Here is a 72,089-nt window from a genome sequence, read left to right as displayed (position 1 = left end):
GCCTTAACCCTTGGGGGTTATATGGCTGGGTTTTCCCCACACTTCTTCAGTTTGTTAGGATTCCTGTTAAGTACTAGCAATAAATATTAGAGACCAGTTCCTTGTCTCAGTGTGTTTCCTGGTTGTTAGGACATATACATACATCACAACGGGGAACATGCCTTTCCGATGAAGGGGAAGGGGAAGGAAAGAATCAGTGCTAATCCTATAAGCACTGAAAGACAAAAACAAATAAAAGACAAAGGGGCATACCTTTGCCCTGACCCGGGAAGCCATCATCCTATCTCCCTGACATCTCTGCATTACCACGGGGGACACACCTGCTCTGGACACAGGAAGAGGACAAAGGCAATCAGCGCTAATCCCCCTGATCACCCATCGAGACTCCGGGTTCACCGTTGGGCAAGACTTCAGGACAATGGGGTGTGGGGAAGGATCAGGTCCGCACCGCGGGTATTTACCGGCTACCTCGCATGCCATGTGCTCATTCCCATCTTTCTCCGTGTATGCATTCTATTCCTAATAAACCAGATATCCTCAGCCCCGGCTAGTGAGTCTGTGTTTTTGTGGAATAAGGCAACCATCACATAAAGACGGGAATCAAAAATTTTTTTTTCCGCTAGTACCATTCCAGATTTCGTCTGTGAGGGATCAAAGCTGGCGATGGAAAGACTCAACCCACGAAGAGGTGGCTACCAGAGGACCGGCGACGGGGCACCCGACTCCACGGCACAGGCAATTGGTGAGAACCCTATTCCCCGACGGTACGAAGTCCAGGAGGGTTCGGGATCAAGCTCGGAGGAGGAGGAGGCCGGAAGGAGCAGGACACCTGAAGCCACCAGAGAGTCGCAGGGTGAGTGGGTCACCCTGGATGAGACACCGGGATCCCTACCAGAGACGCTCGGGGCGTCTAGGAAGCCACGGGACCTGCTGTCATTGACGATTGCAGGAGCCAAGGGAAGGCGCCGGATCAGACGAACTGAGGAAGGCTCACAGACAGCTGAGAGGCTGAGGATAATGAAGGCGAGGCTGGAGTCAATTGAACAGCTGTTCCTGAGATGGTCGGTGGCATGGGAATCCCAAGGAAGGGGTGAGGTGGAACCAGGTACCAGAAGTCTGTCACCCCCCCTCCCACCCCTGAGATGCGACAGCTGGGGAGAGGAAGGAGATGGCAGGAGGCTGAGGCAGCGCCGGTCAGAGTTCACCTCGTGGAGTCTGCCAGGAGGTCAGCTTCCCCCCCTCCCACCCTGGAGACGAGACCGCTGGGAAGAGGCTGGAGCCGGCACAAAACTGAGGCAATGCCGCCCGGAGTCCGGCTTGGGGAATCCCCACACCGAGACCGGAGAACCCCAGCAGCCCAAGGTACACCCAGACGACCAGATGTGTTTTGGAACCCACCAGGAGTGGGGGTGAAAGACTTCGGGGTCAAATTCGACAGGGACCCAGCAACATTATTCTTCTTCCTAACAAATGCAAAGAACTACATGGAAGAATTTGGGCCATATTTCTGCTCAGAAAAGGGCAAAATTAATGCCATTGCGAACAAACTTAAAAGAAGGGCAGCTGACTGGTATGTGCAGCTATGCCAGGCAGAAGCACCAGAGCTTGATGCATTCGACGAGTTCCTCTGGGCACTAGATCTGCACTTCAGAGACCCCTTACAGAAGGAGAGAGTGAAAAGTTCCCTAAGGGGAATCAGCCAAGGGCAATGATCTGTGGCAGATTATGCCATGGAATTTCAAGCACTGGCTGGAAAGGTGGAGGACTGGTCGCAGTCTACCTAATTGAACGTTTCAAAGAGGGCTTGAACTTGGACGTTCTGAGGTGGGGTCTATGCAGAGATGACCCAAACACTCTAATCGAGTGGATACTGCTGGCCGGTAAGGCGGAAAATGCCCAGGAAACCTTCCTACAAGCCAGGAGGGCGGCGCAACAAGTGGCGACAGTAAAGGGACCCTGAACTGCTGCAGGACCGGTGAGGACAACATCCCAACCCTGGAGAGAGGAGAGGGAGCGACAGTTCACCAAGGCGCAGTGCCTTCGATGCAGGAAAGAAGACCACAAAGCGGCGGCGTGCCCGAAAACAAAGGTAGTTGACAGGCCAGGAAAAATGCCGGGCAAACCACCCGTAGGGCCCAAAAAGATGCCAGCAGCCAGTGGAGAGATCAGAGCAAAAGAACTACCTTACTCCATTGAAGAGGAGGAGAGTGACCAGGAAGAACCAGCAGGAAACGCCAGCCACCTGCCCTGAGAAGCACCAGAGGGCAGGTGGAGGAGGAGAACGGGCGCAGCGACGTCTGGGTGAGTGCCAACTGTCCCACCCTGTACGTAAAAGTTAAGTTAGGTTCCACCAAGAAGTCGGTTGAAGTCTGGGCCCTAATAGACTCGGGCTGTTCTAGGTGCCTAATGCACCCAGACGTGGTTGCCGATTTAAATCTCCCCTGCTTTCCACTTCAGCACCACATAGTGTTCACGCAATTGGACGGTTCGGCAGTGGGAGGGGGCCCGGTCACCCAATTCACCGGAGAAGTGGCACTGCAGTTAGGCAGCCACCGGGAGAGACTGAAATTTGTCGTGGCACCGGTGGGCCACCCTTTAATCATCTTAGGCATTCCGTGGCTGGTACGAAGGAACCCCTACATAAATTGGGAAACCAGGACAATCACATTTGCAGACGGCTTCTACCAAGCACCTACAGGGGACTGAATTCCCCGTGCTGTGGTGGGGAGGGCGGCGTCTACAACCACGCATCTGGCTGCAGCGGCCCTGGAAGGCTTGCCGGACAAATACGCTGAGTTTGCAGATGTGTTCGGGGAGAAAGAAGCAGACAAACTCCCACCCCACAGAAAGACTGACTGCGCGATAGAACTGGTCCCCAACACACCCTTGCCAAAGCCGAAAATTTACGCAATGACCCAGAAAGAACTGGCAGCATTGCGGGAGTTTGTGGACAAGAACTTAGCACGAGGCTTCATTGAGCCCGCAAACTCGCCAGTTGGAGCCCCAGTGTTGTTCAGAGAAAAAAAGGATGGGACATTAAGACTCTGTACGGACTACTGCAGATTAAATTCGGTGTCCGTATCAAACAAATATCCCTTGCCCCTAATCAAAGACATATTAGCACATCTGGCAAAGGGGAAAATATTCTCTAAACTGGACTTGCGAGAAGCCTATTTCTGCATATGCATACGGGAGGGGGATGAGTGGAAGACGGCTTTCAATTGCCCACTGGGATCATTCCAATATAAAGTGTTACCGTTTGGTTTGGCAGGGGCACCAGGGGTATTTATGCAATTGATCAATGAGGTCTTGCACGAACACTTGTTCAAGGGGGTCCTGGTGTATTTAGATGATGTATTGATATATTCTGAGACTGAAGAGGAGCACAAACGCTTGGTTAAGCAGGTGCTCAGGAAACTCCGCAAAGCCGAGCTATTTGCCAAGCTATCTAAGTGCGAGTTTCATAAATCTCAGCTAGATTATCTGGGTTACAGAATCTCTGAGAGGGGCATCGAAATGGACCCTGGGAAAGTACAGGCCATCCTGGCATGGGAGCGCCCGTGCACTAGGAGGCAACTACAAAGTTTTCTGGGATTTTCTAATTTTTACAGGGGGTTCATCAAGGGACTAGCAGAAATCATTTTGCCCCTAACTAATTTACTCTGCACTGAGGGTTTGGGAGACACGCGCAAGGCACGAAACCCAGGAGCGCTACTTAACTGGACACCTGAATGCCAAAGGGCTTTTGATCACCTCAAAAGCCTGTTCACAGAAGAACCGGTTCTCCAACATCCCGACCCCACCAAGCCCTTTGTGGTCCAAGTAGATGCCTCCGATTTCTCAACTGGGGCGATCTTGCTTCAGCGGGATCGAAATGATCAGCTGAAGCCCTGCGCGTACCTCTCCCGCAAGTTCTCCGAAACAGAACGGAATTGGCATGTATGGGAGAAAGAGGCTTTTGCCGTCAAAGCTGCCTTAGAGGCATGGCGACACCTCCTGGAAGGGGCCACTTGCCCCTTTGAGGTCTGGACGGACCACAAAAACCTGGAAGCGCTCAGTACCCTGAAACGCCTCAGCCCCAAGCAGGTCTGCTGGGCTCAATTTTTCAGCCGCTTTGATTTTAAGCTGAAGTTCATACCGGGAAGGAAGAACTTCTTAGCTGACGCTCTCTCTAGGTGGCCCCAGGACAACAGTCAGGCATCAGACATTATAGGTACTGTGTGGACTGACACACAGCTGGGTTGCCAAGCTGTCACGCACAGCCAAACTGGAACGCAGCGTACTCCGGCACAAACGCCCGCAAGGGGAGGGAGACGCATGTCAATTTCATCGCAATTGCAACAGCAGTTCGTACAAGCCTTAAAAACGGATACATGGTTGCAAACCAATAAAAACAATGTTTCTTTTGAAAAAGATTGGGCTTGGAAACAAAATAGCCTGTATGTGCCGGAGCAATTGCGAGCAGAGGTTCTGAGACGTTCTCACAATGACAAAACGGCAGGGCACTTTGGCTTTGTAAAAATGTTACATCTGGTAAGGCGGCAATTCTGGTGGCCTACACTTAGGAGGGGTGTAAAAGATTATGTCGCTGCTTGCTCTACTTGTGCTATGGCCAAGCGAAAAGTGGGGAAGCCCCAGGGGCTATTGCAGCCAGTGGCAAGCCCCTCCTGCCCTTGGGAGGAAATCTCGATGGATTTCATAGTAGACTTGCCACCCAGCCAGCGAAAAACAGTCATCTGGGTGGTTAAGGACTACTTTTCAAAACAGGCACATTTTATCCCATGCGCCTCCATTCCCTCCGCTCAACAGCTGGCACGCCTCTTTTTAAATCACATCTATAAATTACACGGTACCCCCTCCCGCTTGGTCACAGATAGGGGTACACAATTTACTTCACAATTCTGGAAAGCATTTTTGAAGTTGATTGGCACCAAGCAGGCATTGTCCACTGCTTGGCACCCCCACACGGATGGCTCTACGGAAATCCTAAACTCCACCCTGGAGCAATTTTTGAGCTCCTTCATAAGCTACCAGCAAGATAATTGGGTAGACTTACTCCCCTTTGCTGAGGTGGCATACAACAATGCCATGCACCAGAGCACGGGCCACACCCCCTTCCGGGTAGTCTATGGATGAGACTTCGTCCCAATCCCGGAGTTGCCACAGCCAGCTACCCCACCTTGTTCCCCAGATGACTGGGCTGCTCAGCTAGCCAACGTTTGGCCAATCATTCAGCTGGCTCTCTCTGAAGCCCAAGCAACCTACAAGCATTATGCGGACAACCACAGGGCTGCGCAGCCAGACTTCAAAGTGGGAGATAAGGTCTACCTCTCCACTAAATTCATTAAGTCTCCGCAGCCCTCAAAGAAGTTAGCCCCCAAGTTCATTGGCCCTTTTCCAATAGTGGAAATAATCAACCCGGTAACTTTCAAGTTAGAATTGCCACACAACTTGAAACACATACACCCGGTGTTCCATTGTGCCTTACTGAAACCGGCTATCTCCTCAAAGTGGCACAACCCCCCCCCCCCGCCTCCTCCCATCATGATCGATGGGCAGCGGCACTTTGAAATAAAGGAGGTCCTAGATTCCAGAAGGCTATGGGGCACCCTTCAGTACCTGGTCTGCTGGAGACATTTCCCCCACCCTGAGTGGGTGCATGCCCGGGATGTCTCAGCGCAACGGCTAGTCACATGCTTCCATGCAGCATATCCTTCCAAACCGGCGCCTTGAAGTTTTTTTGGGGAGGCAGTATGTCATGTCCCCCGTTGCGATGTATACATACATCACAACGGGGAACATGCCTTTCCGATGAAGGGGAAGGGGAAGGAAAGAATCAGTGCTAATCCTATAAGCACTGAAAGACAAAAACAAATAAAAGACAAAGGGGCATACCTTTGCCCTGACCCGGGAAGCCATCATCCTATCTCCCTGACATCTCTGCATTACCACGGGGGACACACCTGCTCCGGACACAGGAAGAGGACAAAGGCAATCAGCGCTAATCCCCCTGATCACCCATCGAGACCCGGAATCACCCCCTGATCGCCCATCGAGACTCCGGGTTCACCGTTGGGCAAGACTTCAGGACAATGGGGGGTAGGGAAGGATCAGGTCTGCACCGCGGGTATTTACCAGCTACCTCGCACGCCATGTGCTCATTCCTGTCTTTCTCCGTGTATGCATTCTATTCCTAATAAACCAGATATCCTCAGCTCCGGCTAGTGAGTCTGTGTTTTTGTGGAATAAGGCAACCATCACATTGGGCCAGTCCCTCTCTCTCAGCCCAAGAGCCAATCAGGCATGGTAGGAGAGTTCTAGTCCCGCCTTAGGCATGAAAGCCAGCTGGGTGACCTTGGGCCAGTCCCTCTCTCTCAGCCCAAGAGCCAATCAGGCATGGTAGGAGAGTTCTAGTCCCGCCTTAGGCATGAAAGCTGGCTGGGTGACCTTGGGCCAGTCACTCTCTCTCAGCCCTAGAAAGAAGGTAATAGCAAACCACTTCCAAAAATGTTGCCACGGAAACTATTATTGATTCATATAAATATATTGCCCTTGTCGTGCCCTTGCTTGGAGTGTTTTGTGCCTCCTGGCAGATGTACACACAGACATAGACATGCATATACCACACACACAAGTGTGTCACATGCATACATTTATGGAGTGGGAGAAATCTTCAGGATTGGTTTCAGCTACACATTCCAAGCCTGAATTAACCAATTGGCAAATGTGGACATTGCACATGGTTTTTGTTTGTGTTTTTTTTCCCCCCTATCTCCTCTTCCTTTGAGGGAAATGAGCTTCTGAATTCCCTGCTGTCTTTCTTTCAGATGAATGCAGTGCTGCTCTTGATATACATGAGTACGAAGTCAAGAAATTAATTAAAATACAATTAATCATCAGCATGATATTTTAATGTTAAGGCCTATAGCATCTATATTATTAAATTGCATGCTAGGGGGATTAATATAAAAAATATCATCTTGGGGATTAAGAAAAGACTCACCTGTAAATTAACACACCCTGGGTAAAATTCTCTCTTGAGGATGATTTATAGTCTGTACCATCTGTCACAAAAATGGAATCAATACAAGATTAGGAAATATGAGCCTGAGCAACCTTAAGGGATCTAGTGTCATGCTAAAAGGGACTCTTTAGATATATGGTCCCTTGATCATTAAAAGTAAAAAGGCAGGATTTGTCTTTATCTAAGTCCCACTCCACCCTTAAAACAACGGTCAGAGAGGATACTTTATATATGTTTGCAATTTCTGTGAGGTTTGTCAAATACCAGGGTGGCCAGTCTCAGGGCCTCAACTAGGGTCTGTGTCACCCGGGGCAAACATGGATTCCATGCCCATTTTGGCGCCCCACCAGCACAGCGCCCAGGGCACATGCCCTGGTTGCCCCCCCTAGTTGCGGCCCTGGCCGGTCTTAATGATTATGATTTCACCTAAGTAATTAAAACTTTTGATTGTGGCAGTATTGCTTAACTCCCTCACTCATGTCACAGCAGAATGGTTTCCATTCCCATGCGAAACTATTTTCCCTGGGACTTTTGCTTCTTTGATAAGTAACCTCAAATCTCAATAAGACCAGGATTCAGTAACTTAATTCAGTCTTCCCCAGCTTGGTGACCTCTAGAGAGGTTAGATTTGAACTACCCAGATTTCCACTTTGTTGTCCTAGAATATGAGAAATTGAAGTCTAAGATGTGTTTAGGAAAGTAGCAAGATCTCTTGAGTTTAAATGCCAGTGAATCAGTAAACCATTTTTAATATGCCATAAATTATTCCACATAATTACGGGGAAGAATAAATAGTTCTAAATGGAGTTGGGCTCACCAACATTTCTCCAGCTGAAAATAGAATCTCTATTAGTCCCATGTCTTATGGATGTTTTGTTAATCATATATAAAAAAACATTTCTCCATCTTTAACTATGCATATAGAAGACAAGATGGTGCTTTTTCCTAGTAAGGAAGTAATTTCTAGGGCCCAAGGGAAGAGACTGAAAAAAAGAAGCAATGAAACTCTTAACTCCTGTTTAAAAAGCATTCTCTATAGCTGTCATGAGTGAGGATGGCGAGCAGGGGGCTCCCATCCAGACTGTCAAGCACATGCGTAGCACTGAGGAATTGGTCAGCCATTCAAAGAGACACAGATCGGGACCGCCTTAACCCTTGGGGGTTTATATGTCTGGGTTTTCCCACGCTTCTTCAGTTTGTTAGGATTCTTGTTATGTACTAGCAATAAACATTAGAGACCCGTTCCTTGTCTCAGCGTGTTTCCTGGCTGTTAGGACAATAGCTTTCAAAATCATTGAGAGAATTGAGAGAATAATACTATATTTGGTAGTTTTTAAAATTGTTTTAGTCTATATTTTATATTGGAATTTTATTATATAGTTATTGTTTTGTGTTGTAAACCGCCCAGAGTCCCTCCATTCGGAGGAGATTGGCAGTGACACATCTGATAAATGAATAAATAAATAAATATTAGTATATTAGATTGACCAGTAGGCAAAGGTTGTTAATAAACGTTTTGCAAAAAATAATGTGATTTGCAAGAGTAATACTGCAAAAATTAGAGGAACCCTTTGTATGATTACATCTCTAAGAATTTGGCTGTCAAAGTGGATCTACTAGAAATGAACAAAAATAACCAAAAACCTGGGGATTACTGTTCGAAACTGTAATTATCCAAATTAGTATATTAAATGGTCTCTGATTTCTTTCTTTTCAAAGTTCTGTGAACTAGTTAGAAGTACAATCGTGCAGCATTTGAATGTGCTTTTTCCCTTTAAAAGAAAAAGACTGAATGAGCAACAGAACTATGATTGCCAGTGCTCTGATTATAACAGGGAATCAGCAATAACATCAGTTTAGATTTGGATCAGAAACAAGAAAATTCCTATCAGTCAACATGAGACCACAATACATTTGGAGGAAAAGTATTAAACTTAAGGGGGGAGAACTGAATTTAAGCCACAACATATAAATCATCATTGTAGCTTTCTTGCTCTATTTCTTTCTTCCTTCTCCTTTACTCCTGGGCAGAACAGTCAAATACTCCAGGTCTTAAAAGGATGACATCTTCCTGGCAACGCAAGCCTTAAGGAGAACCTCATGCTGTACAGCATTTCAGACAAGCCTCCCTCAAACCTCATATGTCTGAATGAGGCCTGCAAGGAGGAAGGTTTCAACATAATTCTTCTAAGTCCACTGTTCAGACTGGAATTCGGTCCACAAAATATGGAAGTGCCTGTCAGCTCAGGTGCTCGTCAAAGGGGGACAGAACAAATGAATGGAAGTCAGGGCTATCAGTCAACACTCCATAACTGCAAAGGAACATTTCACTTCATACTAGTGTTAACCAAAGCGTTCCCTGGGAAGAACGTGGGATGTTCCACCACAAAGTGTGAGACTGAAGCAGCTACACCACTTTGGTCCAATCCTTCACAAAAGCCCTTTTTGTGGCATGAAGCAGCCAGTTGAGTTGGATCAGCCCTGCCACAATACTTCATCAAGACAAAGTCCCCTCCACAAGGTAAGGCATCTTGTCCAGGCAAAAGTCTTTCCTGTGGCTGAGCTAAGTGCCATGTTGATGCCAATTCACACAATCCTGCTAGATACATTGCCCCCCACACACACACACACCGGTACTGTGGTGGCTAGATGATCATTATATTTTGTTGGAGTTCATGTGTGTATAGAATTATACAAATTGTAACTTTTTTTATTCATAGAACTATACAACTATGTCAGCCCAACTACGTCAGCCCCACTAGGTATGTCAGAAAATCAACTCCAGGGGAAGACTAAAACTACTTTTATTGAGAGTGGCTATAACAACAGAATCTTGCAAGTTTGATGATGCTGTACCTCCTCCTCTTCTAATACTCCAGTGAATTAGGGAGGTGTCTGCCTGAGCCACTTCCGAATGTTATCTAATAGTTCTGGACTTGATCCCCCTTTTCCTAGGTAATGGTTCCTACATGTCTCTGCCAAGGCCACCTTCCTTACTCTCTGCAAAATAAAAGGTACGTTGCTCTAGGTTCAATGGTATATATGTGTGATAAATCAATCAAAGAAATTCACTAGACTGGATCCAGGAGCTGACACCACTGGTGCTTCATTTACAAACATTGTAATGTGGCTGAGGAATCTATTCTATCTTAAAACTTTTAAAAATTGAATTGGTTATTTACTTGAAATATGTTGAGAAAGCCAATAAATGTCCTCATTTGAAATGATCTTAGAGTTGTTTTTGTGTGTCAATATTTATTTTCTAAAAAACCTTCCAGAATAGGTATGATTTTACTGGATTGGTTTTATTGATCAAGGACTAACACAGCACCTTTTTCGTTTGTGCAAGCTCACAGTTGGGTGTTCGATAGAAATGGTAGTTTGCATGTGTCTGCAAAAAGTAGTGGGGAAAATACTGAATGTGTGCTTGTAAATGTTTTGATGTCATTACTGAAATTCAACCTGGCAATTGCAGTGCTGAGTTGAAGTGAGGAAAAGTGAGAAGTAGGGCACATCAAGTTCTTCTGACATTTGTATGGCCGTCAGAAATAGACCAGAGTAATTTGCAGAGGCAGCACCCTGTGTGCTTAAAAGATTTAGGAGGTACACACTGGTGGTAGTAATGTCAGCATGCCATAACACATAAAGCCTCCTTTGAAGGATTTTGATTTGCTCTGTCAACATGACATTATCTGTAAAAGTCAAAGCAAGTTCTGGTCATAACTAATATGGGAGTTGCAAGCAGCCCTTCTACCCAGCATGAACATCCCTTCAAGGCTGTTTAGATGTGGACTTTCTGGACTCATTGTCAGGCTCCCTTCTCTTGGTTCACCTGCCATTAGAGGTTTCTACACGCGTTAGCTGGCTTCACATATTCACCGCATTCCCAGAGAACCAACCCGTGTTAGCTTCACATTCCTTTGCCTCAGGTGTTTCAGCCAAGGATGTTTTGCTGCTGATAAGGCATCTGTTAATCACTCTAACGAACTGCTGAGATGGGAGGGAGAACTCAGGAGTGAGAAACAGCCTGTTTGTGAGACAGGGAGGAGGGATGAGATCAGAGGAGGGAATCACTTTGAATGCCTTGGCGCCAAATTCTCACTTGGAGCTTTGATTACTATCCTGTGTTAATCAGATCCTTAATAAAGAATTCTTTAATCTTTCTGATGTGCTGTCTGGAGAACTTCTAAGTTAGGATCTTGGTACTGGGATTGTCACACTCATAGATTAATCCTACCTATCATCCAAGTCACTGCTGAAGATAAATCCCTTTACAAAATTACGATTTCATGGATTTAATGAAATTGCTAAAATTTCAGAAAAAGTGGGTGACATTATGGGCACATTAATAAATTACTAACATAGGACCCTGCTAAGTCAGAGCACCTAACTCACCAGGGGTGTCAAAAAAGTCAAGATGGCAGTCACAACCATACAACCAAAGCCCCATACTTTTTTACAAAGGGGCAGGTTTTTGATTGTGTGGCTGTGCCTACCATTTTTATTTTTCCGATCCCCTCCCTGCAGACACCCTTGTATCCAACCTTAGCTGACCTAGAAAAATTAAACAGGGTCAAATCTAGTTAGTACTTGGGTGGAAAGCCACCACCAGGAAATTTCAGGGCTGCAGCCAGACTGGGGAGACCAAAAAACCCTCCTCATGGAGGAATGGCAAACAAGAAAGTCCCCAAGAATTGAGCTTAACTCCAAGGAGGCTTTAAATTTTGCTTTACTGCATTAAACTCTGGCATAATTGCAGAAATGCTGAGTTTGAGCGGAGGCTTCAGTTTCACTCTGCTTGTTGTTCCTCCATGTGCAAAGGCTTGCTCTCTCAGCTGATACAAAAAATTTGGGTCCTTGCATTGGCAACGTGTCAAGCTCTGTGAGGCTGACAAGCTCAGGAAATAAGAACCACCTGGATGGTTGGAAAGATCTGCCTTGCAAGCAGGCTGATGGAGTAGAACCTTGCAAGTCTGTCAAAGCAATTCTCCAGCTTTACTTATACATAGCATAACTAAGGCAAAGTTATTCTGAGTCTCTTTCTTATGTTTCCCCAAAACTCCAGAATCCTGATTCCTCCTTAACTGTCTTGCTGCCTTCTCTGTGTTCCCAAGCCCTGTTAGACACAAGGCAATCATGGAATATGCCTTGAAAGAAGAAATACAAGAGGTGGGTCACAGCTTTCAAGAAGGGAGATTCAAACAGACCAATCAGTCCTTTTGAAGACCAGTTAGATGCCTTCAAGAGCTTCCATCCCTCTTAAATAAGGCTGTGATGGGTAGATTTTGACTGACTGTATCTGTCTGTGGGATCAAAAGTATTCTCTGTGTCTAGCCTGCTCTCTCTTCCAAGCATCCCTTGCCTTTGTTTCAGAATGAACCAAGCCATCAATTACAGGGAGAAACAGGAGTTTATAGAAAACAAGAGATACATGGACAATACAAAAATATTCTGGGAGTGATTAGAAAGAGAAAGAAATCCATGGCAGAAAAATGGCCTTTTCTTTTATAGTAGTCAATTTTCTACCATCCATTATGATTCCAGTACATAAAGATAGGTAAGCACTGACAGGCTTCTGTTTTAAGACAGGAGCCTGCAACTTTCATCGGCTCAAGAGGCTTTGCTAGGCAAATAGAATAAGCAACAGTGGCCATGATCCACTTGAAGATGGGTTTTCAGGAAAGGTAAGGGGTGAATTTGGTACCTTAGGAATCTACATACTCTAAATCACCCCTTTTGCCCATGACTTGCAAGCCAGAAAGGGTCAAACACTGGAAAGTCTGTGGAGATGGAAGAATGATTTAAGATGATGCAAGATGAAACACGCTAAAAAATAAATAATGCTATGATTTTGTAAAATCCCAATCCCTATGCTTCGATATAACAAATAAATACCTACCTCCACCCAATACTGTATTTTTATCAATCCGGTGGTGATCAATTATGGTGCGGAAGGGAACCACCGTTACTTTTCATCTACTGCTTAGATTCCCCTTCCCCATACACAGAGATACACACAATGAAGATATGTCATAGATAACGGCTGAACCAATCAAGGAAATACAAATTGTTTTGCACGGTTTGGGGAATGCAACCAAACAGTGCAAAATAATTTGTATTTCCTTGATTTGCGTGACTGCAGGAATTCCAAATTCTTCAGACCTGAAGCATCTCTTGGCCATAACCTCTTGAGGCAAGGCAAGGAGACGTGCTGGTGCAACTCCAATTCCAGTCCAATGTAACTGGACACTAGCTATGAATTTTCCAATCAAGAGCAATAGATGTAAGTCTTTGACTGTGTTCATTCCTGCCTACAAGCTATAGCCAATTGATTGACCAAACACAGTGACCTTTTTAAAATTCATGGTTAACATTTGCACTGCTATATATAAGGACTAGGGAACTCTACATGCATTTTGTGATTATTTGAATTGAAAACACACACATTAATCAGAACAATTTACACATAGCTACATAAATCCTATATATAAGAACTCATCAACAGCATGTATACGACGCAGTGCGAATTTCTCGTTTTGACCTTGAGGATACGTTTTTTTTAGACTTTCACTTTGATTGGGATTGTTCTGTGTTTTACAAGGTAGGAATGGGAGAAAGAAATAACCAGGGTAAGAATGTTTTAAAATACGTATGCATCATATACCTCTTTGGGGTTACTCAGGAATAAATTGCACTGAGTGCAGTGGGGTTTACTTCCAAACATTACCTCTAATAATACCGAGAACTGCAACTTCAGTATTAATAGAATTGCAGCTGGACTCGATTTCTCTTCTTAAATACAGGTCTACGCACTGAATGTGGAGAAAGGATATACAAAAACATTATAGGAACAATCTGGGCAGAGTAGTCTAAATGAATTGGGGTACAGACTCAGGTTATACCTGCAGATTAGGAGAAGAGTTGGTCTGGAAACGTGTAAGCATCTTGCTGAAATTCAGCAGATCAGAGATTGGTCACAGCCTGGGTAGCAAAGGATGGTAAAGAAGGCAGGATGTAAACATAAATCAATCCAAATTTCTTACTCAGCCAGCAATGATATATATCAACAAAGAACCAATCAAAGGAAAATACATGGACTCTAATAACAATGACAATTCTAATTATGATGAAAAATGTATTCGTGTAAATATGTTAAAAACTGACTGCTTAACTCTAAAAATGCTGCAGTCATCTTCATGCACTTCCTCCAGAACACGTCAGTCTGTTTTCTATAAAATAGGCATTTTTGAGGTATTTCACCCTAAAATAGATATTTGCCTATGTAAATTAGAACAATATACTTTGTAATATGCTTTTTTAATTTAGAAAAGACATCTTTTAATATATTTTTGGCCCCATTTTTCTTTGACTTGGCAACTATATCACAGAAGCCACTGAAATGTGAGAACCACAAGGGTGCCTTGCTTAAAAATGCAGATAGAATAAAATCCTCCCATTTCCCTATCAGTCAGATCTGCTTCCCTGCTTCTCTCTGCTAGCTTGTAGCTGAAGTTGGGAGAAGAATTCACATCTGCAGAACCTGTTTGAAGATCTTTGCTGAAATGTGGCATGATTGTTGTTGTAACTGCCTAGATTAAGATGTGTTTATAGAAAGCTACGCATTTATTTTCTTTCATGCATGTCCAATATTCCAATGAATATTTAGAGAACAATCCTTATGTTTTTTGTTTGTTTGTCCCGTTCAGAGTGACAGACAAAATATAACACATATACAGTAGCTGTTAACAATGTACCCCAAAACTAAAGAAAAAAAGAAAGAAAGGGTATGGGAAACAGCTATAAAATATGTAATCCCAAGTTCTTGTCCTGTTCTTGAAAAAATGTATTAATTCAAATGCTGATAAACAACACATATCAACAATCCACTGCTGCAAATCAGGTATAGATTTCTCCACCTAGTGCTATATAATCAATCATTGTTTGGTCCACTCACCATCTGTGAAAAGTACACAGTTCTTCATGCCTTGATCAATTCTAAATACTGAGGCTAAGAAGAATGCACACATTCTTGACACCCAAAGTTGGTCTGAAGTCGTGCTGACAATCCTAAAATGTGTGTAATAACAGGACAAGCCCAAACAATGTGAGTTAATATTCCAACTCCTGGATTGTATCTTCAAGAACAGGGTGATTGTAACCAACCCTCATTAAGCATTCTCTGAGATGTCTAATATACACAAAAACAAAAACATCTATTGTAGTACACTGATTTTAAAAGAGACTAATTTCACATTCTTTAAAGCAACTCTCAGCTGTGACAAAAGAACAGCTGTCTTATAGTTTAACTTCCAAGGACCAACAGATGATTGAGAAAGTACAAGATATATGGTGAAGAGGTGGTGCATACAGTCAAAGTACTTTATGTATCAGAGTGATGAAGTAAAGCGAAGTTCTCAAGACAGGAATAGATCATCTGCTAAAAGATTGCTTTCTCATTGAAGAATCCAGGACTGGGCTGCCTAGAATTCATCCTGAAAACACGGTTGTGAAGTTTTGTTCAAATGAACATATAGAGACCTTAAGCTTCAGAATTCTTACAAATCAGGTTAACTGAAATAGTGAATAATTAACTAGTTTGCCATTTAAACGTACATTTTACAGATCAGGTCAAGTTCCATAAAAGGTCACTATATTTAGCTCAGTAAAATTAGACCCAAGAAACATACCCTTGGTTAAAGAATTAAACTCCATTCATATACTATAATGCAAACAATAACTTAAAATCAGTATAAGCAACATTTGAGTTAAGCTCAACTCCTAGTGACTTCACAAACATGTTTATATACAGCAACAATATAGAAGTAGTTGCTGCCTTCCTCCAACCCATTTTCAACTTCTTGGCCAAGTCTACACCCCTGGAATTCTCTACTGGTCTCCCATACAAGGTCCAAAATTTCAGCACTTTTTGGCCTTAACAATAAAGCTAGGGAGAGGCAGACTTCAGAAAATACAGCTGAAGATTTTGATGCTCAGTAGTTTTTCCATATACTGTAGAATACTTGCAACTAGACAAGAGTTATGTTCCAAATGCTGAACCAAGCAGCCATACAGTTTATACAACTCTTTAATTTTCTTCAAAACTATAAAGTTTAAAAATGTTACATTACAAAAACATGAGCGTTTGTCAAATCTAATCAATGAACATTAATTTATCTGAAACATATTTCAGGACCAAGTAAGGAGATTAGGACTTTCAACATCCAGCTCTAGACTGATCAAATATTTCAGGAAACTATAGCAACACAAAAAAGAGAAATCATAAATCACAAAAATATTTTTTTAAAAAATGCTGGTTGGCAGCAAGTTCCCGTCTTCTCTGCAGACACAATAAGCTGTAATAATATTAATAGTAATCAGCAGGGTGTTGACATGTATTTATGATGTTAATAACGGTCTTCCTACTTTGTCCATGGATTAACTGGTCTCATTAAAATGTATAGCCACAGTGTCCCCATTTAGTAGTTGCTTCTCCAGCCAATAAAGTGCAGGTAACCAAACAATTCAGTGGCCATGCAGATGCCATTAGTTGCAAAGAATAGATTGTTACAACAAACTCATGGGAAATCAAGCAGATTTCACTTTTTCAGCCCTTGATTCCCCTTCCTTGCAAAGGAAATGAATAATCTGAAGTCAGATTAAACAGTTTAAACCATCTTCTGTGCAGGTTTGCCCTCTGCTAAACTGATATAATATTTTGTAGTTTGGAGAATTTCTAGGAGTATCTGTAGGGTTTGGCCCAACAAAGTCAAGATGGAGGCTATGACAGTGTGATCAAAGCACTACCTGTTTTTTATGGGCATTGAATTGATGATACCATCATGGCCACCATCTTGACTTTTGCACCATACCCAGCAAATGCCCCTGAGAGAATTGTACACTCTTAAGTCTTTCACAAACTTGACATAAGGTAGATCACACCAGGGAGCTGAACAGATTTAAAAAAAAAAAGAGGGAAAAGTTGGGAAAAGAAAGATAGTGATTTGTGGTTCTATGAGTAAACAAAGACATAGAGATAGAGCTTATCAGGATTTTGAGGAAGCATCTGCAAAGTAGAATTGGCAAACATTTACAGGAGACATAGCTAAGACTAACCTAGGTTTGCAAGGTATAAGAACTAGAGTTTTGATATTGGGAAGCAATGTATAATAATAACTACTACCAACTAAGGGTCTTATATTCCATCTGTCATATCCCTGGAGTTTCCTACAGATTTCCTAAAAAAAAAATTCCATTTAAATCATTAGATATTTTAATATTATTTTGTAGTTTAAGAATACTTACAGCAGGGGTTCCTAAACTTTTTGCTATCACACCTCCATTTAGTGTAATCTTAATGTACACACCTCCCCTAAAAACCTAAACAACCAAAATGAACAATGAAAACAATACAATGAAACTTTGGGAAAGGTGGATTTATTGCACAATGTACAACTAAAAGGTTCTACATATCTCCTCTGAACTCTGTCTGCACCTCTCCAAGGGAGGTACACCTTGCAGTTTGGGAAACTCTGTCTTAGAGTCTTTGGATATTAATCAGCTGTCTGCAACATATAGGTCTTTTCAGTCCTTGAACTTTGTGTGCATGGTACATGGATTAAGAAAAAAATGTTTATGGGCCTGAAAACAACCCTAGTTTCCAAGTCTAATTACTTTCCTTGGAGAAATAGATGCAGAGTTTAGAGAATACTTTTGACATCTCACTTACCAGAAGGCCTCTGTTGGCAGCAAAGTCAGGCAGGGTGGGGCGGGGCACATGGTCCAGACACTTCTGTCTTCCATATTGCCAAATTATTATATTCACAGCTCTGTCTCTTCTAGGCTGTTTTTAGCATGTTCTCTTTATACGATTATGGAAGACAAATTGAAACCTGGTGCAGCTGTCAAAATTGGCAACATGCTGACTCCTGGGAAGTAGACAGCTAAGCCTGTTGAGAAAGTGAAGTCCATATAACGTGGTATATTAAATTATACTAAATCTGTTTAATTTTGTATATAACTATGTGGTTGCCTTATTGGGAAGACTTTATAAATATCTCCATGGTTTGGAATATACATTTTAGGCAAACAATTCTTTTACTGGGACTCTGGTCATGTGATAAAATTGGCAAGGCAGTCAGGACGCTTAGAGAATCCAAAAATTGGAAGGGACCATTTGGACCATCGGGTTCAACTCCCTGCTCAAGAGAGGAATCCACATTAAAGTTTATGGTTTGGATTTCCAGCCTCACCCCACCCCACCCCACCCCACATATATCACTGTATCCATCATTAGAGGCAGTCCTCAAGCCTCTGAAGCTGCTGTCCCAGGTGTTATCCAGTAAATTAAGACAGGGATGGATGGGAAGATTCAGGTCACACAAAAGTCACCATAAAATCTGAGGCCTCCATGTCCTTGAGTTAGAAAATTTAACCATGTTTGATGGGCTGTTCTCAAAACTGAGATTCTGTGCAGGTAGAAGCTGGCAATTTTTTAACTGAGTTGCAGAGAATCTTTTGATCCTTGGAAGCTTAGCTGGGTGGTAGGCATGTTTGCCAATCAACAGATGAGTAATTGTAGGAGCACTTACTTAGCACACAATTTGTTTACCACTACAGGTCTCCCTGTACTTTGCACAGCTATAAGGCAGTGGCTGGTATTCTCTAGGCATCAGCCTCAAATCACACACAAAGCTTTGTGGAAAAGCAGCAGCAAGGAAGCATCTTGTGGCAATGCACAACATTGATATCCATGAGAACAAGCATCAGTGATTACCAAATCCCCAGTAAACCTGAGAGGGGAGGAATATATGACAAGGCAATAGGTTTATACAATATTTTCCAACAATTTCCATAACGTGTCCCTAAAAGCAAAATTAATATAAAATGGGGGCTAGCGTTTCAAAGCAGAGTTTCAGAAAATGAGCTTGGCTGATCCTGAAAAAGTTAACAAGATCTCAACTGATTAGCACTTAGACAGGAGGAAATTCCAGAGCTATAAGCTAGGCTAGAAATACAAGAAACATCCCAGTTTGTATTGTTGTGAAGAAAATTACATACAGTATATCTGTCCATGAACTTGCTAGGAATCAGCTCAAGAAAGACTTTAATAAAATAGGGAGTCTCCATGAAAATCAGGGAGAATTTTAGCCTGTGCTCTAGAAAGAATAAGGATTACAAATGCCTGACTGGAAGAAGCTGCATATTGCTTGCATTAGAATTAATCAACATAATAGGGATTAAAGAAGGCAAAGTCAATGTAACTTAGGTACTGGAACATATGATCTATTAAACAAAGAAACATTTGCCCCACAACTTCATCTGTTATAAACCTACATTCCGGAACAAACATATAATTAAGAAGAGATTGTCAAGTGGCATCAAAGGAAGCTTCAAGATTGAGCAAAATGCTTAGTGATTTATCTTGGATTCCACCAGGCGGGTCCCTCCAGGTAGGATAACCTGGTAATTTCAGTATGTATTTAAATGAATCCCAGAGCAGCCCTTGTGTATGTGAGAACAGATGCCTGCAATCGGTGGTAAGAGTCTGAGGATCTATGCCTGAAATATCATTATTTGTAATTTATTTATTAGTCATTTTTGCCCTTCTCCCTCTCCCCAATAAAGACACCAATCAATGTTCAGAGAGCCATTAAAATCTGACACTGAAAACAAACCCCCATAAAACCAGCCTATAAAATGGATCCTCAACAAACCATTAAAATGACTACAGAAAACATACAGCTGGGTCAAAAGGCAAGACCAGGAACCAGGAAAGAATTTGGAAATAATTGGTTCTCTTATTGTGCACCAAATGTGATTTTGCTTTATTCATTATGAATACTATTTATTTCCCTATTTTTTTGGTCTTTAATTGTGAATTAATGAAGTAAGCCACAAGATACAATACCCTTTCTGCCCTCATGCCGTGCACCACTCAATATTGACCAAACATCTCCATAAAGCTATAATCAGAAACTTATTCTATTCCAGTCAAGGGTTGCAATAAGCCACAGCTCCAATAGCATATTGTGTAAAATGAAAAGCTGGCCTCCCCACAAGTTTTTCACATCAAGGATATACATTATGCTTCTCAACTAGACTAGACCAATGAAAATAACTTCACTACAGTGAGAATGAACAAATACTAAGCAAAGAGAAAACAACGCTAGAGAAACAAATCAAGCCTACTTATAGTGCTGAGCAAAAAGCCATGTAACAGAGGCGGCTTATCTATTGTTGGTTGCATTTTTCATCCACCGAGTCACCAGAGTTCAATGGGTGCATTTCAAAGGTCAGGAAGGATCAGACTATCATTAGCTAGTAGTCTTGGCTACTAGTCAGAATGACCATCTGAGAGGCAATGTGTGTCTCAATATCAGTTTATGTGGATCATAAGCAAGCAATTGTTATTGTAGTCAGATCATGACTTCCAGAAGCATCTGATTGTCCCACTGGAAGCTGGCCATCCTATCCACTGAGTATTGACTTAATCTACTTATCATGCTGAGAGTGTCTCATTAGAGTTTTCCTGCCTTTCCTTAGCCCCAGCCAGGGAAGCTGTTCATTTGCATATTGCCAAGGCTATCAGTTGTTATTGATTTTTCACTTTCCCTTGAAAGCTGTCCAATGTTTCACCCAGAGGTTGCATCCTCTCTGCTGTGCACCATAAAAAGCTTTGGAGGGATTGGGCAGACTCATTTGAACCTCTGCGGGGTCTTCCCAACTGGTTAACTTAACACTAAGAGTTGTTGCATTTTCTCAGGCCTTCTGGAAAACATCTATTTGCTCTTCACTGATAGCACTCCTTCATTAATTCCCTTTATTTAAATGAAGAAGAGAAATCTGAGTTGTGAGCAACAGCATCAACTGATGCTGAAATACAGCATTAGGTGTGCTTATCTGTTCCAGAAGTAATAGGACAGTTAAAATTTGACAGTAAATCGGGGGAGGGGGGGAGGTCTTAAAATGTTTGAATGTTAATGTTTTTTGGTGTTCTTCAAAAATTGGACACATTTTATTCTTGTTTCCTGTTTTGTAAAATGTCTTCACAATAAAAACATGCTGCTCATTTGAATAATGTGGGAAGTGCAATTCTGTGCAGTTCTATCCCTTATGGAATCTAAAATTAAAATAATTATTGGGTTATAATATCAAACAAAAGTTAACATTTGAGATATAATACAGAAAAGGGAGAAAGAAGAGGAGTCATCACCACATTTTTGGTATAGTAGTTAAAGGTACTGGGCTAGAAAATGGAAAATTATGAGTTTTAGCCCTATTTAAGCATAAAGCCAGCTGGGTGACCTTGGGCCATTCACTCTCTCTCAGCCCTGGGAAGGAGGCAATGGCAAACCACTTCTGAAATCCTGCCAAGAAAACTGCAGGGACTTGCCAGGTAGTCAACAGGAGTCAACATTAAATTTAATGAATAAAAAGACAACAACACATGGGTGATATTAATTTTGGTTACTGCCCTATTACTTTTGCCATATTATTTATCTGTTCATGGTTTTTAATGAAATTAAAAAGAGGTTTATGATTTTTAGAGGTTTATGATTTTTAATGTAATTTTCTGGAAAAAATGATATTCTCTGAACTAAGTGAAGCTTAATAAATCTACATTATATATCTACATATATACATACATTAGGTAGATATATTGAAGATATAGTAAAAAGCATAGCCTGATTTGTGAGCCTTGGATATACCTCCTTCTCTCCCCCCCCCCCCAGGTTTTTTCCATTTTGAGGGGCTGGGGGGTTCAAAGGGAAACACGAATGCCTTAAGCTTTAGAAATAGGTAAGACTCCATTTCACCCTTTAACACTGCTGAGCCCCTTCCCAAAGTGGGCCCCAGCCCCACCAGTTTTTGAAGTGTGGCCTTGACATGCCACACCATGCAAAGGATGGTGTGCCCCTCAGCTTTCCAAAGTTGTGTATCCCAGGTCTACAGTATTACCCTGGATTGTGTGGCCATTTTCCTCTGCAGAACCCTCTAAGCATATATCACAAAGCGTGAAGAAGGAAGCCATCACCAGATTGTTCTTTGCGTAATAAGTAATTGGTAACTGATACCGACCTGTGTATTCACAAGTGCCTAACGGCTGATTTTGAGTTTGGAGAAACATTCCCATGTGAAATATCAGGAGACAAATGTGTTAAAATGGTCACACTTTCACCCCTCTGCCACTCCAGATCCATCTCCTGAAGCTGCTATTTTTCCCCAGAGAAAGGCAGCTAACCGTGTGGGTTACACACACTCATGAAAAGTGTGTCTCTCAGCCCACAGGAGAACCGTAATTTATTAACAGAAACACCAGATGCAGAGGCTGCACATGTCTGAGTTTTCACAGATCAGAGAGAAGCCTTCTTTGTCTCATCATCTAAATGCGCCGCGCTTTCAAATGGAGCCAGATCTCATGTTCGAACTGCAAGCCGTTGCCAAATGAGAGATTAAGTGAGGCACATCAGCAGAGATGAAACAGATCACGTCACACAGGGGAAAATGAAAAGCCCACAAAGGCGGGGGCATTTCCAACAAGAAGCTGGCAGGAGAACATGGCACTCCAATGAAGAGGACTGGGTAACGTCTATGATGTAACACGTTTTCCACCTTATTCTTGGCAAGACACAGGCCCTGTGCCGTAAGATGTGTCAGTCCAACCAAGAGAGAGAGATGGGCTGATGGTAATTAAGCCTTCATTTGATCTACATTTGTTAGACTGGCAGAGGTCATTCCTCCCCCCAAAAAACAAACTGAAAAGGGGGTAAAAAATAAGCAGTAATCACAGGCACATCCAACACAGAAAGGGATGAAGAAGAGAAAGGGGGAGGAATTGATTCTCTTTCTGTTAATTTCAAGCAATGTACTGTAAACAAATATATAGATAAAATATGTAGATAAGTAGGAGACACAGATTGGATTGGGTGATGGCTTCATTTTGTGTATTGAGAATTACTAAAACAAAGCCTTCTCCAGAATTTATAATCATTTGAGTTTATGAACAACAGAGAGTGATGCAAGAAAGACAAAGCACACTCAAAGCCACTGTTGTTATTGCTGCTGCTGCTGCTATTGTAAGCCTCATGGTACACTTTATGGAATGATTAAGCAAGAGATTGTCCCAGCAAGCAGTAATTCAGTCTCTTCCTGGCTCACATTTAGTTTGGGAGGGCCTGTTTCACTTCCAAACATATAGCGTTCAATCACCAGGGTGTTATTTCGGAAAATAAGTGGAAATCTGCCACAAAAGCTTGCAAGATGGAGTGCTCCTTTTTAAGAGAAGAGAAAATGACCATTTGGCAACTTCATCTAGTGGATAAAGCAAGCCAGTCTAGCGCAGGGCTTCTCAACCTTGGCAACTTTAAGACGTGTGAGTTGAAGTCCACACGTCTTAAAGTTGCCAAGGTTGAGAAGCACTGGTCTAGTACTGCATCTCTCAAACCACCCAACGGTCCACCCAACATTTTTTTCTCTGAATTTTTATGAAAAAATAAATTAAAACAATAACACTGGCGCAGAAATCACCTCCCCGAAACAGTTAAATAAAGCAGAATGCATCAGATTCACATATTCCATAAATAATAATAATTATTATTTATATTTGCCAGCTATGCTTTTTCAATTCTTTTCCCCATTCTTTTGCTCCAACAGATTTGCTTGATGATGCAAGCAACTACATTTATTTTCCCACTAATGATTCATAGCATCTTCCAATATCATGCAGGCTTTGTTGAGACAATAAGACGCATGACCTCATTACTATTAAACTGGCAAATGATGGCTTGATGATGATAGAAGATGCTATGAATCACTTAGTTTACCTTATATGGTAAGAACCAGAGCCAGGGATTCATTGCTTAGTCACATGAACATTATTTTTTTTTCGTAAAGAAAGCTATCATAGTATCTATAACCTTACCTGGCATAGGTCCAAGAAAACACTAAATTCTGGAATTTGGAAGATTGTTATCACGAGTTCATCATTTCTGTTAAACTCACCAACACCCACTGAGTCTCTGATGAATAGTAAGCATCATATTAGTCAGAGAGATTCCTTTTTTCACTGTGTATTGAAGCCCAAATGGCATCCTCATAGGCGAGTGGTGTGTATGTGTAAAAATCTGCAAGGTGGTGACTGTGGTGTCATGTTCAAAGTCCTGTTCCTTTTGGACATGCAAGCAAAATGAATAGACTTGAATCTTGTATCTTCCATCTTGCAGATTTGAACACTCCCCCCTACCACAGATACCCACGAGCCCATAATTTTTTGAAGAATGAAACTGATGCATATTTTTAATACCAGACTATAAGCCAACAGGAAGATATGCAACAAACTAAGCAGATAGCAAAGAAAGAAATTCAGTGTATATATACTTTATTCCGAACCAGATTCCAGCGCATTACAAGGGAAAGCCTGTTTCTCAGTGGACGGCTATAACAAAAGTAACATATTTGGAGAAAATTTATTAGTTATGAGTACCCAAAACCCAAACATTAACCAATATTCCACAAAGCTGGTAGCCACATAGCTCTGTGCTACAGATAAAAACATACAACGTTTGCTAAAATGCAGCCCACATTTTTTAAAAAAGAAGAATACAGCTCACCTGGTGCAGAAAAACAGCATTCAAGGAAGTGGTCTGTTCAAACTCTTAGCTATGATTAAAAAACAGTCTGCTAATGTCAGCAAGGGCAGAAAAATCCAGGTGCAGCAAGTGTGTGATTACTGGAAACAATATATGTAATTAGGAGTGTTTTTACGTTATTGCCAAAAGTTTGTTCATAGCATGTGTGACTGCTTTTAATTTTGTTATACTAGATCTAATTCATTTGGGTTTTGTTTACCAATATATTTTTATGCTTTGATGTCTGCTTTAATTGGTTAATCTCTTTTTTTCCTTGCATCATTTTCCAAAATTCCACCATATTTTCCCTGCTTTATACCTTGGGTATTTGGTCTATTTAAGCTGTCATCTTTTCCTAGGCTGCACTTCTTCTGAACCATGGCAAGGATAACATTATTGGTACTAAAGTCTGTAAAGGTAAAATCTCCCCTGAATCAAGGTCAACTCTGAAGCCAATTTAGTGGCCTGCTAGAACCACTGAAATGGAGCAGAGCTTATAACACAGCTGAGAAGCTGGACTCAGAAAAAAGAAAGTTATCGTAGATGGCTTAAATTAGCATGCCAGAGAAATACAGGTTATTGATCTTACACACTCAGCCCTCCCAAGCATAAAGAATCACACACTTAGACATATTAGATTAAGAAGTAAAAAGAATCTTACTGACTTTATTCTTTGTTGTTCTGTTACATCCATCTTGGTGGAAAAGATGAAGTTCCTTTGTTCTTCTTTTCTTTATAAATACTTAGTTTTGCCCTAAACCCTCAGCCCTATTTGCTGCCAAGGGCTATGTGAAAGAAAGGGGCAGAATCCTTCATCAAGGCCCAAGCACATGGTCCTGATGAACGGAGAGCAGAGCAGCATGCTTGCTTCTCCCTGGGTGGAAGAAAGAGGAGAGGAAGTGGGAGTGACAACAAACAGCTTCCTCAGAGTTGCATTGTGGAACAACTCAATTTACATGCTAATTCACATGCTAATGAGGCATGCTGGATTTGCCAGGACTTCCAACAAACTCCATGTAGATTTCTTGGAAATGGAAGTGATTTCTATTGCCTTCTGGGAAGTTTTTGGTTTTCCCAGTCTAGTCTACAGGCCCTGGATATCCTAGCCATCTCCTGTCCAACTATGAAATGTTTTCACTGTAATGATACAAGGGACTGCTAAACATTCTTAAAATATTGGAGTCTGTCAAGAAAGAATGGGGGAGATGATGGACTTCTAATCTGTGGTGGACAGAGATGCATTTAGACTGCATCACAGTAAGAAAAGGACCTAAAGTTTAAATGCTAACAAATTTCCTAAACTCACAAAGTACTTTCAGGCAGGACTGCTTTGTTTTTTTCTTTTCTTTTAAACCTTTTTTTTTAAGTCTATTTCTACAGCATCTTATCTTGTTTCAAGGAGCATGAACCTCACCTTCTTCCGCTGTGATAGCATTTCCTGTGACACATTTCCTGAAACGAGCCTTTAACAGCCAGAACCAAAAATAACCCTGACATAATGCTAAATGCAAGACAGACCAGAAAGAATTATCAAAGGAGAGGGAGAATAAATGAAAGAAAAAAGAAGAGATTGAACTCAACAGAGGGAGAGATGGAAAATGTTCCTTGTGAGAACATTCAAAGAAGGACCAAGTGAGGCCAAAAGTAGTTATGGTGTTGTACTAAGATGGAGGAAACCCATCTTAGATTCAAGTGATCCTCAGCCATGGAACTCACTGGATGATAATGAGCGTGTTAGCCTCTCTCAACCTAATCTTCCCCAGATGGTTAGACTTACAGGAGAGAACACATAACTGTGATAATAAACCACAGTTCAAAGTCCTTATTAGTCCTTTTGCAACTAGTCAAGGACTGCTCATTTCAAGGGCTCCAGAAACCTTAGAGAATGAACAAAGCTGAATGCTGCCAACAGTAACTTGCTTGCCTCTAAGCTTGAAGCAGAATTTGGCCAAGTTCACTCTTTTCAATATCATCCTGTCGGCATAGAAGCCAGAAATCCGCTTTCAATGTTTCAAATAAATCTTCACCAAAGAAATTCACACAGATCTATTGCTGGAAGAAATAGTTAATGGCTCGCTTTGTCATGTCCCCTCTGCATAATATTAAAACATGAAATTAATTAAATCAATCAATTGATGAACTCACCCTATAAATGTGCCAGTGAGCCATAATTCAGGGCAAGCTGGATCAGCAGCAAGACCAGGAAAGGAGGAGGAGGAGAAAGATAAGCTGAGGATGAAGGAGGAGGAGGAATGGAAGAAGGATGAGGAAGAGGTGTAGTAGTGGTTTGCTGCTATTTCCTTAAACTCTTTTGAAGAGAAAGGGAGAGTAAACATGAGATTACATACCAAGGGGGGCATTTTAAAAAGATCAGATGAAAAGTTACTTTTAAAAAACAACAACAGCTAGTTAAGCTATGAGTTGGGAAAATGGGGAGAAAGATTCTAGCTGAGACATAGCTGGGTTGCCTTCTCAAACGACCCTGCACAATCATCCAAGCCAAATGAAATCTGCATGCAGTTCATTGTTGCCTGCCACTTGCTTGCTTTTCTTCCTTGCTTTCCTTTGACTATTTGCTTCGCTTGCTGTGAGAAGTGCCGTAATCTCAGTATCATTCAAGCTGAAACGTGGACTTTTCTTCTGTTCCTGTTTAATTCCTGGAGTCAGTCAATGACCCATCTAGTGGATGATTTCCAGTCAAGTGTTTTTAGGACTGCACTAACCGCGTAAAAAATTCCAAATGTTTCATTACTCATTTGTGGAAAATCCAGGCCTTTCAAATGTGGTTACCTTAAACATACCAGAACGTTTGGTTAAACCAGCTTTGAAATGGCTTAATTAATGCATGAGGATTCATAGTTTATAGAACAAAGAAAACATTTTGAAATCGAACCCTAGGGTTGAAAGAGATGGAAAAAAAGAGAGGGTTCTCTAATTAGAAATTGATTGTGCACAACTGCTTTTGATAGCTTTCCACTATTTCAGCCAATAATGAGTTGTATAAACACTGGGGAAATGTTCTATTTTCATACAGGATTAAAATAAAACAAAAACATTGAAAACTTCTTTGGGTCTTCCCAAATGAATTCCTGGTGTGGATGTAACATCTCTTAGCAGGATTATCATTTTGATTCTACTCTTGACTTCCTGCTCTTTTTCTTCCCTGTATTTTTGTCCATTCATTCCCTTTATAGAGCAAAGTCCAGTCCAGAACACTTCATTGCACTAGAAGTTCTCATTTACTGTCGCAGTTGGTTGTGCAACCAGACTCCTGGCTGGCAAATAGCCAGTAAATACAGATGGCAACCATATCTTCGGGGAAATATGACCTTCGTCATCAAGCCGTTGCTGTCAAACATACAGCAATGGGTCCCTGTCATAAAACCTGGGAAAAGTCACCAGGTACGATTTTATTTATTTATTTATTTATTTATCAGATTTGTCACCACCCAGCTCCTCCCATCAAAGGGACTCTGGGCGGTTTACAGTAATAATCAGTAAAACAATACATTTACAATATATAAAAATACAGTATTTAAAAACAGTTACCAATAAACAATAATTATAGATAAAAAAAGAGTCCAAATGGCAGATAATAACTCAGTACTTGTATGCAATGAGTGTTCTAAGGCACTAGCCATCCCCGAACATGATGACTCTCTTCCCCACCCCAAGCCAGGTGGCAGAGCCAGGTCTTCAAATTCCTCCAGAAGGCCAGGAGTGATAGGGCAAGCCTCACCTCTGGAGGCAAGATCTTCCAGAAGGCGGGAGCTACTGCAGAGAAGGCCCACTTCCTGAACCCCGCCAAACAAAATTCTCTCACAGACGGGGTCTGTAACAGTCCCTCTGTGCATGAATGAGTGGGACGGGTTGATGTCATGGGGATGAGACAGTCAGGTAACCTGGCCCCATGCCGTGTAGGGCTTTAAAAGTGATAACCAACACCTTGAATTGGACCTGGAAGCAGACTGGCACCCAATGCAGCTTGCAGAGCAGAGGTGTTACATGTGCCCTTTTAGGGGCACCAAAGATAGCCCACGCGGCTGCATTCTGGACCAGCTGTAGCTTCCGGATAGTCTTCAAGGGTAGCCCCATGTACAGCATATTGCAATAGTCTATATGGGAGATGACCAGGGCATGAGTGACCATTTGAAGGGCCTCCCTATCATTATGAGGCATTCTAATTTTTCAGAACTTACCACAAACTCTTTTAAAACAGATGTATTGACCATCTCCAGAATCTATACAATATACAGTGTATATATTCAATATACAGACAAGCATGGAAAAGCAGACATTGCAAAAGGTGTAACTTGCAGTGGGCATTGTGTGACCCTCCAAATGGTGTGACATTGCAATTTTAGACCTACCAGATATTTATTTTATTTTTTAATCAAATTTATCACTGCCCATCTCCTCCCAAGGAGGGACTCTGGGCGGTTTACAGTAAGACAATAAGATATGAACTGCACAGATACGGATAGCCGCTAGATGGCAATGAGGTCTTTGAGTTTTCTGTGTCTCTTTGCTGTCCTCTAGTGGCCATCTCAATGTTTGCAGCCCAAATATGGTAGCTCTCAGAATAGCTAACTATTGTACAGTAAGCTGTACAATTGACCAGGCTATCTAAAGTTTATGAGAGTTGAATTTTAACCACAGGGCCAGATGTTGCTCATCTTCCATTGAAATCTTGTTGAAAATGCAAGTGTGGTATAGTGATTAAAGAGACCCAGGTTCTAGTCTACACCCAGCGACAGAAACTCACTGGGTGACTTTGGGTAACTCCCTCTCTCTCTGCCCAACTGCTCTTAGAGGGTTGTTGTGGGGATAAAGTGGGGAGACCTCCATGTCAGTTGCCTTGTGTTCCTGGAGGAAATAAGGTACCATATCCATGTAGAAATCAATGAATAAGCAAATAGATTTATAATAAAGACTGTGTGCATGCCTTTGAGTCAGTGTTGGCAACTGGCAACTGCCTGGACTAGTCCCTGCAGTTTTCTTGACAATGTTTTTCAGAAGTGGTTCACCATTTCTTGCTTCCTAGGACTGAGAGAGAGGGACTGGTCCAAGGTTGGCTTTGTGCCTAAACCAGAACTAGAACTCACGGTCTCCTGGTATCTATGTAGCTCAGTGCCTTAACCACTGTGACTCTGAAGATTATATCCAGTGAATTTAAGGTTGAGAGAGAAGCACAGGTTTTTCCTATGATCTTTTGCCTGGTTTCCCACTTTACGTTTTCAGTATTTGATGAAATCTACCATGGCAGATATCCCTTTCTCTTTCCCTTGGGGAAAAATAGATTGAAAAAAAAATCAAACAAATTAAGTAACGCTCAGCTGCCTTTCAGTTTATGTGGTTGAAACAAAAATTAGCTGAAGAATAAAGCCCATCTTAGTCCACCTGAAAGCAGAAGATACATGGTGCAAATATGTGGATCCTTCTGAAAGCTTTCTTGGTAATGCTCATATCTGGATGTGATGATTGGCTCATAATCTGTAGTTAGAGTTGTATCTGATAAATACTAATTTGACCAATAGATCATACATGTGAAATTTAATAACCTGCATTGACACAAACGTGTTATCCAATTTCACACCCTCAGGTACAAAAAGTGGATTAGTCAAGCCATATCATCCTCTAACACACAGTTAGTCTTTCGAAAACGCATTCAGGTGTCTCCCAGGATCATTGGCACTGGTGCGTAGGACTATTCTAATCCCAGTTACTTTTCATTTGTCTAATCTTGGGAAATGCTGTATTTACTTTATAAGCTTATTTAAGTGTGAGAAACTTAAATAATAGGGGCAGACAGTAGGTGGACGTTCAAGCACTGATACCTGCACACACCAGTTTAGTTCTTCTTGCATGAAAAATGGGGACGTAAAAATGGGGGAGCAGATTTTGACTGGCTATCCAGGTTTCATGGGTTCCTGCAATCATCTGGCACGCTGCTGATAACCACTACAGTTCCCATATCTAGACTGCCAAGATATGGACAGGCACTAGGTGGCAGGAAAGAGTTACAGGTGTATAGGTCATCCAGGTTTTTTTGAACCAAATATGGCAGCACTAGATTCAAACCTCAACTTGTTAATCAAGGTAGACGACTTTGTTAGATAAACTGACTTGATACACAGAAAATCAATGTTAGAATCAAGTTACCAAGACCCTGGAGCTCATATCTTCATCTTGTCATTGAGCATAACACTACCTCTTCCCTCCTTTGAGCTTAGAACCTTGACTAGCTTTTAAAAATGGCTTTTTAACAGATGGTGTGTGTGTGTGTTGTGCATGCTCCTTTGCATATATTTGCAAGCTGTTGTATTATTTGCGACAATACACTAACAAGAAGCCAAGCCTAATCCTAGCCCTACGTGTATACAACAGGATCATTTTTACAGTGAAAGTCATGGTTGTCTTGCACAAAATGAAATTAGGTTTGATTTTGTGTCATGGCAATGTTCATTAGTGCCATCTAGCTTGGAAGATAGTTGATGGCAGACCATCATTCATTGAAAAGGCAGAAACTGACTCCGAGGTGAACAAAACCGCTTCTCCAATTGCCTTGCAAATAAAGTGTTGTTGTACATGTAAACTTTTATTTGTGTGCTATAAGGAAATCCACTCCATATTTCAGGAAAGGAAGAAAAATTCCAGTAAGGCTCCAAAACATAACCAAAACTGAATTACAGAAAATTTACTTTTTGTTGTACAGATTTCTTTATCCTTCCGAAGAACAATTGTCATTAAATGCAGACAGAATAATTCAATATTTCTCCCAAGAATCTGTTTGTGACAGCTGCATTTAAATATATTCCTACATTATCTGGGCTGGGGTTAGAGATGAACAAGGAGGTCGCCACATTGGCTGAAGACATTAAATTATTTAGGCTAGTTAAGAGGCAGTATCAGAAAGCTTTGAAGCATCTCTCTAAACTTAGGTAGCTGGATCCGGGGTGCAAAAATCTCAAGAGATGGCAGGAAAGAATTGGAGTTGTTTTTGCATTTAGCCAACATCTACTGGCAGTCTTGAATTTTGCACTCCAGATCTGGTAGAGCTTTCCCCCCTTCCCTCGTACACACATTAACGGGGATGACAAAAACATCAACTTCATCTATATTTTTGTTTAAGAATATGGTTTTATTTTATTTTATTTTAATGATTATTTATTCTGGTTTTATCCTGGTTGTATTGTAAACTGCCCAGAGTCGCTCTTTGAGATGGGTGGTAACTAAATTTGAAATATAAGTAAGTAAATAAATAAATAATAAAGTTCTGGGGTCTTAACTGGAGATGAAAAGAATCACAACTAACTGTGAACACCAATCCAGGCAATGAATGAAGCAGTCATCTATTAATAGCTACTAGGCATTACATACTGTACAGGAGTCTCTGTGTGCATGCACATGTCTGGAGGGATGCTAGAGTAATAATACTATGAACCCAAAATGTGGTGCTGGCTACCAGCTTGGCTGGCTTCAAAAATGGGTAGGACCAATTCATGGAAGTCATGGGGATCAGTGGCTATTAGCCTTGGTGATAGCATGACTGCCTCTGAAGACCATCTGCTGGAAGACTTGTGGGCTTCCTTGTGCAGTTGGTCAGCTGCTGTAAGAACAGACTGCTGGACTGGATGGGCCAGGGGTCTGATCCAACAGGGCACTGCTTATGTTCTTATGATAAACCTTAGTGTTGCTCTGAAAAAAATGAATCTATATTTGAACAGGCCCGACTTATACGTATTATACACATATCAGTTTATTGTGTGTTAGGGATGTACACGCTGTTTCACAATGTTTCATGATCAGGCTGACCTACCTCAACAGGTTCTCTCACTGCAAAGGGAATGGATTCTGCTCAAATTCTACCTTTCTCAAGCCAAGTGGTGCATCCATTCATCTCAAGGAGAACAGCTATTTGTCTCCATTGTTTAGCAATGGGCTGGGGCAGAACTGCCACACTTCGCTTTGAGATCCATGGCAGGCCTTCAAAGCTGTGCACACAATGACTAGATACATGTCATAGAGATAATGGCAGTGCACTACTGCAATTAGCATAGCAACAGTATGTTCCTTTGTCAACAGGTTGAGATCCAGGAGAAGGCCAAAGAGATGACCTTCTAAATAAGAATATACATGAATTGTCATTTTCTAATATCTGTAACTCCTAGGGCTACCATATCTGGGCTGCAAAAAAAGCAAATGCCCACTAGATGGCAGCAAAGATTTACAGCTTTCTGAATCTCTTTGTTGCCCTCTAATGGTAATCCAAATTTTTGCAGCCATGATGTATTTGGCCTACCCTCTGTTACTGAGGGCTCGGAGGATACACTGATATGAGATCTTCATAAATAAATATTTCCATGTCAACATATCCTCTTAGGCCTCATTAAGATGTTGCATTGTCTCTGACTGAGTTAAAACCAAGAACTTTGGAAAGTAATTCAGTCAAAGATCAAGAGCTTTTATTCAGAGATTTGATTCAAAGGCTGAGAACAGGAAATCTAGGTATTCCAAAGTCCTTTTAAAGGAAGCCATTCCTTAATTGGTTTCCTGCATAGTGATGAAGCCTGGCTCAGTGGCATGAAACTATTTCTGCCTGCTAAGTCAATTGTGCCTTCAACTGTGTTTTCTCATGGTTGAGAAAACACACAGTTTCCATCTTGTCAATGACAACACTCTTTTTCTGTTCCTTTCCATTTTTTGCTGATGGAGAGAGGAAGAGAAAGGAAAATACAGTCCACACTTACACCATCCAGATTAAGTATGATTTTTAATTTGAAGGAAGAACTTTCATTAAATCACTGGCTGTGGCCTAGAAGACCAACTTCTGGACAAAATTAACCAAGTGGCTTTTATCCAGAATGGCACACATTTAATACGTTCGTATAGTGAATCCCCTTCAGACTATCAGCATGATCAGGAATTGCAATGAATTATCCTTCTGAATATTTGGCCTTTCTACGCCCTTTAAACCATCTTTAGCTTTCTTCAGCAGTGTCGCTAAATATTTCTCCCTCTGTACAAAAACTGCTTTGTGATGCAGGATTTGCCATCTGCCTGGTAATAGTGCATTTTACATTGTCATGTTGTATATCAGATATGCAGCAAAGTGATGGGGGATTTTCTATGGTCCACACACATAAAGACGTGTGAAAATTGGTGTTTGTAAGATCAATTCAAATTATATAACTGCTTCATGTGAAATATATAGACTGCTCTTCTAGATTCAGTGAAATACTTTTAGACGACAGGATGGAAATACAAAACAACAACAATGATAATAATATCCATCATTCACATTTAGTTTTTCTAGTATGTCTGATCATATTTATTTCCCCACTCCCGTTAGCTTATTTGCTGTCACTATTAATCAGGCATTCACCTCTTACGTTGGGGCAAACGAGCCTGAATTGAAAACGATGGTAACTAATTATTTTTTTAAATTAATGAACATCCCATTGATTTCCTTAATTTGATGCATCAATTATTTAAGTCCTCATCCGAGTAAGTACCCAGGGAGATAGTGCCTTCTTCCCACTTCAGCAGCAACCCCAGTACGGATCTCTGAGAATGGCCTAATCAGTCTTGACAGGCTTGAGATATTGCAGATTAGAGGAAATGTGTGATCAGATATGGAAGAAAGGCAAGACCTTCATCACTGGGCAGTGAAAAAGAACAAATGTACGTTGGGGCAAATATAACTGGAAACAACTTGGTAGCATTTCAAGCACCACAGTTTGCCACTTGGTGAGCATGGCTACTTGGATCCAGAGTTTTCACTGATATGTAGGACTACATCCCCTAACTAACAGGATTCAGGACATGTTACATGCTGACAGATTTATTTGAGAGACACTTGGTGTGTAAGACCCCTGGAACTCAAGACACTCTTTCCAACTGCGGCCAACCAGATACCTCTGGAAGGTTACAGAAAAAGCACAAAATGTTCTTCTTCACATCATTGGTATGGAGATTAGGTGATGGATGAAGACATGAAAGATTTATCATTGCTATGAGTTTATATGTTATTGTGGCTCCCAAGGGAATATTTTGGGAGTAGTCCAGGGGAGGTTGTAAAGCTGGTGGTTGGGCTGTGATCAAAGAGGTGCTATCCAGTGGGGTTGTTTGAAGATTCAGTTGGGTGCTTTGATTCAAAGGAGTTTCAGTGGAATCACCCATCCTGATCAATTCAAAATGTTGAACTGAATCAGGAAACCTTGGAATTGCTCTGGAGGATATGGAACCTTTCTTTCCATGTAGGAATATGGGGTAGACAGTTAAGCAGTATGATTGGCTCTCTGATACACTGACGTGGTGAATACACTTTATTATCTGTGTGAATTCTGCCTTACCAGAACTCTTATGCTCTGCTGTGTCTTACTCTTCTGCTAGAAGTCACTGAGACAGGCTCACACTGGAGGGAAAGAAAAAGAAAGAAAGGGTATACAAAAGTAGTCCTCCAACTGAATATTTTTCTTTTATATCTTGAATCTAAAATTGAGATCAAACAATCCCAACTTTGAATCTCAAATCTCGAATTCAACTTGGATCTTGGCTGATTTGCTGTTGTTTCCATGTCATGATTCTCTACCAGAGCTTTGCAAAGCTTCAGACAGGGCCTTGTTTTAATGATGCTTTGCAGAGCAGTGCAGCCCACCACCTTCTGCTGGGATGCAGAGCTGCTCCCCTGCTCCTTTTTGCATTGCCCCTGTCATGAGTAAGGATGGCGAGCAGGGGGCTCCCATCCAGACTGTTAAGCGCATGCGTAGCACTGAGGAATTAGGTAGCCATTCAAAGAGACACAGATCGGGACCGCCTTAACCTTTGGGGTTTATATGGCTGGGTTTTTCCCACGCTTCTTCAGTTTGTTAGGATTCCTGTTATGTACAAGCAATAAAACATTAGAGACCAGTTCCTTGTCTCAGCGTGTTTCCTGGCAGTTAGGACAGCCCCAATGGCTTCTTCCAGCACTGTCCATGTGCAACGGCCTCTTTAGGTATTTCCGGGGAGCTGCTGGAGACATGGTGACACTTCTGTATTACACAACACATCCACCTCTTCTGGCTACTGGAAACGAGGAGGAAGTCGATAGAGTAATGCAAAGTGCTCTAACGAGGCACAGCATGTTCTCATTGTGCTCTGAGACGATGAACAGAATTGCCTCTGTGGCGTGAAACGCTCAGTAGAGGCTGGGCATGGCCAACTGGCCCAGATTTCTTTCTTTCTTTCATTTATTTATCTATCAATAAAATTTATCACCACCCATCTCCCAAAAGGGACTCTGGGTGGTTTACAATAAAACATAAATAAGAAAAATATAAAACTGTAAAATACTATAATACGTAATAAAATAAATATGATAAAACCCCCAATGGCTGGAAGTTCTCTGTGATTTCCCAGCAGAGCAGGGTCCTTCTAAGAGACTAACCATCCCCAGGAATGACTACTCTCCCTCCCGCCCCAGGCACGATGACAGAGCCAGGTCTTTAGCTGTTTCCTAAAGTCCAGGAGGGAGGGAGCTAATCTCATTTCCAGGGGAAGGATATTCCAAAGGGCAGGTGCTATTGCAGAGAAGGCCTGCCTCCTGGACCTCGCCAGATGGAATTCTCTTGCAGACAGGGTCTGCAGCATGCCCTCTCTGCATGGCCAGGTTGGACAGGTTGATATGATGGGGATGAGACGGTCCCACAGGTAGCCTGGACCCGTGTCATGTAGGGCTTTAAAGGTGATAACCAACACCTTGAATTGGACCCAGAAGCATACTGGCAGCCAATGCAGCTCGCGGAGCAAAGGGGTGACATGTGCTGATCTTGGGATACCCAAGATCGCCCGTGCGGCTGCATTTTGCACCAGCTGTAGCTTCTGGATACTCTTTAAGGGTAGCCCCATGTAGAGTGCATTGCAGTAGTCTATATGGGAGATAACCAGGGCATGAGTGACCATTCGAAGGGCCTCTCTTTATACTTTATACTTTGTTCCCATTGTTTGTACAATATGGGAGCCTTTTCTTGGCTGGTGAAGACACTGTACATAACAAGAGACCTGAGTCATGAAGATGTCATTTCACGTGAAACCATGAAGAACATGGGTCAGCTTCTAATTTGGAAGAAAAGCCTTGAGCTCCAAGACAAACATGCATTAGCCCAATCATTCTTGCTTTGCAACTGAGCTTTTTCTGTCTGAAAACCTTATTACAAGGTTTGCCTTTAACTAACACCCCCAAATATATGTTCACAGTTCTCAAGGAGAACATGCACAGCTTTCAAATACTTGGAAGGTGCTTGCTCTTTTTATTAGCCCACATCCCCCAAATGGTAAGCATTACAGTTGCAAAGTTTCATTCTCTTCCGCAAAGATTTGCAAAGACAAACAAACAAACAAACAAACAAATACTGTGATTAGTGACACTTCATCCCCTTTTATTCTGATTACTTCCTATAAAAGATACACACTGTATGGCTATATCCATATATATGTCTCTTTAAATCTTAATTTGTATTTCTTCTTAATAGATTTTGCTTCATATGAGTCAGAGACTGCATAATAAGGGAACTAAACTCCATCTAAGGCACTGAAAGCTGATCAGCACCTTGCAACAAATATGGACTGTCACAGGGACTTTTCTGTGTTTCACAGTCGGGGTTGGTAAACATTTGGCAGAATTACAACACCTGAGCACAGCACCTATATTTTGGCACAACATCTCTTTGGATCTGGAACAGACTGTAGAAATAACATTATATTAAATATAGGCGCTTATGAGGGGAATGGAAGTAAAAGGACATGAAAGGGGAGATTTTCAGCATTTTAGCTAAGTGCTTTGATGAAATAGGGTGAGAACAGTTATAATTTTGTTTTAATAAAATGCACGATGGGCCCCAAGCCAGGTAGGACAAAAAAACACAGAATATGGTCTGTTCTCTCTCCTTGCTGGATCCATATCTCAGTCTGTTCTTTGAATTATGTGTGGCAGTGTTCCACTATCCCCAATGAAATGATTTAATCAAGTTTTCCTCTGTGTTCATTTTTTTAAAAGATACCCTTGACAAAAAAAAAAAAAAAAACCCTCAAGAAACTAGCAGGGACCCCAGTTGGTCATTACTGTATATTAAACCTTGCAACAGAGGTGTCCACACGAAGTAGTCAAAAAGTCAAAGATGGTGGCTCTGTCGCAAACTTGACTTTTCTCACACAGCCCTTCCTCAATGGACACCCCTGCCTTGCAAGCAAAGCAACAGTCTGCCAGTCAACTGTTTGCTGTAGAAAAGGAAAATGCACAAGGAAGAGATGAAATTCAGAATTTAACTCATCATCAGTCTTCTAATAAGGCTGAGCTGATAGTATCGCTGATAGATTTCCTGTGGGTCACATTTGCTCCTGAAGTTTATTATCCCATGAAGAATACATTGGGGTGACCCCTTGTATCTTCTCTTAAAAACCCAATTATTTTCTAAATAGGCATGATCTGTCCATTGAACAGGTATCTGGAACAAGGCACTGGTCAGCCTGATTCTCCTATTCCTATTTTCTCCTCTCCTCTCCTCTCCTCTCCTCTCCTCTCCGTGGTTCAGGTATATCATAACACCATATGCCTTCCCCTCATTTTTGTCTTGCTCCAGGGTTAGGCATTTCTTCTTGGCCTTCTTCCCTCATGAAAAGCCAGAGAGACCTCAAACAGAGTTCTGTTTGCAGACTACAGTTGATACACAATAATTAATATTGATTCAAGTGAAGGTAACTAGCAGAACAATGAAAAACAGTTCCTAATAATGTGTAATTTGTAATGAATAGAGAAAGATTGGATGGAGTTGGGGTGGGGGTGGGGAACAGGCACTGGATTTTGAATGTTGCTTTTTTGCCATAGGTTAATTTTGGATGTATAACAGGAAAAGAAGTGTAGCAAAACAGAAGGGGTGTTGGACTGAAATAGGTAAGATGATGAATATACTTAATGAGAGAAGATAGATGGAAATTCCTCCCTATAACTGACATGAGGCTTCCTTTCAAAGCACTGCAGAATCATGGAGATCTTATAGGAAAAAGATTCTAGGTACTGTAGTACATCTGTGCAACTTTGGGGGGAATGGCAGAGAAATCATTAGCCTTATCATGGGAAACCACCCAGTTTAGTCAGCTGTTTTGGGATTCCAAAGCAGTTCCTCCTCCAGATGCAAACCAAGGCTGATTTTGTTCACATTCTGTTGTCAGACAAGCTTGGCTAGGTGGTACAACAAAATACGAAGTTGGATCCAGAACAGTGTCCCTATTCCCTCCTGTTAAGTTATCTGCATTTTCCAAGTATCTGCTGTAATTAAAAATGACAAGGGTCTAGAAGGATTACTAATTGACTTCTGCAGCATCAGGATTCAACAACTCAGAAGCAAAATAGCCTAGATGAGAGATGTCTTTAAGAAACTGAAAGGCTGTTGATGGTAGAGAATCTCTACCTGAAAATTAATGGGAAAAATTATAACTATGAACAAACGAGCAATCAGGCAGTGATTTTCTTTTTCTAGCAAGCTTGTAGGATTCACTTTCACCTAGTATTCAAAGAGACAAGTTGATTATAACAGGTCAGTGGGAAAGGTGCTGTGACTGAGGAAGAGACAAGGACAACATTACCAGGACAAGCCATATGAAAATGGATAACTGAGTGTGTTTATGCTGTGGTTGGAGAAATGAGGACAGGTCATTGAGGGGCAGAAGGAAAGATCTGAAATGTGGACTTCATTGAAGAATTCTGATGATGGCCTAGAGCAGGAGACATGACTTATAGCAACAACCCCACCAGATTTATGCCAATCTGTTTTCAACATGTTGCTCAACTAGCAGTTAGTTGCTAAGAAGTTGGAGTATGTAGTCTGGAAAAAGGAATAGCATGAACTGTAAATGAAAAACTGCAGGTCATTATACTAAGAGATCCTACAGGAGGCAAAGGAACTGCATCCAAACGAAGCTAAGAACTATGGTAAAGGCAGTTTTCCACCATGGTTAAGGGCTGGAAGAAGGAAATGGCAAACCATGTCTTTGTTGTGGCCAAGAAAATTACAGAGACCTATCCACAGAGCTACCAGGAATCAAGCTTTTTAACAGCATTACTGATTTTACTGCTTTTTCCCCAACATTAAGAAATTTACTGTTTCTGAACATGGAGTTTCAATTTAGGACACTCCTTTTGGTATGGAAATATGCTCTTTTTTCTATCTAAAAGAAAGTTGCACAGAGAAAAATGAGATGCTTGAGGTGCAAACCATGAGGAAGAATTTCACAACTTACCCACTTGTTCATATACTTGGTTACTTCCAAGCAAAACTGCAAAGGGACCCTGAGCTCTAGCATATCTTTTGAGTATTCTGCCTTCTAAGGATCTAATTCCTCCATGAGGCTTTCTAGACATATTTCAAAATTGCATTGTCACCACCTGGGAGTAGAAAATGTTTTTTTGATGATGCTGAGGATGAGGTGTCTAGTAAGAATTCTTTTTGTGGAGGAAGATACTTCCATTGAAATGAAATTCTCAGACAGAAAGTATCTGTGGCAATTTTCTGCAATATGCTTTGGGCAGGAAGATAAGCAGAAATCTTTGCCAGCTCTCCTGAAAAGCTTCCAGCTTAGGACCATTAGAGAAAAGAAGAATCCCATGAGCCAATATTCAATATCCATTATTTTTTGAAAAAGGAAATGTGTTTCTTCTTACTAATTAATAGTATAAAAATTCTGATCCAGGAAAAATACTGATGAATGCAGTCTTTAACTCCAGGTTCAGTTCAACAAAGTGCAGAGATGCAGACAGCTGGCTGTCTTTCAAAAATGAAAATAGTATATGCAAGATACCCCAAGTGACAAGGAGCAAGATTTGTTTAGATTTGTGTCCTTCTTAACAATGTTCAGATGCTCAGTGAACCATTAAAAGAGGTATATTTATTGGCTCAATTTAGGAAGATAGCATCAAGTTTGCATGTCTGAATTAGGCAATTGCAGATCAAACATCAAAGACAGGCCGTGTCACTGCATATGACAGCTGAACACAATAGTTTTCAATGGAGCCAAGTCACCAAAAGTTTTTGAAATTAGGACTCTGGTAGCACCTTTTCCAATGAATGCATTTTATTAAAAGGCATAAACTTTCATGAAGTACAGTTCACTTCATCATATGCATGAAAAAGTTTGTGCTTTTTAATAAAAATTTTTAGTCAGAATGCTGCTATCAGAGTCCTTTATGATTTATTTTTTTTTGCCACCATGGACTAACACAGCTATAACTTTTTGCTGACATTCTCTTCTACATGAGCTGGGAGATCATAATGAAGAAGTTGCATTTTCCATAGATGATGCCTGCCTGATCTATGTTTTCCAGAACTTGTGTATCGTGATCTATACACATAGCTGAGAATGAGATCAGGTGATCCCATTTTCCCCATCCAATGTATCCCATAGAGTTGTGATCTATGTGATTTAACTAAGGCAAGGAATTGCAGAAGAACAGGATCTATCCTTACAGATACCATCCAGATTGTTTAGGAATAGAAACAATATTACATAATAAGTATTGTATATTGAATAAGCAGGGAAGAAGAAAAAACGAAGGAGGGAGAAGGAGAAGAGGAGGAAGCAAGAGATGTGTTAGATTGGCTGATAGACAAAGCATCTTATTTCTTACTTCACCTTCACCTATATGGGGTTCTTTGAGGTGCTACCTGTAGTATGTTTGGTGATTGCTGGAACATCATCAAACTCAGAGGAACATCTTAAGCCTGGCCTTCTTTGCCACATTTCAGTGAGGTAACTTCTGTAAAATACTTCTTTATTGCCATTTTAAGAAACAAGATTAGCTGGAACAATAAACCCTTCTAACTTCAAAACAGAAATCTGTAAGGGAGATCTCAGGAGCCATGCAAAATGTCGTCATATTAATAATAGTATTACAAGGCACAGATTCTTAGTTACTTTTCTTGTGGTTTCAGACATATGTTTCTAAGTCCGATGGAAAAATGTAATGCCAACAAAGATATTTTAGGGGCTAAAGGGTTGGAACACGAAGGATTTTGTTAATATTTTTTTTTCTTCAGATATATAACTTGAGCTACTAGGTTGGCTTGGGAATCAGGATTTTTGCCCCTTGGGCCTGTTTTTTTTGGCATTCAAAGATGGCAAGAAAAAATTATATATAACTATCTAAGGGTATATAGTAATTGAGTACAGTTGACAAAAAATTATTTACAATATATAAGATTTGCAAATGCAGCCTTAAGCGTTTTGTTTTAGAGATACAAAATTACATGGACAGATTAACATGAAAGTAATACTCTTATACTTTTCTGTAAACATCTTTTCCCCTTTAGATATGCCCTCAGTTGTTCAAACTTTATGGTCAACACAAATAATGATATCACTAGGAATCTTACTGAATACATCTATAGCATCTTGTGGTGTTATATTTAGGATATTTTAATTCAGTGTAACATCTTTCCCTATATAATGAAAGTGGTTTGAAGAAAATAAATATTCAAAGAATGGTATCTTCAAAGGATAGCACCCTTGTACAAGCAAGCCCGCTGTGAAAATAATATTATTGCTGGATCTTGGAGTTCAGTTACATGGACACAATGACATGGGAGATTATAGTATTAGAATAATCATGATTATTCTAATAATAATGATATTATTGTTAGAATAATCAGTTAGGAACCATGATTATTCTAATATTCTGATATTAGGAAAAAATCTGCTTAAAAACTTTTTTAAAACCAAAGGTGCTATAGAGTCATAGAATCTTAGTCAGAAGGCACCACTGATACCATCCAATCTACCACCAATCTACCACCATAAGCTATAAGTTCTTTCTTTAGAACTGGCCAAGAATGCAAAAAAGAAAAAAAAAAGTGCCTTGCCCTGAGCGATAAAATAGCCTCTCACACCTGTTCCACACAAGAATAAAATAATATAAATTGCTAACACTCCTCAAGCACATTGTATTATGTATGGTTTTCTCTAGTCAATTACAAACCAACCAGCCAACAAAAAAACAGCAACTTCTGTGAGAGAGTAGTTACAAAGCTGCCAAGCCACCATTCCTCTTGCATTTAAAAGCCCATTGCTAACTATGATAGTAGAACCTCATTACCATCACTGCACGAAATTACTATGATGCCAGCAATTTAGCAACCAGCCCCTTCCCTGGTGGCTAAAATCACAGTCGCATGTTGCTTAGTGAAGGATGAGAGAGATATTCTAAACAATAGGCACCAGTAAGAGAGCAAAAATGAAAGAACTCATGTCAATTTCACTTTATTTCCTCTTTGCTGAGCACCAGGAATGGTGCAAAGATTTGCAAAGAGTCAAAACAGCCCAACTGGATCTCAGCTGGGTCTTTAATAGAATCAGCAGGATAGTTTGCATTGTCTGGGCATATTTCTTAAAAAATCTGAGCAATTGCTGAGAAGGAGTACCTGTAAAGCTGTCAAACCACTTTAAGGACCTGCAGTTTGGGAGTTAGAGAAGGATTGGGATGAATGCATCCCCCTTCTTGAAGTTTAAAGCAATTATGTCCTTCAGAAAGCTTGACTATTCTGAGCACTCTTCCAGTCGTCTGCATCTGCCCACACAACACTTTCATGGACCACAAGTTAAACAATGTAGCTGCATACACACCCACTTGCAGAGAACAACTGGAAAAGCCTTTGAAACCATTGCATGCTGGATAACATAGCCACCCATTGAGGAGGGTGGTTTCTTGTTTTTGCAATTTCAGTTAGCCCAAAAAGGAACCAGAAGGAAATTAGTTCAGCTGCTGGACAGAGCTAATAGCGCAAGACCAGAGGTGGATGGAATGATTGCTGAATAATGCAAAGACCTTGTGAAGAAGAGCCTTGTGTTTTCTTGGGGGCCTCAGCTCTGCCACTACACCGTGTAGGACAGAGGGACCATTAATTGGAAGATTAGGCTGATAAGTGAATTGGTACACAAATCAATATTACAGAGAGGAGCATACATTTTCTTTAGCAGCCAGGGGTGAGAGGTCAATCAATCAATCAATCAATTTAACATGAGGTGAACTGGTTGAGGAAACTGGCTCTAGAGTCAACCCCCCGGCTTGCCTATGCTTTCTTTCTTTCACGGTTAAACATTATCCATACAGTGCCTGCTGATCTTTTGCTGTTCAATCCCTGTAAAGGTCAAACTTTTCCTTTTTCCTCCTGTTTCCTTTTATAAGTCTCAGCTATGTGGGGAGAGCCCTAACAACAGCATCAACAGGAAACCCAAGTGGTCGTGAGTCATTATTCACAAACTTGTTAATGCGTTGGTGCTGAGAGACATATTTTAGCCACCTGCCTTTCTAAGAATTTTTAAGCAACACCTGGTACGAGATACCCCATGGCCACAAAAAAACAAATGTACAGTGGTGTAAAAGGGATTATGGTTTAGCATTTGGCTGCTACACAAAACTATAGCAGACAATAGCTAAACAAGATCAGAAGTTTGAACCAAATAGCAACAAAGGAATTGAAGGCTTATTCAAAGGTTACAGAAATCTTTATCACACAGTAACATCCAGCTTTGGGATTGTTCTTCATTGCAAAACTTGAGGTTTTTTTTTTTTTTAAAAAAATACACAATGTAAAATGAATAAATAACATGCAATTATGACTTCATCCAATCACCACCCACAGAATTTTTATGTCCCCTAATGTTAATTTTAAAACACATAAACCAGCGTTTCTCAACCAGGTTTCCATGGAGCCCTAGGGTTCCATGAGAGGTCACCAGGGGTTCCCTGGGAGATCACGATTTATTTAAAAATATATTTCAAATTTGGGCAACTTCACATTAAAGAGGCAAGTTTCCTTCTTTATTTTTAGCTGAAGAACACTGTTAATGCATCCAGACAGGCCTACCCATGAAAGGAATATAATAATTTTGTAACTTCTGGCCTCTATTTGTGCCTGAGTGTGCAGGGGTTCCTTCCCTGAGGCCTGAAACATATTTCAAGGGTTCCTCCAGGGTCAGAAAGTTGAGGAAGGCTGACATAAAGAAATAAATAGCTTTTTATAAAGAATATAAAAAGGGAAAATGTGTTACTAGAAACTTTTCCCATAATGTTTTAATTTATGTTTGGTAGTTGTTTCTCTTTGTGTTATTCAACTGTTAACATACTGTATATATATATATATATATATATATATATATATATATATATATATATATATATATATATTCCTTTGTGGTTCATTATTCTAACAATTAAATACATATAGCAGAATGTATTTTGCTATATATGTTTCTGAAGCTTTTTAAAAAGTATTCACACATTCAGCTAAAAAGTCATCTTTTGACAAGGGGAAGAAAACAAATTCATGTGCAACATGAAATAATTAAATTCCACTGCAGTTTAGTGAGTTTTGTGCCAGTGACTTCATATTTGAAATTGTGAGTTCTGCTGGGCATGGATTTGGGTTGGCCATATTGAATAGCAACTTCAGATCCATCAACTGAAATAACTGCTGCTTGTTACTTCATGGCAAAACTACATGCATTACCCTATGCATTTCTGGAGCATAACTAAGAAATTATTGTGACTTCTGTTATTGTTATTATTATTACTATTATTATTATTTAATTAATTAAAATTACATGTCACCCAATTTCCAACAACTCTGGGCAATCCATTGTAATACAAAGCCTCCATTAAGAACTCTGAACTACTCTTGTTGAAGATCCAAGGTAAGAGAATGAAAACTGAGGACTAGGGATGTGTCTCACATCTACTTAAATTGGCAGTTGAATTAGGCAGCTATGATGAGAATCTTTGATTCACCGAGGCAAAGCAAGAGGCCTGAAGTGCCCAGAGTCTAATCTAGGCCTTCTTAAAACCACAAAATGTTTCAGTGGGTTTCAGAAAGGCAGTCAGGGTGTCTAGCCAAAATGCTCCTTTGCTTTTACTTTTCTGCACAGAAGAAAAGCAGGGAGGAGAACTGGGGAAAGAGTTGAACTACTGACAGGTCTATGATCTTAATACAAGGAATGATCTATGAGATGCTCTCCATTCAGACTGGTCCTAGTCTGACAATATGTTTTGCTCTGGGTACCATAAGCCAACGGGCCAGTCCCTCTGTCTCATCCCAACCCAGCTCACAGATGACCACTAGATAGTGACAAAGTGTCAAGGTTTTATATCTCTTCATTGCCATCTAGTGATCACCAAACCCAGTGTTTCTCAACCTTGACAGCTTGAAGATGTGTGGACTTCAACTCCCAGAATTCTGGGAGTTGAAGTCCACACATCTTCAGGCTGCCAAGGTTGAGAAACACTGACCTAACCCTTAGATGGCAAGAATTGTCTCACTGCACTTTCCTCTCTGTTCCTTATTAGTTCTGCCTCATGTGAGCTGAGTTTACCATTTATAGGGTTTTATTTTTTCATTTTGCTATATATGTTTCTGAATCCTTCACCAAAGTGTTTTCCCCTTTCCATTTAATTGAAAACTAAGTATTTTAGATATTTCAGATGTGCCTTCTCTGCTGTAGTGCCTGCCTTCTGGAACATCCTCCCTCCTGAGATTAGGATGGCCCTGACCCTGCTGGTCTTTTGGAAGGCCTTGAAGACCTGGTTATGGGCTCCCGTGTGTGTGAAGGGCCCTGTTTCCTGGTTGTGCTAACACCTACAGATTATAATATTTCTCGGCTGCTATATGTATTTAATTTAATACTGATTTTATATTTTATATGATTGTTTATATGTGTGTTGGGTTTTTTTATCTGATTGTTGTAAGCCACCCGGAGTCCCTTTTGTGAGATGAGCAGCCGTATAAATTTGATTAATAAAGAAATAAAATAATTTTTGATCCTTTAGAGGTTTAATTGTTACCTATTAATGTGATCACTTGTTAGTTCGCCATTTAGGCCCCAATTATTTGTGTGTCATTTAATTGATAGATTATATGATACAAAGTCAGTGGTGACTGCTATTGACCACACAGATAGACCTCCTCCAGGATGATCCGTCCCTAACCTGGCCCTTCAGGTCTTGCAATGCTCCACTCATCACTGCTGTAATTGAGTCCATCCACCTTGCTGCTGGTGGTCTTCTTCTTTTCTTTCCTTCCACCCTTTTCAGCATTATGGACTTCTCAGATGGGATGGGTCTTTGTATAATGTCTCCAAATAATAATTTGAGCTTGGTCAGTTCTGCCCTAGTGTTGGGTGGGTGACTTGTTTCTCTCTGACTCCACATTCTTACTTACATTATGCCAATTCTGGAGACATTTTTTCTAGCAGGAGCTGTAGTTCCCAAGATACTTAGTCCTTTGATATTAAAGTTAATGTTAATATTATATTGAGATGCATATTAAAGTACAGGTTGTCCTCATTTAGTGACTGCCTTGTTTAGTGACCCTTTGCAGTTACGGCAGTGATGATAATGTAGCTTTGTGACCAATCCTCACACTTATGACCTTTGCAGGTCTGTAAAGCAGAGGAAAGCTGATGTAACATCATGAGCACAGTTGCGGTTTCACTTAACTAGTGATATACTGTCTCATCCCCATAACATTGACCTGTCCCAGCAGGACATGCAGAGAGGGCATGCTACAGATCCCGTTGGCAAGGGAGTTTCACTTGGCAGGATCCAGGAGGCGGGCCTTCTCTTCAGTGGCACCCGCCCTTTGGAACATGCTGCCCCCCAAAGTGAGGCAGGCCCCTTTGCTCCTGACCTTCTGGAAGGGTGTGAAGACCTGGTTCTGCCACCTTGCCTAGGATGGGAAAGGCAATAATTCTTCCTGGGGGAGGCTGGTGATATAGAGTTCTCCCTACCAAATGGAAATTTTCCCACTTGGATTTTATATTTATATTTATTATTTTAGTATTGTGGACATTGATTTTGTAATTTTAGGTGTTGAGGTTTTTAAAGGATAATTTTATTGTAAACCGCCCAGAGTCCCCCTTTTTGGGGGGAGATGGGTGGTAATAGAAACTTGAATAATAAATAAATACTGTCCCAACTGGGGTCGCTAAATGAGGACTACCTATATATAATATGTATAGGCAGAATTACCTCTATTCTCTCTCTCTCTCTCTCCCTGACAAATACTATTATTTAAACATTGGTGTAATATTCTGAGATGTTCCAAAAGAAGAGAATATATAAGAAACAGTCAATATTTTAGATCAAGCCAAATCCAAAACTGCCAAGGAATTCCTGGAAGCTTGGCATTCAGACAAGTTAGCTGTCAAGAGACACATAGAGATAAAGCCCTTTTATATACCATTTAAAAGATACCATCAAAACCTAGGAAGGAAACAGCCTAGAACACAGCCCTTCCAACAGCCAACACCCAGAAGCAGCTCCAGATAAATAGGTAGGAAACAATGCCCTAATCTAGGAACCATCAAGGAGGAAGCCATATAACTTCCACCATGACTGGCAATCTTCCATCCATCCATTAAAAGCCAGCAGACCCCACTCTCTCTTGCACCAATGATGATGTTACAAAAACTGGTAATGAAATGTCTGCAAGGAAATAACCAAGTTTAGCAGCCAGTAATTCAGACCTGTGTTAAACTTGTGTCTGGGCTGCACTACTTCAGATTAAATCCCTATGCACAGAGAGCGAGCATGTTGCATTTCAGGACTATCTTTCTCCCCAACATGTTTTTCCAATAATAAATAAGCCAGGGATTTTGTTCTATTTCCAAAGAACATTCAGGGATCTGAATCCTCCCTCACTATCTTAAGTTTGTAAGCAACTCCTAGACCTAGGAGGGTAATACCTATTCAATAATTGTTAGGCTACTTTAGCAGGTGTCAATACTTAGCCAACTTCAGTGGATCTGAGAAGATAATCAGGATCAACCTGGATTACCACCTGGTTGGGGAACTACCTGGGAACTCCAGGGGTACTGGCTAGAATATCCCAGAACAAGGCAGTGGCAAATCAGTTGCCTAACTTACTGCAATAAAGAAGCATTCTGGAATCTCCACCATGCCTGTTTCTCAACCTGGACTGCATAGTGCTGTAATTTCCTGATAGTCTCCTCTCCAAGTATTGACCAGATTTGATGCTGCTTAGCTTTTCTGAGATCAGCTAACTCTTGCTACCTGTAATGGTCTACAAGATAGGCTCCTTCAAGTCAGGCTCAACTACTAGTGACTTCCTGGACCCATCCATGTTGTTTTCTTGGCAACAGAATGGAAATGGATTGTCACTGTCTTCTTCTAGGATCTCTTTGCAATTTCCCAAACTAACATACAGCCTCCAAATTACTTGACAGTCTCCCATCCAAGTATTAGCCAGAGCCAACCCTACTAAGTTTCCAAGATCAGCCAAGGTCATCCAGATGCTGCCACCTGCTGAAGCATCTGTTCCTTGGAACCAAATACTTATTATTACCATCTGCTGCCTGCTACAGAATCTCTTCTCACTCTAGGCCAGGTCCTTCATCATTGTTCTGTCTTAGGGGCCACTGTTTTCCAGAGCAGGAGAATAATTCTTAAAAAAATATTTTCTATTTGCCCAATGGTAACTGGAATCAGAACATCTGCCCCAAGGAAAGATATTTCCAAGCCCTTGGATATTCCTTTTTATCTGGAAGTGATAGTTTTAATACATGACTGCAAAGATCTGATTTTCAGAGCAGAAACTATGTGAGAGCATTTAGGCTTACAGCTGTCTAAATGTTCTTTCATAAAATTACAAGGCTATCTTTTATGCAGAGTGCAGAAATGCTTTTGAAAGTGGGGTAAAGTTACATTCAAAGGTGCCTGCCAGATTTTTTTCCCCCTCCCTCTATCAGATATAATTCTTCTGTAAAAGGAGTTAGTGGCTGATGTAATTTCCTGCTCATGAGAATTTAGAATGAATACAATTAAAGACACCACAAAAACATACAGTTGTGATCGAAATTATTCAACCCCCATTGCAAATCAGGTTGATTGTCAAAATGTACAGACCTTCAGCTGTTTGCAGTGAAGAAATCAAACAAAAGCAATTGAAATAGCTCAACACAATGCTTCAGTCTTTCATGGAGTTACTAAAGAAAATAATAAGTCAGAAAGTTATCAGTGTCTCACCAATTTCTTCACATTACCCCTTTTACTTCTAAATTTACTGTCTTCTAAAAACAAGTATCTGTTTAAGTCAGAGATAATCCATTCATCACAAGTACCAGTTTCTGGTTTTTGTTTTGTTGACAAAAATCAGTGTGTGGTGTGGTTCCCCCCATGTTGAGTCAAGAAACACACCAAAGCGGTAACAAGCCCAGAACAGGATAACACAATTACCTAAATAGGTACCATCACTCTTTCAGGGTAAGTAATGTTATTCAGGAGACAGAAAAGGAGGGTAGGTTGTAGAGAGCAACAGACATTAAAGGCGAGAGATCAGAGAAATGAAAAGGAAATCTAACTAAAATCTAGTTTACCCCAACTCTATTCACTATCCTTCTATGTACTGCAAATAGTCATTTTTAAAAAGAAAAGCCTATCATTTTATGGTAGAAATACAAGAAAAAATAAAAGAAGAAACATAGATCAAAATATGTCACCATTTATTTATATACATTAATACTGTATGTTACAAATAACATTATTTAAAAAAATCATTTTTTATTAAATATTCTGTATCCAACAGTTTCAATCAAGGATGACCATGTTTCACTGTAATCATCCAGATAAAATCTACATCTGTAAACAACTTGTTCATAAGTTAAAAGTGTCATCAGGTCTTCAATCCACTAAGTAATTGAAGCCATAAACATTTATTTCCAGTGTTTAATCTATCATTCAAAAATGTGTCACTTTATATAGCACATAGGAAAGATGCTACACCATTATAACATGACTCATTTTTGAACAATAGATTAAACTTGGATCACATGGAATCCAACTGGTCTCTGTGTCTAAAAAGAGCTAATTCAAAGACTGAATGCAAACATATTTCTTCAATTTAGGATCTTATATTCTTTCCTACCCCGTGTTATCTTCTTTGCTATCCCCTACTCCTGCTACACCCAAAGTTCCCTGTAAATCAACAAATGTGAAATTTTGATATATAATTTAACATCATATTTGCATCTTTAGATCTTCATTCTCTTCTTAATACCGTACTGACAAAGGTATAAATATTAAACCAGAATAGGAGGTCTAAATCATGGGAGTTAAAATTCAAATTTATTACATCTCCAACATAAATTATGAGATCAACACATTTTAATTGAATATATAGCCATTCACCATGTTTTGGCAAACAAAATTATTTTGCAGCAGCCCAAAAGTCTTCAATAAACCAATGGTCCAAGACATTAATTTCTTTTTCTGCTCAAGTTTGCAAAAAACACACAGAGAGAGAGACACAGTCTTTTTTTCCCCTGAGAATCAGGATCACAGTTGCAGGTCCCTTGCAAATAATCCTTTCTTCTACTACATCCACTGCTTCATACTTTACCTTTTCTTCTTTAATCTCTCTCTCTCTCTCTCTCTTTTTTTGAGAATCTCATCAACTCCATCCACATGATGGAGTCTTCCTCTTCTTCTCAGCTCATTCATTCCTCCATCATAAATTTGTTTTAAAATGTGGTCTTTTCATTTTCTCTATATGAGCAAACCACCTCAATATACTCTTTCATACTAGTTACTCACCTCGGTATACCAATCACATTTATCCAGATGCTCACTAGTCACGGAATACAGAAAATGGCATTCCCCCCATCTAATAGTTGTCTGGATTTCTCGCATCCTAGATCTGATAGTCCTGTTCTTGATTCTAACTCTTCTTTCAGTGCACACACTTATTAAATAACAGATTTCCACTGCATTAAACTTACTTTTTGTTTTCCCTGACTTCTTTCACCTAATATAGTTAAAAATGAAAGTGCAATTCACCTGTTCCAAATCCCCAAACATGACAGCTTTACACCCATGAAAGAATCCTACTTATTCTGGTTCATTTTTCTCATCTTCTCTCTCTCTCTCAAATCTACTAAGTCTTTGTCATTGGCCAGACCATAGGCTGCTTGCATGTCCAAATAAGACCAAGACCTTCTAGCCCCAAATTCAGATCTCAGTTTAGAGAAAAATAATTTTCTACTGAGATTGGTGGACAAACTCTACCTGGGCTTAATTTTTCTCAGTATTAATGGGATTTATTAATAGATGAGCACCTGTAACAATGAACCAGGACCCTGTTTTTTTTTTTTTCTTTTTTTATCAAGCAACTTGGCAGTTAACTAAGGCTAGTTGCAATCTTCTGGTAGGCTCAATGGAAACATAAAGGTTCAAGAACTAGTGTGGTCTAGTGGTGAAGGTGCTGGACTAAGACCGGGGAAAGCCAAGTTCAAGTCTACCTTCAACCATGGAAGCTTACTGGGTGACTTGGACCAGTTGTGGGGATCAAATTGTAGGGATCATATTAAGGGACCAGTTGTGATCAGGTTGTGGGGATCAAATTAAGGGGGAGCCCCACATAATCCCCCTTGAGAGAATATGAGATATAGATCAAGCAGCCAATCAGTTAGGTGGTTGATCTAATGTGTCCTGAGTGATCTGTACTTTATATTTCATTTTCCCCATAGTTCATTTTCCTTTGCCTTATTGCCCTCTAGGTTTTTTAGCAAATCAATTTCCTGCAAGTGGAAACGTTTCCCAAATGTAATAATTTTGACACTGAGCAGGATTTTCAGAAATGGAAATCATCACTTCATGCTTCAAGAATGACAGACAAATAGGATTTGATTTTTTTTTGTCCTAACTAAAGGAGTGTCCAATTTTATAACAAATGTATTTGAATCTGGCCTTATTAGTATTATGAGTCTGAAATTCTGTGTGTCAAAACCAGAAGTTATGAAGAAAATCCTTAATGAACTGTAGCTGATGGGAATTTTGTTTTAATATTAAGGAGGGAGGAAATTATTACAGTCACAGCAGCTGGCAAGTTTGCAATGGTGATGAGGCTGTGTTGCATTCATCAGCAGTTTTCACTCAACAGTTATTAACAAGTGTGGGAAAAGATTTCTTCCAAACCTAATTTTCCATATGCATTAATAAAAATCCCAATTTTTATGCTGTGAATGGACGTTCTGGCCTGGTTAGCTGTAGAAAAACTATACCACCCTCAAAATGAGCATGGTAGCACAAATACCATCTGATCACAGCTCAGAAGCTTATTCATAGATGAATCTAGCTTCAAATAGAAATGAATAAGTTCTCACTGCAATCTTGATTATTCCACAGTACCCCTATTGAACTCATTATCTTCCATAGGGGAAAATGGCAGCTGTAACAAAACAAAACAGAAAGATTTTTTGTTCTAGCAAAAATGGTGTTTAAGCTAATGTTGGCATGCTTTAGATAATTTAGCTCTGAAGGGGTGAGGATACAAATCCATGCTACTACAGAGTAATGTGTGCATGCATGCATGCTTGTGTGTACATATGTATGGAGAGAGGCAAAGAATCAGGCATTCTTCAAGGCTATCTGCATGATGGTCCTACCTGAAATGAAGCAGGGATGTCTACAAGTGTTTTAGGGGATAAATGTGTCTCTATAGAAAGTGGCAGCACCCAGCTGGCTTTTCAGGGGTGTCTGCATGGTACAGTGAAAAGAGTCAAGATGGTAGCCTCAAAGGATCAATCAAAGCTCTGCCAGTTTTTTATGTGCACCACACATAACATGGATTACACAGTTGTGGCTGCTATCAACTTTTTTTAACCATACCTTGTGGATAGCCTTGCAACTTTGGCTGATCTCCAAAGAAAGCTAAGCAGAATCGGTTCTGTTTAGAATTTGGATGGGAGACTTCAAGGGCTATAGGCTAAACTGAGAAAAAAAATCCAGAAAAGACAGTGCAAATGCTTCTCTACTAAGAAAGCAGCATACTGTAGATATGTTCCTGAAGTCAAAGGACTTAGACTGAGGAGTCATTACCTTTTTCTCTCTAAAAAGCCTGCATCATTCTCAAAACAATTATTCTAATAATAATTAAAAAAAACAAAAACCTAGAAGCTCTTTCTTCTTCTTCTTCTTCTTCTTCTTCTTTTTGTTAAGTCCTCTGTTCTGCTAGTGGTTGAAAGATATTTTAATGGTGTGTGTGTGAGAGAGAGAGAAAAAGGCTTGTTGGAACCTGAGTTGTGGGACGAAATGTCCCCCATTTCTTTCTTGTCTCTAGCAGGGATTAAAAGAGAGAAAAATAGAAGCTTTTGATGTAATTCAAGTAAAGTGTCCATTTAATGCATCTCCTTGATCTCCCTCTGGGTAGAAAGAAAGGGGGCACTTTCACTCACTCCCCTCCCCCCATGCCTTAATCCCTAATTTTCAAGAAAATTGCATGGCTATTTCTTGATAGTTACCAGGAATTAAACTCAACCAGAGAGGGTATTTCCTTCTCACCTTTTCCAAGTTAAACTAGAGATATCTTCCTTTTTTTATCAAGCAAACAGCACAGAGAAATGGAATACAAATCTCTTTTTCACCCCGCACTCACCTACTTTTAAACAGATTTTCCTTAACTTGGTCCTTCCTAGAATCTTTGGAGTACAGAGAATTTTCTAATTTCTTCCCTCATGTGTTCAATTTAGTATCAAAAGTCCATCACCTGTTGTTTTATATCCAAAGAGGGGCCATTTGTTTAAAACCCATGTGAATTTGGTTTTGCTGTGAGGTCCCCCAAGATTACAGATCACCAATACTGGTAGGGTAGAATTCCTACCAAACCAAATCCTGATAAGAATTAAGAATTTGACTGAAGCTGAAGCACTTTCAGAAATGATAAGGCCCACTTTTCTTATGTCCAGTTTCATAAATAGAGGGATGGTGTCAGGAAAATAAACCTTGGACAGTAAAAACCAAAATCTTCTGCCTGGATGCTTCGGTTCTATGTTCTAATCTGAGCTGAGCCCACAAAGACCACCTAGTGCTTGAATAGATATCAGGTAACTCTGCAAGACAAATAATGTCTATCACCAAGAAGAGTACCGATATTACCATTATTACCATTATTCTATTATTATTAGTAGTACTATTATTATTATTATTATTATTATTACCATTATTCTCTTTGAGAGTACTATTATTTTTTCCCAAAATAGGTGGAGCAGGATTATCAACTAGGCCGTTGTTCTTTTTTTCTTTTTCAAAAGAAGATAACTTAATATGTCAATATGTGGGGTTTTTTACATTCCCAGTTCTATCAGGAGCTCAAATTTCAACTGTTCAATGATTCCTAAATTAGACAGTTAAGATGAAATGTACAAGAAATAAAATCCTAAATAGATGCGCGTGAGAGTCTAATATGCATTCTTATTTTTTTTTTTACTTTAATACAATAACTTAAGACCATACTACACAAAAACAGAAAGTATAGCCAAATCAAGTTACAGGCATATAATCAGCAGCATATATCTATTGTAACAATACTCAACCCTGTAGGGTTCCGGGTTCACATATATTCTCCAGATTGTTAAATATGCAACCCATATTGTCATTTTTAAAAACTATGCTGCTCCAGACAGTTTATAAAACACCCCAATCTATTTCATGACTCCTTTACTCGGTGGCAGTAAAATTTGCAAGTTGACTATTCCATTTTTCCAATCTAAGAATTTTTCATACTTTATTATAACTTGTTTCTTTTAAAATACCTTCTGATGATTTCCAAAATCTGGTGAAAATAGCTCTAGCAACTAATCATAAATGTGCTATTAACATTTTAATTTTTTAGTAATTTGCATTTACTAACAGAAACCACAAAGCCAGTTGAGGGGATATCAGGATATTCTGATAGAACAATACCTCTACAAATATATCCTCCAAAAAGTGAGAGATCTTTTCACACCACCACTACATATGATGCTAGAGTGTTACACCTTCTCTGAGAAGGGACGTAAGCATTTTTTATAAATTTAAAAGATCCTAATTGGAGGGGTATACAGAGGTGTCCATGGGGGAGGGGGGGTCCAAAAAGTCATGATGGCCACAGCTGCATGATCCAAGCCCTGGCTCTCTTTATGTGCACTAACACATGTAAAAAGGGGGCAGGGCTTCAATTGCATGGTTCAGTTGCTCTCTGATGGATGCCCTTGTAGTGTATCATCTGTGGATCAATTTTAATCTGAGCAGGAACAGTTGTATGGGATTTAGATGTCCATATTTGACTCCAATCACTTCTTCCTATATTTATACCATAATCTGTTTCCCATAAAAGTGAATCATCTTTATCAAAGTCTAAAGCTAGCAACAGTGTATATTGGGGATTCATACACACACACACACAGAATATGTATGCATACATACATATACATATGTATTCATTCCGTGTTTTAAAATTGCATATTTATTATCTGCTCATATGGGGTCATAGTTGAAATGCTTGGCATTATGCAGAAGTATTTCTATTATTAAGAAAGTAAGTCAACTGATACCCCAAAAGTGACAATATTCACTCCTTTCACATTGCCACATTCACATGAAATAAGCTGCTGGTTGAAAAGACCAAGAAAAGAGATCTAAGATGCAAAAAATGTCTTTTCCAAATAATAAACGAATAAAACATCCTGGAAAGCTATCCCACGCTATCAGCCAAGCCGTATCAATCCCTGGGCTTTAGCACGTTCAGCACGTTCTCTGGAACCAAGGACATTTACCGCATGGTGAGATTTTCAGACACCAAGACAAAGCATTAATAGCTTGACAGTAAGAGCCAGAGAACTGAATGCACATAGAACAAATGCCATAATTTCTCTACAAAGGAAGAAAAAAATAAGCATAACAGTCAAATGGCAGACTTCCTTATTCGTATTAGACAGTAAAGACTAAATAAACAAATGTTTTCTATCAGCAGCACAGGGCTAATTATGAAAAAGGCAGGTGCATTCACAGGTACTGTAGAAATAATACCCTGATGTATACAATGAACCTGGGAGAATATTCATGTGGACTGAAGACCAGCACACAATTCTATCGAAGCATGAATTGGTCTACTTTGGTATTGGAGGTGAAAGACAAGCTTAAAGTGGGTAGGGATGCAAACCCTTTGTGTAGAATTATGCAAAGTAGGTGATTGGCTACAGCAGAAAAGTATTTGGCGCGCGCTCTCTCTCTCTCTCTCTCTCTCTATATATATATATATGTTGTTGTTGTTTATTCGTTTAGTCACTTCTGACTCTTCGTGACTTCATGGACCAGCCCACGCCAGAGCTTCCTGTCAGTCGTCAACACCCCCAGCTCCCCCAGGGATGAGTCCATCACCTCTAGAATATCATCCATCCACCTTGCCCTTGGTCGGCCCCTCTTCCTTTTGCCCTCCACTCTCCCTAGCATCAGCATCTTCTCCAGGGTGTCCTGTCTTCTCATTATGTGGCCAAAGTATTTCAGTTTTGCCTTTAATATCATTCCCTCAAGTGAGCAGTCTGGCTTGATTTCCTGGAGGATGGACTGGTTGGATCTTCTTGCAGTCCAAGGCAGTCTCAGAATTTTCCTCCAGCACCACAGTTCAAAAGCATCGATCTTCCTTCTCTCAGCCTTCCTTATGGTCCAGCTCTCGCAGCCATATGTTACTACGGGGAACACCATTGCTTTAACTATGCGGACTTTTCCACTTCTCAGAGACTGCCTGGACAAGTCCCTGCAGTTTTCTTGGAAAGATTTTTGGAAGTGGTTTGCCATTGCCTCCTTCCTCAGGCAGAGAGAGAGCAACTGGCCCAAGGTCATCCAGCTGGCTTTGTGCCTAAGGCAGGACTAGAACTCACTATCTCCTGGTTTCTAGCCTGGTGCCTTAACCACAACACCAAACTGGCTCTCAGAACTTGCATTGAGTGGGCCAAAAGATGTGAAGGTAGTCTGCAATGGAGGTGACAAGGAAGAAGGATTTTGTTGTTTATTTGTTCAGTCGCTTCCGACTCTTCGTGACTTCATGGACCGGCCCACGCCAGAGCTTCCTGTCGGTTGTCAACACCCCCAGCTCCCCCAGGGATGAGTCCATCACCCATCCATCCATCTTGCCCTTGGTCAGCCCCTCTTCCTTTTGCCTTCCACTCTCCCCAGCATCAGCATCTTCTCCAGGGTGTCCTGTCTTCTCATTATGTGGCCAAAGTATTTCAGTTTTGCCTTTAATATCGTTCCCTCAAGTGAGCAGTCTGGCTTTATTTCCTGGAGGATGGACTGGTTTGATCTTCTTGCAGTCCAAGGCACTCTCAGGATCTTCCTCCAACATCTATCTATCTATCTATCTATCTATCTATCTATCTATCTATCTATCTATCTATCTATCTATCTATCTATCTATTTCAAATTTCATCACCACCCATCTCCCTCAAAAGATATTGCAGCACATCAGATGTTTAGTGAGGTAGTTAGGGTGGAACTATGAGATCAAGTCAGGGCACATACTGGTCTGGGACTGTAAATAAATAATAATTTGAGGGTGGGTCTACAAAGGCAGTGGTGGTTTTGAGAGAACCAAGATGCAGTATTTCACAAATATACTTTGTTCTGAGAGATTTACTGTTAAACTCTCCTTCGTTTAACAGTAATGAAGCAACGGTAGAACAATAGCCTTGTTAGCTCGCCCCCTAGGATATTCTCCTGGTTTGATCCACATTCCTTGGCCCTGTAAACGTTTAATGGCTGAATGGACATGGTTTGTTGTTCCTCAAGATCCTGGGAAGGTATTTGGAGGGGATGTTTCTGCTTTATTTCACTTGTTCTACCCAGCAGCATCTTTTCTCCTACCCAAACAAAGAGTGGGTGAGGTTTCCCATACCTTGCTCAAGAGTGGATGCCTCTGTTTTGTCCTTTTGCTCATTTTTCCACTTCAGCAGCTTGTTGGCACAGTCAAGGATTATTCTTGGCTGAGCTCAAAAAACAACAACAAAAAGCCAAGCAGGGTCGGGGTGGTTAGTACTTGAATGGGAGACCATCAGGAAAAACAAAGTGAGAGCAAACAAACACGCTATGAAGGAAGGCAACAGCAAACAGCTTCTGCACTGCTGCCAAGAAAACGACCTGGACGGGTTCATGAAGTCACCAGGAGTCAACTCAGCCTGAAAGAGTAACCTTTTTATAGTATCCACCATCAGCTAAGTGCAGTTGGATGAAGTCACATTGCCTGACTGGGGACACTTCCAATTTTTTCTTTTTTGTACAAATAGTCTGCAAATGCTCCTGAGTCATTGCCTAAGCCAGACACCCTTATTTCAGATTCATGGGATTCCTTGAGAACATCTGCCAATAGGTTTGTTGACCAAATCCACTTTCCTGTAACAGCAAGGGCTGAATTCATTTCAGCTTTTGCATTTTCGGAGGATCCATTAGCAGATCAGTGGTTTGTGAAAGCTGAGAGCCGTTGCCTTCATCCTGAGACTGAACAAAAGAGGGCTGGGTTTGTAACTCTTTGTGTGTCAAATTCACAGCTTCATTAAAAAAGAGAGCAGGGATGGAAAAATAAAGAAGATAGCACACATCTCCTGCATCTTTTTAGTACCTCAGGATAATTTTAAGTTAAAATTAGGCCTGTAATCACTTGATGCACATCTATGTATACAGAGCCTACTTTTTAAGGGAAATAAGGTTTGTGTTAGGCAATTATCAGTTAGCAACAAGGTGTTTTCTGATGTCCATAGCATAACCATTTATAATACTGTTAGACTTCACCTTTCCTTTTCAGGTGCTGAATGTAATTATTTTAAATAGGATGCTTTCATAAGGAAGCTGTAATGGTATGTGGGAATGACCTTGGGAGGTGGAGGAAGAGATGCTGCCTATGGAACAATCAGATAAGAGGGGGAGTAGCCTGCAGCTGCGTAACAGACAGGGAAAGAAACTCAGAAAGGGACCTCCCTAACTTATCAGGCTGTAAAAAGAGATGGCAGGAGATTTGTACTATCAGACTTGCAAGATTCTATTAATGTAGCTATACAATAAAGTAGAATTAGCTCATCTGGTCATGTTTCCTGTCTGGTCTACTTGGGAAGGCTGACAGAGGCTGACTTAGTATTCCTTATTTATTTTTGCCTGTTACAAAGATTTTGTTAATTAATTAACTCATTAATTCATTGGGTTTAGATGCCTCCTTAGAGGGTTCATTGTGAATAATGCCAAGCACAGGCTCTTTCAGTGACAAATCCTGAGAATTCGGTATTCATTGGTAGTTTGGATACAATCAGGACACTTTTTTTCTCTACAGGCTGCCTACCTTGACTCTTGTCTAAATATTTAGAAACATTTAGAAAATGTATACATAACTCTGTGTGGCTAACAATGACCCACAAGAAAATTACATAATAAAGCTTCTATAAACAAAACAAAACACACTTTTAAAAAATCGTAATACCATATGTGATGGTCGTGATCCTTTAACTATTAATTCAGAGACTCTTACTACAAGCCATCAAAGGATACAAAAGAATTCTTTATTAATACAAGTGAACATTTCCAATACAAAGACTAGACTGAGAAAAAGCCTGCGCAAATGGCAGTTACATTCTCCACTTTCACACACACACCCAATATTCTCACAGCTTCTATACCTCCCAGTCACAAATCCTTCAGTACAAGCTGATAGCACCATTCGAGATGACCTTGGTATCAGGCTGTTCTAATAAACAATTCCAATCAACATTCCTAATGGCCCTGCAGGCATGCCAAACTACTACTTCAGAGCATTCCTAATGACCCTGCAGGTGTACTAAACTAATTACTATAACACCCATAAACATGCTGGCAGGATATTCCATCCTGACACCATAACAAAGTACCACATAACAAGCTCAGAACATAAACCACACTTATATTGGGCTCACCTAACACTTCATCCCAGTGCCTGGGGGAAAAGCCGGGTCATCACAGCCTTCCAGAAAGCCAAGGGGGCCTGGGCCCTCCAGATCTGTTCTCTAGGGCAGATGCCATTACAGACCAATTCCACCCCTCCCATCCCTTTTCCTTCCTGGAAAGGGAGGAGATAGAAATACAACCTTCTAGAAAATCTGTGAGAATTTGCCATGGGTTGACTTGAGTCTACAAATCCCTGTTGGAGCTTACTAAGCCAGCTAGCCATGGTGGTTCCTCCCACCATGGTTTACCAGCTTCCACTGCCCTGTCTGTGGAAGCCAGCTGGAGGGGTCACTGAAAAGGAAGAAAAGAAGGTGGAGCTGCAGGACATTCTTTGTTCTATATAGCACATCCTTCCTTCCTTCCTTCCTTTCTTTTTTTGTGCCTTCAAGTCAGTCTTGACTTCTGGTGATTATCTGGACAAATCCCTGCAGTTTACTTGGCAAGGTTTTTTGGAAGTGGTTTGAGAGGGAGGCGCTGGCCCAAGGTCACCCATCTGGCTTTGTGCCTAAGGTGGAGCCAGAACTCACGGTCTCCTGGTTTCTAGCCTGGTGCCTTAACCATTACACCAAACTGGCTCTCATATCCTTCTATAGCGCCTTTTTTTTTATTTTATTTTATTTTATTTTATTTTATTTTTTAAATGCAAAACAGAAATCCTAATCAATACAGTTAACACTAAACAGCTATCAAATTCAGCTATGAAAATCACATATTAATATAATTGTACACTATAAACTATGCAGGTCCTGACAGATTTATCCACCCATCACAGAGGTACTTATTACTACTATTTTGATCAAAGAGGAACATGCCATTTTCAGAGCAGATACAATTTGCTGAAGAAATTAACGTTTCTAGAGCATGGCTCTGCTCCACAGGAACTTACCCTTTGTTCTACAGGCAGAGCTGAATAATCCATGGGGCACAATATATTATATAGATTTATGGGTATATTATGGGACTTGTACATTATACACAATGCAAATATGTATCTCCAGATCTGCCTTGCAGTCCTAAAAGTATGAGCTCACCCAGGTATACAAAGCCTGCCTATATAGATGCTCTTTGCAACATTCAACCATTTTACTATTTGTAAAACTGGAGAGTGGGGAGGCTGTGATGTGGACTCACTCACTGATTGCTCTTCCAGTTAAAAGGATTAAGTCTTCTACTGTCTAAGCCAGTGTTTCTCAACCTTGGCAACTTTAAGATATGTGGACTTCAACTCCCAGAATTCCCCAGCCAGCATGTTGGCTGGGGAATTCTGGGAGTTGAAGTCCACATATCTTAAAGTTGCCAAGGTTGAGAAACACTGGTCTAAGCTGTCACCAGTTACATAGTATTGGGTTAGATAATCTAGGGCTACTATATCTGGGCTGCAAAAATGTGGGCATTCCCAAGATGGCAGCCCAGCACTATGGTTTTCTGTGTGTCTTGTTGCCCTCAAGGTCATATGGATTTTTGTAAAGCAAAATTGGTAGCCCTAAGACAGACCAATGATACATCCTGAAATAGTTTTCTAAGTTCCTATTTTACATTCACAAAGATTGTGTATAGTTCTGACTCCTTGGACTGATGTCAGATTATGAAAGCCAGTTGGAACTCTCTACTAAAAGCAATAATTAGTTAAGAGCAAATGTGCCACAGAATAGTTTTAAAAAAGACGTTTCCAGCACATTACACAAGAAATACCTGCAGGGAATTTTAGCTGGGCCATTGTGTCAGGCAGCAGCTGTCGCGGAGGAAGACTCCAATGAATGTGTCCCGGTAGCACTGAGGAGCACTGAGGGGAAACAAGGGCTTCAGTCTTATTTTGCAATCTTCTTTCTCTCTCCCAGCAGGCAGACCCAAAACTTCATACAAACTCAGGAATGATGGTTGTAAAATTAGAGGCCCAGAGTCCTATAAAGATGTAATGAGCTGCAGGCTTCCAAATTCTGTGGACAGATCATCTCTGACCAAGGGACTCATAAAGGACCCCATTAAAAAAAAAAAAAAGCTTTTCCATGCATTTACAAAACACCGTATATTCTTAAACATCTTAGACCAAAAAGACTATGCTTTTTATTGATTTCTTTGCATTCTCCTAATGCTAAACATCTGTTGGAGTCTTCATAATGCTAGAAAGCAGAAAAGATAATGTGCCAGATTCCCTTTTCTTTATTTAGTAAAATTCATACCTTGGTTGATCCTTGATGTTTTTGACACTCAGACAAGCTGGGCCCTCTTGAATCTTATCAACTCAAGAGAAGGCTCATAGCCATTTCTACTGTCCTGCAGACAGTTAAACAAAGAATAAATTTCATTCCAATATAATTATTAAAACTGTTTCAGAAAAGACTGTTGTAGCTTAATTAGTTCCAACTTCACTTTACTGGTATACCCTAAGGGGATATGGTATATTATTATTTCAGGTGGAACTGCCTCAATTTCTTGTTCACAGAGATATTCCCCTTTCATATACGTTTTGCCTTATTTGCTCTCATTCTGCTGTATATTTAAATGTCATTTGATTGGCACCAAATATGACCTCCGTTGCATATCTTATATTACCTACATATCCAAACTGCATGGTGAGGATGTCCCCTCCATGCTGCAATTAGGATGGCCAGATATCCAGAATTATGCCAGACAGTCCAATTTTTTTAGTTTGCCTTCTGTCCTCCTCCAGGTCTGTCTTTTTTGTCTGCTCTGCTTCTCCTGTAAAGTTTTTCAGATGGCCAGCTTGTAATTGCCCAGAGAAAGAACGTCAATCTGGCCTTAGAAGGGAGCAAAGAACCATTAAGAGAGGAGACAAGACACCTCAGAGAAAGAAGAAAGTCTGAGAAAGAAACTCACAATAACTCTGCCTTGATTTTGTCTGACACAAGAGGTAGTAGAGAGAACTCTGACACCTTTCAAGGTTCCGTTATCCTACCCCGTATCAATCAAAAGTATTCATAAGTCTTTGTATACGAGATGGGTGGTGGAGAAATACGACAAATAAATAAATAAAAATCCCACAACTTCTGTTTCTTGACCTTACCAACCTGGAAGGGCTGGATTTTGGTAGCAGAAATATGGTGATGCTGAAGGAGCAAGACTGCCTACCCTAGCCTCTAAAGAACCTTCATGGTATTGAGGTATGATGGCCTGAGCAGGAAGGATATGGGGCAGGAAGGAAGCGGGGAGGCAAAAGAACCAGCTGAGGCCTTTGGCAAGAGTTAACCCTTTCTTTCTTTTGAGGGCTGTCAGGGCAAATTAAAAGTTTACTACAGGGTAGCCAATGTTGCTGTGACTTGCTAGTAAAAAAAGCCAAAATTCCACACATCTGTACATGAGCGAGGAGGAGAAGAAAATACAGGAAGTGGTTTACTTCTCAGTTGCTACATGATTGCGTGAAAATGAAAGGGGGAAAAACATTCAACGCTTGATAAGAATTAGGTTGGCATTTTATTATAAGGAAATATAGAGGTGGGCAGATAATGGTAGCTAAAGCTAGAGCCAGTTTGGGGTAGTGGTTAAGGTGCTGGACTAGGAATGGAGAAACCCAAGTTCTAGTCCTGCCTTACACAAGGAAGCCAGCTGGATGTTATGGAGATTGCTGGTGAAGAGGAAGGGGGCCCTCTCCAGGGGAAAAGTGCACACCCAGTACTGAATCTCTTTAGTTTCCAATCAAGAGGACCAGAAGAGAACTACCTTAGCTTTCTGGGGTTTTATAGTAGGATTTGCTAGTGCCTTTTCAGTTTAGTAGGATTTCATCTTGTAGAGTAGAACAATAAACACTAGAGCTTGATCTTCTGGTCTCAGCATGGTTCTTCGCTCTAAATCCTGACACTGGGTGACTTTGGGCCAGTCCCTCTCTCTCGGCCCTAGCAAATAGGAGGCCCACTTCAGAAAATGCTGCCTGGATTTGCCCATGTAGTCATCAGAACTCAAGGGACCAGGAAAGAAAAAAGTTGAATTTCGCTGAAAGATGATAGTTTCCATAGCAGGCACACTATAGCTCACAGAGCTCAACAAAGTGCTCAGGGCAGTGGCAAACCACTAACTGCCACCTTCCCCAATCTGGTGCCCTTCCATATGTTGCTTTACAGCATGTTCCTCAACCTCAGCAACTTGAAGATTTGTGGACTTCAGCTCCCAGAATTCCCCAGCCAGCATGCTTTACAGTGACGGCAAGCATCCGCAGCCAACTCTTCTCAAAGGTTTGAAGTTGCAGAATTACTTCTAACAAAACCTTAGGGGAGATGTTCCAACCACATGCCTTCCCTTGGGACTGAATCAAAGGGTGGGTAGTTAGAGACTGCTGGAGAGAGGAGTGTAGAAAACAGAAATATTTCAGATTGAAGGATTTTGAATTCTGTATGTTTCATTGCCAATGTATTTAACCTGATGGTGGGACTTTAATAATCTTTGATTTTAGATTGTACCAACTTTAGAGTATAGAAACATCCTCCAGACAGTAAAATAGTCCTCAAGAAGTTGGTTACCTCTTAAAAATTAAGAGGTGGCCACTTAAAAAAAAGTCTAAAGGTAAAATAATTTCCAGAAACTAGAAATGGGCACACTGTTAAAGTGCTGTTAAGACCTCATTGTGTGAGACGTTAAAATTTTTCCTGAATCTGGATTGAGCCAGTAATGGGGAGACAACTGAGAGGTCATTCCTCTGATTCAATTTTGGAGTTTGTCTCTTTCTGTAGACCAGCCTTTCGCAAACTTTGACCCTGGAGGAACCCTTGAAATATTTTTTAGGCCTGGGGGAACCCCTGCACATTCAGGCTCAAAGGTAGGCCAGAAGTTACAAAATTATCATCTTCGTTTCCTGTGTAGGCCTGTATAGATGCATTAACAGTATTCTTCAACTCAAAATAAAGACTGAAACTTACCTCTTTAATGTGAAGTTGCCTGAATTTGAAATAATTTTTTAAATAAATCGTGATCTCCTGGGGAACCCCTAGTGACCTCTCGCGGAACCCTAGGGTGCCACGGAACCCTGGTTGAGAAACCCTGATGTAGACAGAGGGAAATCCCTAAATTGGAGACTACATGAGAACTTAACCTGACAAAGAAATTCAGTGCTGGAGAACTGTGCCAAACACACACAAACATTGCACCTGGATAATGTCTGATAGGGACAGGCTGCTGAGAAACGAGTAACATTATTGTGAAAAAGCCAAAGGCAAAACAAGCCAACCACTTACAAAGATTTCATCAAGCCAACTGCCCAAGTTGCATGAAGAGCAATGCCCTACATGGTCATCTCCAAGGAACAACTAATTGATCTCTTGTGTGCCATCGGTGCCACTGGGGTTTCTCGAATCATCTCTTATCCCTTTAGGGCTCAGAAAATGTCTGTGATGAGAACGCACAATATTAATTGAATCTGTCATAGTCTCAAACACTGGAGCTGTGTGTGTGTGTATGCACGCATGTGTGTATACTGGTCACAAGACCAGACTGATTAAAAAAAAAGCTTTCAAAAATGAACAAAAAGCATGTTTATATTCCACTCCTAAACAGCATTTACCATATGCGTGCGTAAAGTACAATGCACATTTTGAGCTCCACTAATTCTGGTTGTCTTTCTGATATTCCGCCAGAATGACATATAGTTTTTGAAAGTTATTAGAACACGGCAATCATAAAACATGCTTCTCTAATTCAGCTCTACCATCTGCTGCAAAAATCCACAAAACGGATCTCGGCTCTTCCAAATGTTTAATGACCTTTGTTTTCTTCACCTCTGATAGACAGTAGAGGACAGCCTCATGATTAGAATATAAAATTAGCTCAGTTGTGTCAATATTTACTGCACTGATTCATCCCCGATGAAAATATTGTTCCACAAATCAATTGCTTCACATTTTTCCATGTAATTTCTCTCTACCTATCTCATCCAGCTAAATAGGTAACTTCTACTAAACACATAATAACCATTTAACTACAATTATGCAACCCTTTAATGACCTTTGTTTTCTTCACCTTTTGTTTCATTTACCTCTATTTTTTTCTGGTGATATATCTAGCAACCTGGAATTTTCTCAGGATTTTGTTTTCTTTAAGTTAGGCTGTCATAGAGGATAACATACCTTGTACTATTTGCATTTTTAAACAAATGTACATCTTGAGCATTTGTTACAATATATTTTGCTTTACACCCCCCCAAATATTTATTAAGGTTTGACCACTGAAGCACTGCTTTTAACATCCATGATCCAACTTTACAACTTTAGAAATTCTGAGTAGCAAAGCAATGTGCAAAACTGAACAGTCTGTTTAAATTAAGTCCCAACAACAGTTTCTCAAGACCAGTTAAAATCAGAAAGTGGTACAGATTCTGTTCCATTTAGCCACTGTCATTGGAAATGGTCTTGACTCTTGCAACTTTTTTTTTAAATCTCTCTAGACCAGTACAGTCATTGGCTTACTGGGTGGAGTTTTGGACTAAAGCAGCAGGACGTTAAAGAACATATGGCACAGAGAGACCCATTCTGGATAAAAGCCACTGGACCCACCCCTGTAGTCCAGTCTTTTGTGTCCTTCCATTTATGGAGTCTTCAGAGTACATTTAAAAATGCAAGACAGTGGATGCTGTTGGTATTTCCTTGTTTTTTTGCAAGGAGCAAGCCATTAAGTTACTATGGTAACAAATCACTCTGGCAGGGTGAACAGGTCAAACTTAAGTATCCTCAGGTTGGGGTGTGAAAAGAATGACCACATAAGCAAAAGGTGATTTTCCTGTGAAAGGAATTTGCCTGGGCTTGTTACGGTTTCAGTTTCCTTTTACATAGCCTTCCTTCCAGTCCTACTCAGCTCTGCGTGTGTGCATGTATGAGCTTGTAAAGCTTCTGTGCCTATCCAGGATATCTGGATTTGAAACTGTTTATGTTTTTGTGCTTTCTGTAAATACATTTATTTTTATAGCAATGCCTGGTGTGTGTTTTTTCTGATCTCCTGGGCCACACGCTTTCCAGCACACTCTGACAGATGCTGCTTTGCCTGTTAAGCTTACGTATGTGTATTCTCTGTTCAAGTTCTTGTACACTGTTGATGCAGTCCATGGTGCATTCTGCTGCAAAGGCATGCTTGTATTGTTGGTTTGACTAGTTTGCTTTGTTTGTTCTGTTTGTTTAGCACTTCAAGTCTAAAAAAAGTGTTGTTCTGAGCAATGTTGTGTGTGTGGCTCATGTTTCCTTTTTCCTTTCCTGTTGTAGTTAACATTTAGGGTATAGGTTATAGTAGCCAGGCAGGGAAGGTTTGTTTGTTGTTGTTGTTGTTGTTGTTGTTGTTTCTCAGTGTGGGGCTTCTTGTCTGGGTAGCAGCAGCAGCAGCAGCAGCTTTTTTCTTTGATTTTGCTTCTGCACCTATTCCTGCTCTGCTTTACTTTCTCTATTCTCGTTTCGTGTCAGAAATGCAGGAAATAGAAAGGGGGAAAATATTAATTAAAAGTTAAAAAGTTAAAAACATTAAATAAAAATATAAAAATTATATGACTCTAGCCCAATGCCAGGCCACATTCATGGTAGAGGTGTTTCCAACCAATAAGTCACTCTGTGCGACTTATTTATGACTCCGTGTGACTTATTACTTTCTCTAATGTTTATTCTACCTGATAGGAACTGCAATTCTTTTTCATTGTTTTCATTTGCTTTTAGCAGCCAGCCAGGAGAAAATGGGTAAAGTTGCAGATCGATCTTTAAACACCGGAGTGGAGAGAGAGTCCATGTTCCTGACTATCTGGAAGGTTAAGCTGAGGTTCAGAAAACATTGATTTTGCAGAAGAAGTTCATTTGGGGGGGAAAAATTAAAGTCACTTCTTAATGGACTTACTGGAATTTTTAAAATATATTCTGCTAGGACGATCCTTCTGCCTTGGAGGAAGGGACAGTGTGAGAAGTCAAAAACATAGAGCCTGCCTTGCTGTCTTCACAGGCCTTTCAGCTGAATACAAGGCTTTGTCCCCAGGCCAAACGGTTGTTCGAAATTCAAAGACTTACAGATTTGGGCTGCCCAAATCCAGATGAGCACAGTTCTGAATCCCACAGCTTTGCATGGCCAAAACATCCAACATGATTTGAGGGTTTGTTTCCACCAAAACTGTCAAATCAGGGGAGAGGAATTTTGAGAAGTCTGAGAAAGTAGCATGCAAACTTTAAGTTCATCAACACGACACAAAAGGTGGGGAAACCTGTTGCTAGGCATAATGGGAGTCCAGCTGTAGTTTCCAAAGACTAAAAGTGAACACGGGGAGGTGTTAGGTTGGGTTAAATAAATTAGACTCTGCTAGCTGCAAAAAGCTTGTGTCCATCAGCACAGCAAGCAAGAGCAAAGAAACAAGAACCTTTTTTCCTTCACAAACAGCAATCTGGTAGGTTATTTCTTAACCTACCTCTGTCTGTTAGAAAGCAGGAGGGAGTAATAAAAACCATGGAATCCTGCAGTTTGCAAGACCTGAGTATTTCATCAACAGTTAGAAGTGTTTATCAAGCAAAGAGTGTTGCCATTGGGATGGACCACTTCCCAACCTTTGGGAGAAAGAAACTCAACCCCACCCAAAGAGCCATATATAGAATGGCTAGGACTTAAGTGAATTCATTTTCTCCATGACTGTTTCTTGGACAGTTATAAAATGCGTAACCTTCAGTCATGTCTGTTGTTATCCTTGGTGCCTCCTTCTCACTTCTCCATCAAAAGTTTGCTCTTAAGCTCCTCGCAGTGAAGATCTGGTGCTTTAAAAACTCTTGGTCCATCTATGCTTCTAGCACCACATGGATTTGAACAAGGAAATGCTAATTCCAATTGCAGATTTGGCAGGGTGTCTGAAGACATGGCAGTGTTTCCTGCAAATCTTGTAAGAGCAAGACTTTTCAAAAACTTGCTTATTAAGAAACCATCATAGAAACTTTGGATGCATTCACACAACATAATTATTTCCTTGATCAGAGAATGGAGCTAGCAGTGTGTGCCTCACTAGGCCTGCCCAGGGGTATCCTGGCTTTTTTTCAGAAGTTTTGGTTTGTTTGGGTGAGTGGTACAAGTCCAGTGTGTTGTTTAGGTAATGGAATGATGTATCAGACAAAGTGGGGCTAAGAGATCTGAGCCGCAACAATCTGTGTCTTCTTGAATTTTGGGCACTTGAAACAATTTCCCTCCTGCTTTTTGCAGAAATTCAGACAGCGAGTATGTGGAAGCAAAGGGGTATGAAGTTATTTATTTATTCTTTCATTTATCTCTTTGGTGCTGTCTGATTGCACCTGCACTGTTGCAGCCAAGATCTGTAGACCAAGGCAATATCATTGTGGCAGATGGACATAATTCTATACATCTTATAGGCAGCCCTGGAATTCACAACAGGGATATCAGAGTTGGGCTGCAAACCTCATATGACCACCAGATGGCAGCAAGGAGATACAGAAAACCGTAAAACTTTGCTGCCACCTAGTGGTCATATAAGGATTTGTAGCCCAAATCTGATAGTCAAAGGGCAAACCCTATGTGTTAATTCAGCATGTTGTGAAGACACAGCTAATGTTTAGAAAATAGATTCTAATCCTTTACCATGAATAGATCCCACCAATATAGTTATAGAGAACTAGGTTTAAAAAAAAATACCAATTCTACAACTTTTCCAAATGGGTTTAGGTCTAATATTGTCACATCCAACAAACATATTGATCTAGCCCCTACCTTGCCCACCTTCAATCATTCTTTAAAAACATGACTATCCCCCTACACCTTGGGTTAAGATCGTTGGATGAGTCCTTTAAGGTGGGGGAGGAAGTGAAAGGATGGCTTTGTTTCCTTGGATGGTTGTTATTTTATGGAAGTTTTTGTTTTTTTTATGGAATTGTAGCTATTTTAACTTGTCAGGCTCCCCAGAGTCATCCAGTGTTGGGTGACCTTCAACTTAAATAATTAAATAAATAAATAAATCTAGGCTTTGGCCTCAGTATGTGAAATAGTTCAACTTCCTAAACTACTGTTCTTTGGGAAGAAGTGCATTTTATTTTCTGAAAAGTTGATGATTTATAGCCTCATATTAACTTGCCCATAGAAAGATATTAAACAATCATACTCTGTCATGAGCAATCTAAGATTTACAGAGAAGTGATGTATATCCACCTTTCTCTAGATTATCAAGAATACTTCTTCTTGTCATACTGTATTTTGAGGGCAGATCATTTCCTCCTAATCAACTGTAATCAAAGGCTGCAATGACATAGTCAAGATATCACCAGTCTCTATCATGCCTTTTGGATGCATCAGAAGAGCCTGAATATTAAATCTCTGTTGCAAGTAATCTGGCAAAACATCTACCAGGAGCAGGCAACAAATCACTGCAGGTTTTCAATCTATCCCTCTAGAGAAGATGGGGTTGCAGCATCTACAGTGAAAAGCACAGTATAGCCATTGGCCTTCACTGCATGCTATATTTAAAAAGTCTTTGTTGATGCAGAAAATAGTAGCATGCCAGAGCGATGGTTTGTGGAAGAGAAACACCACATTTTTATTTTCACTGGCTAGAGGGTTTACCAAGTGGTGGAAAGATATAATGAAACATAAGCTGGGAGGGGGTAGAACGTGGTGGACTATGTGAGCAGATTATTCAGAGAATGGGATTCTACCTTCCCTGAATTTATAGTAATTTACAGGGTCTCCAACTAGACAAACAAGGAAATGGACAAATCTTGGGAGCCCCAATTTTAGTCAGAGCACAAGGAAGTTTGTGCGGAATTCTGATTTGATAGCAGTAGCCATTTTGTCTAACTTTATTCATAAGGCAAGGTCTCCATCAAGGTGAGCTCTACTCTTAGCTTCAGTCAAAAGTCCTGCCTTCTTCTGAGTTTTACTTCTCTGTCTCCCCAACCTCACCTCCAGCCTTTTAGCCTGGTGCTCTCTCATCCAAGTACTAATCTAATTTGACCCAGCTTAGCTTCCATGCTCAAAGTCAGCCCCATGCTGCCATTTCCTAAGGGTCTATAGCCATGCAGAAAAACAAATACCTCACAAATTAAAACAAAAACAGATGCATTTATTTCCTACAGCTTTTCCACAAGCCCTCATATGTCCTTCAAGCTGTGCCTGCTGATGGGTAGATCATTATTTTAAATGACAAAACAGCAGGAATGGCCGCATATAAAGACACTGCTTTACAATTGCCTTTTTAAAGAATGCATGCTTATTTTACTAGATATTTTACTAGATATTTAATGGTCACAGTGAGCTAAGAATCTCACTGCTCTTTCATGATTCCCCCAAAGGGCTGAATTTGAAGGGCATATATTATTTTTCTTCAGCAAAGGATCGTTACCTTGTTGTGGTGCTGGAGCTTGAGCACCTCAATGATGCCATGAGCTAAACTGTGAAGGGCCACCCAAGACAGGAAGGTCATGACAGAGAGGTCAGACATTACCTGGGGAAGGTAATGGCAACCCACCTCAGTATTCTTGCCGTGAAAACTAAATGGATCAGTACAACCAGAGATATGTCGGTATACCATCGGAAGATGAGACCCCCAGGTCGGAAGATGGTCAAAATGCTACTGGGGAGGAACAGAGGATGAGTTCAACTAGCCCCAGACATGATGACGCAGCTAGCTCAAAGCCGAAAGGATGGCTAGCGGCCGACGGTGCTGGTG

The sequence above is a fragment of the Candoia aspera genome, chromosome 6 (assembly GCF_035149785.1).
Source record: "Candoia aspera isolate rCanAsp1 chromosome 6, rCanAsp1.hap2, whole genome shotgun sequence".
In the NCBI taxonomy this organism is placed as follows: Eukaryota; Metazoa; Chordata; class Lepidosauria; order Squamata; family Boidae; genus Candoia; species Candoia aspera.
Note: the sequence above shows the minus strand (reverse complement) of the source record.